The sequence below is a fragment of the Festucalex cinctus genome, chromosome 10, assembly GCF_051991245.1.
Source record: "Festucalex cinctus isolate MCC-2025b chromosome 10, RoL_Fcin_1.0, whole genome shotgun sequence".
Lineage (NCBI taxonomy): Eukaryota > Metazoa > Chordata > Actinopteri > Syngnathiformes > Syngnathidae > Festucalex > Festucalex cinctus.
The window spans coordinates 6,293,634-6,364,784 of NC_135420.1; the positions used below are offsets into that span (position 1 = coordinate 6,293,634).

Sequence of the window (71,151 nt, forward strand, 5' to 3'; positions counted from 1 at the left end):
CACAGCTGGCTTTCTTTCTACTCCAAACGGTAAGAAGCGAGTATCTTGACATTTAGAGAAAAATGGGTTGTTTTCAAATAGCAGTAACCTCAAGATCGATCACTTCTCGGTCGTAACTATTGGGGTGAAAGTGAGGTGGACGGCAACATTTAGCGTGAAAGGGGCGGCAAAGTTGAATGAAATACAACAGAATGACTTTATGAAGAACAGACGTTCCATTCCGCGGCGTTTCAATCAGGCTAAATGTCGCCTTATTTTCCTCCGTGAAAACAGCCTATTGTAGCTACATTATGCTAACGGAATGTGAACGGTACTACTGAATGGCGATAACATTCACGGCCATATCACACTAAGTAGTGAATGGGTCTATATGTTTTTCACAATCGTCACTTCCATAAATGGCGGCCCACCTTTCGGCTAATGCACAATGACACTTACCACGAGGCGACAAACTAATAATGACTTGAATCAGGTTGACGTCCGTCGAGCGGGGTGACTACAATATTTAACTGCATATTAACATCGGAATGAGGTCCAATTAATTGACGTAATTTGCACATCGTTTTGGAGTACAGCACAGGACTGGACTTCGACCGACTAAAGCAATATGATCTGCACGTCCCGTGGACATCGATTGTTTAGTGGGGATCGAGAGTCTCATTCCGTGAAGTGGCCAGCTTTGTAGAACATTATAAAACTTCTTACCTCTGAAAACAATTAATTATTTAATTGGATATGAAGAGCCCAGTCTTCAGTATTGAGGTCGTGCACGTACGAGTGCTCGCAGCGTGTACGGGCGTGCAGTTTGTTTTCGGCCACAGGTGGCAGTAGAGATTTGAAATTTTAAATCTTACATATAGCTGTTTAACTAATAACAAAAGGTCACTGACCTTTTCATATTTTAGGTCATAGCACCCTCATTTGAGGTCGGGTGCATATGAAAGTATACAGTTTTTGGCTTCCTTGTGACAAGATTAATAATCTTATATCCATATTGACACAAATGGGGCATTTTTCAAAAATGACCCCTACGTGACCTTTGATACCCCCTCTCAAAAATGTTTCAAGTTTCAAGGAGCAAGACCATGTCAAAAATGTTCAGCACCCATCAGGGAACCCCCAAAGCACTTTCAAACCTCACAGGACTTACAAGGTGATCCTCCTGTATTTACTAGGGATGTAACGATATCCAAACATCACGATACGATATTATCACGATATGAAGGTCACGATACGATAATGATCAAGATATTGTGGGGGCGTTGGCGATATTTAAAAAAGATCACAATATTGTAAAAAAAAAAAAAAAAAACAAAAAAAAGCACGATATTGTGCTTTTGTACATAACAGCAATGCATATAAATCACCTAAAATCTATAATAATAATAATATTGAGGCACTTACTTGGTAATGCAAGCACACATTGATCGCTTCATAAGAAAATTAGGTTCCCCTTCATGTGACAATTAGCATAGATTTTAAACATAGTAGGCCAAAACATCCCTAATGAAAATTAAATGGCACTAATAAAATAGCCACTAGAGTGCGCTAGAACTTGAATGGATATCAACCTGACTTTTTTTAACAGATGTGTTCCTTTTAAATATTGTGAGCATGACGACGACGATATTGTCCCTAGTATATACACGATCTATAATTTCCTTTTGATCAACAGTTCACAGTGTCATGTAATAATATGCTCCTATCTCTAATGTCCTCCTTGCCAAATTTCTTCCCTGTTGCACTTCGGTTGCTGGTTTTGGACCCACACCAACCATACCCTTCATAGAGCTAATTTTCCTATCCTTGTCAGGTATGTTAGATCAGTTTGTCTGTATCTAATCATACTTGTTAAATATATTCTATATTCTTTTGACATTATTTGTATTATTTAATCATTTTGTGTAATAATCCTTAAATTTCCTCAATTTAATTTGTATGTCTTATATTTTTGTTCTGCTTTTTTTTTTTTTTTTTTTTTTTTTATAAATAACTGAAGAGGGTTTTTTTTGTTTGTTTATTTGTTTGTTTGACCCTGCATTGCATAATTCCATTCTTACTGAGCTATCTTTCCCCACACATCTGTCCGCCAACCCCTTCTGGTCATCATTTGATTCAACTTTTGCAAACTTGAAAGTTGCATAAAAGTTTGATAGGTGAACATCCCTCTAGCCATTCTCAGACTGGGTGGATTGGTGTAGCATGGCAATTTAATCCATGTTGAAATTGGAGTTAAAGATAAAAGGAAAGTAAAATAAGGATAAAGAATATAACTAAATTTCCCTCTCTCTACATCCCTCACATCATATAATTGCATTAAACTGGATGATGAATTATTTTAATTAAATGGTTATTGTTAGCTGTGAGGGTCGCTGATAAAGGAATTCACTGTGAAGATCTAGGACAGTAAACTCAAGTGGTATTTCAAACCCAGCAAAAACACCCTCTGAAACATGCAACGTTCTACGTTTTTATAGGATATCAAGTGCAAATGGAGATTTTTATCATGTTGCCAGACTAAACCATTCCGAATGTGACACGTTGTCATCTTGTGCCCCCTAGTGTTTATGCTAGAAAATGCATCGAAAGCAAACCCACTAGATTACTTGCCACATTTGGTAACACCACTTCATAAAATAATGCTATCCATTCACAGTATGTCATTACAAATGCTATTTTTTATTGGCAACATCACATCATCATCATCATCATCATCAATTAAATGGTCATTGTGAAGAAATAGGCTTCATTAAAAATGTTTTTCTCTCATTTGATTTTGGTTATTCCAACTGACTATACAACCAAACAAAAACATTGGCATAGGTAGAAAGTTAGATCTTTATTTAAAACAAAATATATGCAATGTGAGACATTCAGGTATATTGATGGGGTGGGGGTGGGGGTGGGGGGGGTCCCCCCCATCTAATAGCATGCTTGCTTTCTGTTCCTCTTGCAGACAAATATAATGAGGCTAACACTATCATTAACAATACCTTGATTATTTCAAATTGATAACTTAAGTGGCAGTGGTGGTGGTGGTGGTGGAGGGAGGGGGGTGTCATTATCCATGGAGCGTCAAGACGGATTATTTAAACCTATTGTGGCGTTCTGTGCTGCTGAGACAACTTTCCATAACCACCTCTGGCCGGGTCGTAGTCCTGCCTGTATTCATCCCTGACCTGCACAGACAAACAGAAAAAGAATTACTGAAACTTGAACACTTTCACTTCATTCATTGTTGTCATTGCCATACTACTGTATAGTGTGGAATGAGTTGCATGTTGCAATAAAAATAAATAAATTGATAAATACATAAAAAAAACAAAAAAAAACATGAATGGATGTACACATTGTGGGTTGGAAAAGCTTTAAAGGACTAAGGAACATTTCAACCTTAATAAAATACTTTCACAGCTCTTCTAATGAAACCTCGACTTAACAGTACCTTTGCCATGCCCTGAGGGGGTCTGTATTATTTTTATTGACACACTGAGGTGAGTGATAGGAACACTGCCACACAAAAAAAATACAAATGTGCTGACTGCTTTCTAGGGCATACGTCACTTCCCCCTTTCCCCATTCGTTTCAAATCATAAGTTCTTTTGAATGTCAATACACAATTACTGCTTTCCTGGTAGAAGCTGCAAAACAACTGAAGTTTTGTCTAAGGAGACAAAAAAGAAAAACAGAATATACCGGAATAAAAGGACAGTCAAGGATCAACACTGGCCCAGATTTCACCCGCTTTTGTCACCGCCATAATCAATGCAAACAGAAAGTTCCTTAGTGTTGCTTTAACATATGATTTCTTTCAATTTTAGCAACAAAAATAGCACATAAAAGAATATCAAGTACAGATTTTTTTTTACATTGTCACTTGTAATCAAAGAGATATTATGTTCTCCATAATTGAACTTCTATTAAACACGTGATACAATTAAGAATGTTTTAAGGTGCTGGTACGAGACATTTGACACAAATCACTGACAGGTAATTCCGTGTCAATTGACACACCCTCCCCAGTGAGTGTCACCTCTTCAATCTTATTCCATGAGTGCCTTATAATGGCAAAAGAAAATCTGAAGTTTGACCCTTTGAGCTCAAACGGTTTGAGTTATTGTCCTTCAAAGTTTGGGTGCCACGCCCACTTATGGGATCCAGGAATTGCACACTAGATTTTGAACCATATTCTGAGGCTGTAGACCTATAAATTGCTAGATCTACTTAAAACGAGTTTAGAGACAGTAACTCTTCAAAAGTGTATTTATTAATGATGCAGTTGGTGTTGGGTGGTATTACGGTATCCTGCGATAGTACTGTGCAATTAATCGAAATCCAGTTACGATTTTGATTAACACCGGTACACTTCACGATTACAAGATTGGCATAATCATAAACACACGATTATTAAGACTGTGGCTGAAACCAGTCCTTCCCATTTTGCGCATTTTCAGTAAATTCGCTTATAAAATTTGAAACTATTTGATGGAAACCTACTAATTCTCTGATTTATTAAACTTTGGAACTCCATTTGTATTTATGTGGTCTCTCGAACTGTTCAGAAATGAAAATATACACGTAAAAAAAAGAAAAAAGAAAAAAAAGATTTGTGCACGTAAATCAACAAGTTGTTCCCTTTTGGGATCATATTAAAAGCTCTGTTCTCAAAAAATAACTGAATTTTAAAAAGGTTTTCAAGTAATTCACAGGTGATTCTAGGTGGCATATGACAAGTTGGGTTGAACCATTCTGGTATGGGAGAGACGCTGGTTTTAAGGACACTGAAATTTAATTTTATGTTCAATAGGCTATTCTTTTATAAACCTATTTTTCTGAAACATTTACATATATTGTATTTTTAAAACATACTTTAAAATGTCACATACCTCCTGGAGTACATTCACAACCCTCATTTGAGGAATTACGTGTGTATTATTTTAAACCTAAAACACCAAAGCAGAGCATACTAGCAGACATACTCAAGAGTGCAAAGCAATTTACCTGTCCTCCTGACTTGCCACGACCGTACTGTCTTCCTTCTTTAAAGCCCGTGTCCCAGTCTGTCCTGATCATACGGTCATCAAGACGTGTGCCATTTATGAAGCGCATAGCATGTTCTGCATCTGCCCTTGTATAATATCTACACGAGCTGGGGTTAAGTCCTGTTGCATACTCTTTAGGCATTCTCAGTAGTTGGTTAGTTATGCGGTGTGTCTGGCGTCCTGTTGCATACTCTTTAGGCATTCTCAGTAGTTGGTTAGTTATGCGGTGTGTCTGGCGCTAGGGCATGTTTAAACCAAACATGTTGTAAAAGGATACTCGACGAAGCAGAATCCACAGGCTGTCTTTTTTACTTTATCCAGACCAATGATGATGCGCTTCACATCTCCACTTTTAGAAAAGAGCTCATGAACCTGCTCAAAGGACATACAAGAGTTGCAAAATAGTTTCACATGCTGTTTACGAAAGATCATACAACACAAACATGTAGCATGTATTTGATTAACAGGACAGATAAATATTTCATAAACAGTGCAGCGTCTGTTACCTGCTCCTCTGTGGTGTAGAAGGAGAGGTTCCCCACGTATAAAGTGTGGCTTGATTTCAGCAATTTTTCTTGTGCATGACACTTACCCTGGAAAGAAAAGTAAATACTCACAAAGATCAGAAAAAGTGACCAAGGGTGTAACCCTGGAGTAAACACGGTTACTGAAAACAACATTACACAAAGTTCCCAAAATGGCCATTTTAGTATTTACGGGCATAACTTGATGTCAATTTTTACTATTTAAAAAAAAAATACATTTAGCTTAATATGGTACATACGTGAAAGACCGTACGATGAATTAATAAATGCCTTTAAAACTGGTTTAAAAAGAAAGTAAGCAACGCAAATATTCCGGAAAATACATTTGTGTATACTGTACAACTGCTCTCTACAATTTTCTCGCTTTAGCAAACACGACGTCCGTCCATAAATGTAAATAATACGCATTGTGCCTTACCTTAAAATGCTGGTCTCTGTATGAACCGATATCGGTGTAAGAATCGCTATTTAGAGCATTCAATTTGACAGACATTGTGGACAAGCGAGACAAAACACTTCTCTGCTGGGTCGCCGCAGCGCCACAATATATTGTTTCCGATTATTAAGTCCGTACTTAAAACATGTCCGTGTGCAACAACTCCACCTGGAAAACGTCTAAAAAAATAATTACTTGTACACTTGCTCAGTAATGCATTTTTACCATGGGTAAGTACGTTTTGTATTTAAATAGTGTAATTTTGTCATGTTTACTTTATTTCAATATTTTTGTAAGGCCATGTAAACACACGCAATAACCCGAATATGCTCTTATTCTGGTTTTTAAAAGCCTAAGTGACTATGTTTACATGCAGGCAAATAACCCTTTTAAAACCAAAATATTGGCAATCTTGCTGTTTTTAAACCATGTCAATAATAATATATAATAATATATGTTTTTTTTTTATGTTTCCCCCCCTGTTTTTAAAAACCCGAATTAGACCCCTAGGTTACCCCTTTCATAACCCGAATTTTTGTGCCTATAGGTCGCTTGCACATCGTAATGCATCATGGGAGTTTTTCCTTCGGGCGCCATATTGGGTGTCCGCCGGTTCACAAGGTACACTCGCGAGTTACACGGTAGAGCTTATCAACCTGATGTAATTTTCGCAGTATTTTCACGATTTACCGGAAGATCAAAAACAACGATACAGGCAGAAGGTGTCTCTGTGTGGTGGGATTGATCCTAATTACGTCCTGACCAAGGGTTTTTTTTTTTTTTGACGGAGAAAGCTTGCTGGCCAAATGTGACATCTCTGGACATCTTTCCCTACCTCGTGTTGACAACATGCTCCATAACACGCCAACAAATCCCTGGAGGCTTACAATTATTTTGTAAGCGGGTGGATACAGAGTGTAAACTTTAACATCGCATCAGAAGAAACGGTTGCTGTTGCACGTAAGTAAACCACATGGTGTTGGTAATTCTGCACACAAAAATGTTGATTTGTTCTCAGGCTTCCTGTTATCATTGTGTTTACATGCACAGCTGGGTTTACCTGATGTGGTTTTTCTAATAATTTTATAACAGGCAAATATGGCAGAGCGTATAAGAATAAAAAGTAACTATGCACAGCCTCCCCGTGGCTTAATTAAATTTAATGCTACCCTTTCACTAGTTACATGTTACTTAATCAACTTATTCTAAATGGTTAAGGTTAACCACTCTCAGAGGACGTATTTTTAGTTTCAGTTTCCAGTACAATAAAACGTGTTCATGGTAACTACTGAGCATACTGACAGCTTTTCTTATGATCTCACGGTTAAGGAGGCTGTCACAACACCCAATTTCTGTCTGGTGCCGGATGGCAACAATTCCCATCACTTGTCACGACAACACCAATAGTATTACCAGGTATGTATGGCTTTACTTTTTGTAGTTTCTTATTTAATTCTATGTTTCATATTTTCATTACAATGTTTGTAATATTTTCAGATTCAGGCACAGATGAGTTTAACTGGACGGACTTCTGCGACTTTGTGGTGTGGACAAAGTGTGATTGAGCGAGTCCACCCAGATCGCTCGTTTTGGCCAGTTGGAAAAGCCAGAGTTTTTTTCCCCCAAAATCCCCTCCTTACCTGAACTGCTCGGGAGAGCATTTACTAGATCAGCAGTGGACTTCCAGTGTTCCTGCTCAGCCGCTGTCACCTACCACTTGCTCATGTACTTCAAAGATGCGGAATAAAGTAGTTTTTTGTGCTGCAGCAGATTGTAAAATCAAATGATATCACTTGAAGTGTGCCAATCTAGACTGCCAAAAGGACAGTGGTTTTGTGACAAGTGTGAAACAAGGATTATTGGGAAAACTGTAACACAGTCCTGGTACTTGTCTTACATTAAACAAATTTAAAAGAGAGCAACTTTTTCCTCTGTACATAGCATAATGAAAGTCATTGCGTACCCCATCAACATTACATCATACCGTCATCTCAGGATGGTAGGCACCTGTGCTAAAATAAACTACATTAATTAACAGTTCAATTTTATCCCTGAAATTACTACATCGAATCATTATTCACTTCATTTTTTGTGCTTTTAGAAATAATAGAGATTTATGCCATTACTTTAAGAGGGACCATATTGCACATTGAGTCAAATCCTGCCATTTGTATTATGTATAGCTTTGTAAACAAACCCAACAATAGAATTTGTATAAACGCTGCCTTTATTAGCGCCAAACAAACAGTCGCATGTTGTCCTCCTCCAATGCTTTGATGCTCGCCTTCGTTTCCATCATGTCATTGGCAATCAAGTCGGTATGGCATGAGATCCCTAAAGAAAAAAATAAAGAAAAAAATCACAAAAAAATACGGTACCAGTAATAGGTTTAATATAGTAAAGTAGTATAGTTTTTTTGTCAGTGTAAAAGAAATGTACACATTTTGTTGCGTTTTTTAATGTATGAACATTGCTACAGGCAAATACTTATTTCTATAAACACTTCCAAATGTCTCTAAAATATAAGGTGCGTGTACACACACAAACAAACACATACATTCACTCATGCATACAATATATCATGTAATGAATTCTGAGTGGCATACCAGAGTCAATGATGTCAGCAGTACTTGAGGGTACAGGTTACTGGAGCCATCTGGCTGCATAACTGCAACAATCTCTGCCACTTCGAGTCGTCTTTTCTTTGCTTGTCTCTCCTGTGCACGTTCATATCTTGGCACCGACTGGGCTGAGACATAGATGTTGTAACTTGGGACCCAACTTTAATGTTGGAGCCCAGTCGGGATGATTGGACAGAAAAACGGGCGCAGGGCGACCTGTTAAAATAAACAAATATATAAACAAATAAAATATGGAAAGACTGGTTATTTTACCGCAGTAGGGTGGCCGTGAATAAGTTCTTTAGCATGATGTGTAGGCTACCGGGGGTCTGTTTTCTTGCATCACCCCCGGGGGTCTGTTTTCTTGCATCAGCCCCTTCTGTCTCTTTTTTTTCCAAGTTTACATTTTGCCACCAAAAAACATGTTATCGGCATTAAAAGCCCGAGACTAATCAATCCAATTTCAGCAGTAAACACTTTGCACTGGCACTACTTGGGTGAAAATGTTCGATGTTAGCTTTCGGCTAACGTCCGCTAGCCAGCTTGTACTACCGAACTTGCTTGCTCATGAATCCAAAACATAAGCAACTTGCCCATATATGGGCGGTCGAAACGTTATTAATCCTCATGCATTAAATAAAGGTAAACATCCTTACCGCTCACAAAGTGATCGCTGCACACACGAGCCCAAAGTAACGACTTCCCTCCGGAGTCCGCACTCCTCTGTCTCCAGGCCCTGGTTCCTAATTATTTTCGGAATTCGGAAAAAAGACCGACCATTTTCCCCCTTGGCTTTGTTCGAACAGCCAACGATGCAGCAACAATGTACCATTTTAAACGCAGAAAACAAACGTGATAGATACGTGTTAGACCGAATCGCTACGTAAATGGAGGCCACCCAGCATGGCGACGACGAGAAATCCGAGGCGGAAGTGACGACATGTGCAAGCGACCTATAAACGCATTCGTAGTACGGAGACCTCTGGTGCCAGGGTATGAAAAAAAAAATGTTTTTACCAATCTGTACCGATAGTTTACTAATCTGCACCCACTGTTTAGCAATATTTATCCACGGTTTACTAATCTGTTCCCATAATTTAGTAATCTGTACCCACAGTTTACTAATCTGTACCCACAGTTTAGGACGTAAATAAAAAACGAAGAACACTTGAATACAAGTTTGATTTATTTGAAAACTGTGGTTATGGGGACTGTGAGAAACTCCATGCGATTTTGATTTTGTGGAAATGAGAGCAGTTAAAATCACTTTTCTAAAAGAAAAAAAAACTGTAGGCAACGAGGAAAGCAGTGTCTTCCTCAATGCAAAACTGTGAAAACACTGCCATCTTCAGGCCAGAAAATGCAATTGCTGTTTAGGTTTTATATTGGAAAATATAGCCTATTGGGTCTCCGTAGTATCGTGACGTCAAGTTGGACGCGATAGGTAGTTCTCTGTGCTAAAATTGTCATAAAGTGAATAAAAGAAGGACCAAAACCGACTGGTCGGGACAGGAAACCCTGTGGCAGCCAACACACTGTCAAATTGTGACATTTATTTTAGCTCGTACAACAAAGATAGCTAGCTACTAATGCTAACATGCGCTTCGTCTGCCGGGAGAAATTGGTAAATTTGATGTGATGATTTGTTATGTATTCTACAACGATGGATAACTCAAATGAGTAGCGACGCTGAAATTGGCTCTACCGTTGCGTTCCTGTCTATTAGCCGCAATTGCATTTTCCGGCCTGAAGATGGCAGTGGTTTCATAGTTTTGCATTGGTGAAGACGCTGGTTTCCTTGTTGCCTATAGTTTTACAGGTTTTTACAGTCGTTTACACACTAAAATACAAATTTCCACACAATTGCCTATGTTTAAACACAAGGAGCAAAACACTTGTCCAGAGTTGCACAACAATAGGCACAGATTCACACTTTTTGCACAACATTACACATAGTGATTTGCACACATTCTCATACCTTAGACACAGATAAGGATTGTGAGGTTACTTCGTGGTCATTACAAAGCACTGGCTTGTCAATCACCACACCAATGAACACATTGGATATTCACATCAAGTGTGGGAGCACGCATGTGCTTAATTGAAAATACTTTTTGCAGTCAACTGTCATGACTGGGTCATGCCAGGGTTAAGTTTGGGTCATGCAAGGGTTATGTTTGGGTCATGACCGTGATGTCAAGTGTCTGTTTTGAACTGATGTGATGTCGGGAGCTATGTGATGTCAAGAATCTTTAATCTCTTTATCTGGTCAACAGACAATCAGATAATTCTGAAAAAAAGCATGGAACACCAAATCAATCTTTGTCAGACATTGAGGTGAAGTATTCATATAAAACAAGTCTTCATAATCTAAGGTGGATTAAACTAGATCTTCCAGAGCCGTCATTTTGCCGGTTTTCAAAATTGTTGATTGATGTTGTTGGTTGTTGACATGTAGGTTAAGAGCAAACAATTCAGTAAAGACATCACCGAAGCAAAGTTGCCGTCTGCCTGTTATATTATACAGCACTACACAAAGAACTGGTAACCCACGCTATAACAAAGCCAACAAGGTAAAGGACCACAACACACATCAAAGTTTAACTTCAAAATACAGCTCTGGTTCTACTGTTAACAAACGGCGCCCTTGTGCGATCAAGTTAAACCTGCGAATGTGAACAAGTTACAACAAACTGTCTCCGGTGGTCAGCATAAGAGGGGGAAAAAAAACATTGCTCGATGTACTGTCGTCTCTCCTCTTCTTCGATGCTTTGACAAATGCACGCCACCACACTCATAAGAAACAATGACGATAATATACTCTAAAACGCTGACAACTCGTAAGGTTCTCGGAATGAAAACAAATGGCGATCGCCACTCCCGGAAAAGGCGGTGCACTCAGAGATTTTCCCGGAAACACGTCACGGCTATTTGTACATAGAGTCCATATATAACCGATAGCCCATACACGCGCGTGCAAGCCGTTGAAGCCATCTTGCTCCTCCCATCTCGCGAGCAGACTACTGTGCAAACTATATGGTATACGTACATATAAGACATATACAGCTCGTGGACAGTTAGTATATGCTTCTGCTGGTAAAAATATGTTTCAGAGGTTGTCGTAGAATTTTCAGTCTGAAAAACAACTCGTCATTTGGGTTTCTGTATATTTGAAGTCTTACAGAGCAATCTACAAGAAGAAATTATCTGTGAGAGACTGCGTAGTTAGAATCATGGGAAGATTTATTATGTAGCCTGATTAGGTTTTGGGAGGAGAAAAGGAGGGTCCACTAGACAGGAAAGCAAGCAGCCTGTTCCGAGCAGACTTATCAGTCAAGGCCACTTCGATATTGCTTCATCTCTAAGAAGTGAAAAGCCAGTTGTTCAAGAAAATACAGGTGTCAACATTACAGAATTAACTTATGTTAATACGTGCTAAATAATTATTTTCCGTAAAACTGTTCACTTGTTTTTGGGATGCAAACGACCATTGTTTTGGGGTATCTTGTAGATAGGCCCCTGTGAGTAAAAACAAGTCAATGTGCATAATCCCTCGTTAATATGCCATTCAGCTGTAAAGAGGAAGTGAAGCTAGGTTTTTGTTTTTGAAAGGATGGCCTTGCACAGCATCTGGGGGACAGGTGGTGTCGTAATCCCCCTTTAGAATATGTGTAAATGATTAGGTGTGTCTCTCACTCCTTTGTGAACGACCTTTGATGCAAATTGTCATTGACCGTGTTACAGGTTTTGGCCAGAGCTGAACACGATGTGCAGCAGAGACAGGAACAGAACATATCCCTCACGAGCCACGAATTAAGAGTAGAGATGAATAGCTTTGCCCATATTCTGACTGCTCTCATGGCCAAGATTCCAGAAGGCTTGGAAACACTAAAGGCAGAAGGTGCTGGCCTTTACTGTGAACTTCGACAGTACACTTCCTTGAGCAGCAGCAGCAGCATCAGGGCCGGCCCTACATGATTTGGTACCCTAGGCGAAAATGTACATGGTAGCCCCCCCCCAATCCCATTTTTTTTTAAAAAACACACAAAAAAAATTATAGATATATTATATTTAATAGCACACCACACAATAAATACCAAATTCCACAAACAAATAAAAATAAGAAAAATAACAGAAGTACAATGCAATGCAACTTTTTATTGCAATTTTTGCAAAATGACAATATTTAAAACCTCAAAAATTTTTCACTATGTACATTAATAATTGTGTAAGATACAAAAAATAGTAAATGTATCAATATACAAACTTTGATATATCGTAAAACTTTGGCAATAAGGTGATTCACAGATAATGTGAATAGTGTGCAAAAAAACTTCACTAAATAACTTAGGAACATAACGGCAAATACTTAAAATAGTGCACGCCGGGACCTCCTTGCAGCAAAGGCATCAATTGGTGCGTCAAAGGATAGCTGCCTGGATACTTCTTGATTGATGCTGATAAGTGCCAGTCCAGTTAGCCGTTCTTGTGACATGGTAGACCTTAAATAGTTTTTTATTAGTTTAAGCTTGGAAAAGCATCTCTCAGCTGACGCTACAGTCACTGGTATGGTAGCGGCCACTCTGAGTGCTACCCACATGTTGGGATAGATTTCTCTAAGTTTTTTCTCCTCTAGAAAAACTAAAAGTTCCATGCTTGACATATTGGATTTTGGCCAGGTAAGAAATGACTGCATCTCTGCTAAGAGTTTTTTTTTTATTTTATTTTTATTTATTAGAGTACATATTGCACAAATAAGTAGACCCCGAGAAAAAGGCTTGTTAATTCCAGGCCTAGCAGACATGTTGCTACCCATAACAGTCATGGAGCTCATAGAAAATACTAGGTGTAGTCGTTTTTGTTGTGGGTTGCTTTTTTTTTTTTTTTGCATTAGTTAATTTGATTAAATTGAAGATTTTGTAATCTATGCATCCTATTACAACCTTACTTTCATGTTGTGAGTCAAGTGCGTATTCTACAGAAAACATTTTGTCAATATTTTGGAAATTGTTCTTATGTTTATTGAGATATTGAACATCCATCCATTTTCTTGACCGCTTATTCCTCACAAGGGTCGCGGGGAGATATTGAACAAAATCTTTACATTTTTCAAAGGTGGTATACTCATATATGCTGAGCACTGTACATGATGCAGCAATAGCTGATATAACTGAAATAGTCACCTGGATCTAGAAGATCGAGCTTTGTGTCACTCAAAGAACTGCTGATTGGTGCTTGACTGGCTGTTGCTTCAGCTGTACATTAAACAAAATACATCACTTCAAATTATTTTGGTGTTAAAGCAGGGAAAACAAATCCATTTGCATTATGATAGAATACAATGTCAGAAATTATGGCTGTTTGTATTAAATGCACCATCCATGCACTTACATTCAGTAGCCTTTGGTGAAGATGACACTGAAGGATTGTTTACCACAGCTTCTGCAGGTGCTTGTTGTGGCTGCAAATATTTTCTCAGCGCATCTGGTTAAAAAAAAAAATGCATTTACTATATCGATGTTTACATTAAACCAGCACATAATTCTTATTTTCAATAAATTAATAAATTAATGTGGTTATGTGAAACAATGACTTGTGCAAATCCATTTGCAGGTATCTGGACTTACTGGCTGTTTTAGTTTAAACTCAGCAAGCGTTGCCCCACTCTTGTGTGCAAAGTAGCTACTAGCATGGATGTAATGGTGCAGTAAACAAGTTACAAGCAAGCTAAGAAGCTAACGCTATTTTCGTGTTTATTTTATAAACAATGATGATTGACTAACATACATACCTCTACCCTGGGCCCGTTTTTCCTCCTCCTTTCGCCGCGTTCTTAATGCAGCACTTGAAGGCTTGGACCTTTTCATTGTTGTCGATGTCAATGTATAAACAACACAAGTGTGCCAACCATCTATCTATCTTTCTAAAGTGCTGCCACTACACTCTGAGATGATATACGACCCCTCCCCCTACCTTTCATTGTAAGCGGCAGCAGCGGGTCTGATTCAGGGCGCCAGGACAGCAGGTCGTGAACTCACAGTCATTTATTTGAAATAGGTCGCTTGCACATGTCGTCACTTCCGCCTCGGATTTCTCGTCGTCGCCATGCTGGGTGGCCTCCATTTACGTAGCGATTCGGTCTAAACACGTATCTATCACGTTTGTTGTCTGCGTTTAAAATGGTACATTGTTGCTGCATCGTTGGCTGTTCGAACAAAGCCAAGGGGGAAAATGGTCGGTCTTTTTTCCGAATTCCGAAAATAATTAGGAACCAGGGCCTGGAGACAGAGGAGTGCGGACTCCGGAGGGAAGTCGTTACTTTGGGCTCGTGTGTGCAGCCATCACTTTGTGAGCGGTAAGCTTGTTTACCTTTATTTAATGCATGAGGATTAATAACGTTTCGACCGCCCATATATGGGCAAGTTGCTTATGTTTTGGATTCATGAGCAAGCAAGTTCGGTAGTACAAGCTGGCTAGCGGACGTTAGCCGAAAGCTAACATCGAACATTTTCACCCAAGTAGTGCCAGTGCAAAGTGTTTACTGCTGAAATTGGATTGATTAGTCTTGGGCTTTTAATGCCGATAACATGTTTTTTGGTGGCAAAATGTAAACTTGGAAAAAAAAAGAGACAGAAGGGGCTGATGCAAGAAAACAGACCCCCGGGGGTGATGCAAGAAAACAGACCCCCGGTAGCCTACACATCATGCTAAAGAACTTATTCACGGCCACCCTACTGCGGTAAAATAACCAGTCTTTCCATATTTTATTTGTTTATATATTTGTTTATTTTAACAGGTCGCCCTGCGCCCGTTTTTCTGTCCAATCATCCCGACTGGGCTCCAACATTAAAGTTGGGTCCCAAGTTACAACATCTATGTCTCAGCCCAGTCGGTGCCAAGATATGAACGTGCACAGGAGAGACAAGCAAAGAAAAGACGACTCGAAGTGGCAGAGATTGTTGCAGTTATGCAGCCAGATGGCTCCAGTAACCTGTACCCTCAAGTACTGCTGACATCATTGACTCTGGTATGCCACTCAGAATTCATTACATGATATATTGTATGCATGAGTGAATGTATGTGTTTGTTTGTGTGTGTACACGCACCTTATATTTTAGAGACATTTGGAAGTGTTTATAGAAATAAGTATTTGCCTGTAGCAATGTTCATACATTAAAAAATGCAACAAAATGTGTACATTTCTTTTACACTGACAAAAAAACTATACTACTTTACTATATTAAACCTATTACTGGTACCGTATTTTTTTGTGATTTTTTATTTATTTTTTTCTTTAGGGATCTCATGCCACACCGACTTGATTGCCAATGACATGATGGAAACGAAGGCGAGCATCAAAGCATTGGAGGAGGACAACATGCGACTGTTTGTTTGGCGCTAATAAAGGCAGCGTTTATACAAATTCTATTGTTGGGTTTGTTTACAAAGCTATACATAATACAAATGACAGGATTTGACTCAATGTGCAATATGGTCCCTCTTAAAGTAATGGCATAAATCTCTATTATTTCTAAAAGCACAAAAAATGAAGTGAATAATGATTAGATGTAGTAATTTCAGGGTTAAAAATTGAACTGTTAATTAATGTAGTTTATTTTAGCACAGGTGCCTACCATCCTGAGATGACGGTATGATGTAATGTTGATGGGGTACGCAATGACTTTCATTATACTATGTACAGAGGAAAAAGTTGCTCTCTTTTAAATGTGTTTAATGTAAGACAAGTACCAGTACTGTTACAGTTTTCCCAATAATCCTTGTTTCACACTTGTCACAAAACCACTGTCCTTTTGGTAGTCTAGATTGGCACACTTCAAGTGATATCATTTGATTTTACAATCTGCTGCAGCACAAAAAACTACTTTATTCCGCATCTTTGAAGTACATGAGCAAGTGGTAGGTGACAGCGGCTGAGCAGGAACACTGGAAGTCCACTGCTGATCTAGTAAATGCTCTCCCGAGCAGTTCAGGTAAGGAGGGGATTTTGGGGAAAAAAAACTCTGGCTTTTCCAACTGGCCAAAACGAGCGATCTGGGTGGACTCGCTCAATCACACTTTGTCCACACCACAAAGTCGCAGAAGTCCCGTCCAGTTAAACTCATCTGTGCCTGAATCTGAAAATATTACAAACATTGTAATGAAAATATGAAACATAGAATTAAATAAGAAACTACAAAAAGTAAAGCCATACATACCTGGTAATAATATTGGTGTTGTCGTGACAAGTGATGGGAATTGTTGCCATCTGGCACCAGACAGAAATTGGGTGTTGTGACAGCCTCCTTAACCGTGAGATCATAAGAAAAGCTGTCAGTATGCTCAGTAGTTACCATGAACACGTTTTATTGTACTGGAAACTGAAACTAAAAATACGTCCTCTGAGAGTGGTTAACCTTAACCATTTAGAATAAGTTGATTAAGTAACATGTAACTAGTGAAAGGGTAGCATTAAATTTAATTAAGTCACGGGGAGGCTGTGCAGTTACTTTTTATTCTTATACGCTCTGCCATATTTGCCTGTTATAAAATTGTTAGAAAAACCACATCAGGTAAACCTAGCTGTGCATGTAAACACAATGATAACAGGAAGCCTGAGAACAAATCAACATTTTTGTGTGCAGAATTACCAACACCATGTGGTTTACTTACGTGCAACAGCAACCGTTTCTTCTGATGCGATGTTAAAGTTTACACTCTGTATCCACCCGCTTACAAAATAATTGTAAGCCTCCAGGGATTTGTTGGCGTGTTATGGAGCATGTTGTCAACACGAGGTAGGGAAAGATGTCCAGAGATGTCACATTTGGCCAGCAGGCTTTCTCCGTCAAAAAAAAAATCACCCTTGGTCAGGACGTAATTAGGATCAATCCCGCCACACAGAGACACCTTCTGCCTGTATCGTTGTTTTTGATCTTCCGGTAAATCGTGAAAATACTGCGAAAATTACATCAGGTTGATAAGCTCTACCGTGTAACTCGCGAGTGTACCTTGTGAACCGGCGGACACCCAATATGGCGCCCGAAGGAAAAACTCCCATGATGCATTACGATGTGCAAGCGACCTATAGAAGTAAAAAAAAAAAAAAAAGGAACTTAATAAAATATATTTGCTATATAACATATTTTATGTTAGAAAACACGAGGGGGTGGGGTGTGTGTGTGTGGGGGGGGGGGGGTATTGTGTTTGGGTTTTTTAAATTTTATTTTTTTTCCTTTCTGCAATTTGGCGCCCCCTCCACAAGATGGCGCCCTAGGCGACCGCCTAGCTCGCCTGTAGCCTGGGCCGCTGTTCTGTCGGATCAGCATACCTCGTCGGATCAGCATACCCGTATGCTGACCTGACAGCTGCCTCTATCGGGCTAGCATACGTAGTCAGAATAGCATTCCTACGTTACGACGATCCCGTAAATGATAATAATACACTGCAATTAGGCTAAACACAGATGCATATTAAAAACACTAGAGCTACCAAAGAAGCATATGTATAGTTAGTTTTAACACGAGCATGCTGTTCTGACGGCTGATTGTAACATCGGTATGCTGTTTTGATGGCTGAAATGGGCACCCACAGCACATTGTTGCCTTAGTTTACTCGTCAAGAAAAAATAAGGCCAACTATAGAGCCACATTAAAACTTCAGAGGACAATATGCCAACGCGCTCCCACAAACGATTTGCATGAATTTCTGTATTTTTAGATGATTTAAGTATTCGCGTCTCATTCCGTTGTGTTCATTTTGCTGACTGCTGCATTCAGGTGTAGGCTAATGTGCACAGGGTCGTCATACGAAAACTTTTTTATATATCAAAACAAACTGTTGTCAATAAATCAAACAAAAACCATATGCAGGCGCGGATGACAGTTTCCTCACCAAACTGAGGCTGAATGCACATTATAATGACTTGCACACGAACTGCCCACTAGGTGACACAATTGTCATTTTTAATTAGTGTAAAAGGCAACATTATAATCAAACAACAAAATATTGGCTCCAGCGATACTCATTATGTATGATAGTTGTCTACATGACAGAAAATTGTCTAGATTTAATTGAACAGATTTTGCAGGCTGTGAGAGAATTTGCCAGTTGGAACACCATTGCTTAATTTTGAAAGAAACATTTGAGAAGACTCGAAAAAAATGAGCTTTATTGTTGAATTCAAAATGAAAACCGATACAGGAGGACTATGAAACATATTTTATGTACAAACTACAATACACGTTGCCAGTTTGCTAAATGTACAAAAACATCAAGTGACAAAAACTACTAAACCTACGTCTCAAAAGATTCCAAACTACGATGGCTGTAGCAAGTCAGCAATTTAAGTTGCATTTTTTACACTTAAAAACGTTATTCTGCACATTCAGCATGTGTCCACTGTAGACAGAATTCACATTGCACCTTAAAATAAGAAGAAAAAACACACATTAGTGAAGCCCCAAAATTGTTTTTGAATAAGTGTAGTACAACAGCATCTAACTGCCACTGTGCCATAATAATAACGCACAGTGATCCACGACGCTAACTGCAGAACAAAACTTACTCTCTGAATAAAATACTTTCACTAATTACAAAACGAAGTAAAATGCAGTTCTAAATAATCAGTTATTGCATACTTTTACTTACTTGTCAGCCGAGGTATGCTGCTCCGACGAGTTCGACAGCGTGATGATGTAATTGCCTACTGCGCATGCGTAGCGCGTGCGCAGATGTGTGAGGTATGCTACTTCGACGGGTATGCTGGTTTGTCAGAACACCGGCCCTGAGCAGCATCCACTGCACGACTTGCAACATCAACCTTATTAACCTTGCCAGTCAGTTACCACACTCTCATAATCAGGCGTACCACTCCCCTGGCCTCAATCAGTACTTTTAATACCAGTCTGACTTCACTGTTAAACTTTTCAGGAAGTGAACACATGGTATAACTGCCTGTTCACCTGGCCAGCACACCAGACCCCACCACCAGCAAAGAGAACGAACAGTTACTAGCGTTTTTTTTGTAAGTTTGTTTGTTTGTTTGTTTGTTTGTTTGTTTTTTGTTACTGAATTTTCTAATTTTGTGTTTTCATTTTGTGTTGTCATTTCCTTTCTTGTTTTTATTTTTTAATTTTTTTTTTAGTGAATTTTCTAATTTTGTGTTGTCATTTCCTTTCTTGTTTTTATTGCGTTTTTGATAAAACACTGTATTTTTTACTTTAATTTTTCCCCCCTAAACATGAAAAAGGGGCGGCACGGTGGACGAGTGGTTAGCACGTCCGCCTCCCAGTTCTGAGGACTCCGGTTCGAGTCCAGGCTCCGGCCTTCCTGGGTGGAGTTTGCATGTTCTCCCCGTGCCCGCGTGGGTCTTCTCCGGGTACTCCGGTCTCCTCCCACATTCCAAAGACATGCTTGGCAGGTTAATTGTGCGCTCCGAATTGTCCCTAGGTGTGCGTGTGAGTGTGGATGGTTGTTCGTCTCTGTGTGCCCTGCGATTGGCTGGCAACCAGTCCAGGGTGTCCCCCGCCTACTGCCCAGAGCCAGCTGAGATAGGCGCCAGCACCCCCCGCGACCCTTGTGAGGAATAAGCGGTCAAGAAAATGGATGGATGGATGGAAACATGAAAAAGCTGTCCTGCCATTTATCTGCGGCGGGTTGGTCATTATTTTTTTTTTAAACAAGTGAAGAAAAAAAAAAAAAAAAAAAGATAAGGACGGTATGTCCTACATTGAAGATCCCCTTTTTCTTTAATCACTCATTTCCTTAGATCGCAATATTAAATTTGGCAGAAGCATCTTTTGTTGAATTACCGTTATCTGTTAATTCAAAAAATATACATTTTTTTCTCTCCTGTAAACATCATTAATTTATACATGTATTTAAGGCAAGATGTAACATGTCTGAAGTCCTCTTGTTTAACAAATTTAAAACATCATAAATCATGCTGTATGGCGGCCTCGCAACTTAAAAAGTTTTGGCCTATCGGCTATTAAGTCATTTAGTCAGACAAGTATTTAAAGTATAACAAATACAATTATGTATGGGGGCATTTATAACGGTCCAAACAAATACATTCAAGTTAAATTTTTACTATTCAGAATAAAATTTTTAATTCATACAAAATAAATTAATGTAATTCAGTATCATCAAATGACGGTCGAATTATTCGAAACACATACGTAGGAACTAATTACAACAGTTACTTTCTCTAGTTTCCTGTCGGAAGGAACGTAGATTACACTACTTCCTTTCACGCGGTAAAAATTAACGCCACGCGTTTTCGGCGCTGCAAAAATGTTGACTCTATACGACGACGCAGACTTACCCCGGGTTTTCACTGGATGCGGTTGCGGTGCGGTCCGGCGACGCAAGCAATTAGATTCCATTCATTCGAATGGTGCAGTTTACACCGCTTGCGGGTGCGTTGCGTGTCGACTGCGGAAGGCCTGCGGCGTGCCGCAAGCCTTCCGCAAGGATAGCCTATTTTCTATTTTTGCCGGACGCCGCAGCGGTAGGCCTCCGGCAAATGGCAAGCTAGCACAAAACACATCGAGCGGGACAGGAAGACAGAGGCAGTTTCAAAATAAATTTCCGGTTACCTTTCAGAATAAAACACTCGCCAGCTCCTATTTCGCAAGCTTTTCAGCAAAACGTGACGTGGGCGTCGCCGGGCCATGTGCTCATTCACGGTTTAGTAGTGATGGCAAAATGAAGCCCCGTAAAGCAGTGAAGCCCTGCAGTGAAATGCTTCACACACACGTAGGGGCTTCAAGATGATTCGTTTCCTCGACTACGCCATCATGTGGACAGAAAAATGTATAACATGCTTGGTGCATGCAATAAAATGGTGGGGTGTAAATCATGCTCTAAATACAAAAGAATATATATTTGAAGAGTGTTTTAACATGAATTGTTCTGTGTTACTTTGTCTATGTTTGTGCTTATGCAACAAGTGAAAATGTGAAATAAGGAGGTAAAATAAAGTGCTTATTCATTTTTATTTAAAAACTATTTTTTCCGAAGTTTTTGGACTCAGGCGGTTTCTTTTTTTTGCAGAGAATTTCACCTGCTTTGGAAAAAAACTCTTTCACATGGTACTGATGAAGCAGGGGTGCATCGATATGAGATAGCAAGTTTGTATAGAATTGGACGCGTATATTTCTGTGATTCCCAGTACTGAAGGGGACTTTCAACTGTGAACAGAAAAATGTGAATTTTATGTGTTGTCATATTTTATTTTATTTTATTATTGGAATCTGTTAAAATAGTACCGTAATTACAGTGCATTACCTTCTGAGGTGAGATCTTCTCAAAGTGCTCCTAAACAAGGGAAAATCTCTTTCTTGCTGGTTCCATCGCAAAAAGAAGCTCGTCAAATCGAATGCCAAAAGCAAAAAAAGTAGCGCAATAAGGGACCCGAAAACACAAAAAGTGAAGGGGAATCCATAGCGTTTCTTTGCCGCTTTTATTTCGAACTACACTCAAACCTAGCGAATCATTTCCTGAATCAGTCACGTGGTACACCTGCTTCGTGGGGCTTCAAACGTCACCACGTACGTCATCAACACACGCATTGACAAGCCGTTCATGAACCACTCATCTGCATTACTCGGCACACATTTCAGGGATTCGACCCGAGAAGCACATCACTACGGTTTAGACACCAGCGAACATGGACGAGGAGAGGTTTATATTGGAGGTGGAAAACCACAAAATAATATATGACACGGCACATCCTTTTTATAAGGACTGTAATGTATTTTGAGTTTGATGTTCGCGATTGCTTGTTGTGCCCGTCTCGCTTGCCGTACTGAGCGGCAGCCGGACGCGGAAGACAGAAATAAAGAGTGGACCCGCACTGACCCGACTCTCGTTATTAATATACTTTACAAGGACAACCAAAAAAAGGATGCTGCATGGAATCTCATAGCAGAAGAAGAAGAAAAGGTTAAATCAAAAGAAGTCCACCTCTCTTTCTGCTTCTCTGTTGAGCACAGACATTCTGTATGTTTGTCGTTGTGAAATGCCACATGATCGCGCGCGCGCGCGGTCCCGCGAGACACGTTGGGAAGTGGGCGGCGACGGAGCTGCCGGACCGCAGCTGTGCGGAACCGGTGTGGATTGACAAAAAAATTGACCCGTCCGGAGCACGCAGTCAAGACGCACCGCACCGCAACCGCATCCGGTGAAAACCCGGGGTAAGTTCAGACTACAAACTTGGACGATCGGTTTGAGTTTAGGTAAATTGTGCTAAGATATATACTGTGTAATTGAGTGCTTGCATGGGTAACGTGAGAAACTTCGGAAGTGTAATTATTTATTTATTTGTTTGTTTGTTTGTTTGTTTATTTATTTATTTATAAGAAATTTGTCAATTTAATTTCGCAAAAGTGACCACGTTGCTCTATCTCGACGGCTTTCAATACTTGCACATATTTGTAAACTATATGTATATGTAAGCGTTACAAAAATAACATTGAATTATAAACGTTATTTCTGTTGATGTATCTGTAGTTAATACTACAAATGAACGCAGCATCCGACAGTACAGTACAAAGCGAGCACGTGCAAATCCCGACGGGAATTTGCATTTTATTTAGAAACTTATGTAAACATTACAAAAATATGTTGAATTATAAACGCAATTTCAATTGATTATTTTATCTATTGAACGAAAAATGGCCGCAACGATGTATGCGAAATGTATATTTTGGCGTGACCGGTACAGCAAAGCCTAATATTTGCAAGGCCAGCAGGTATATCGACGTCTTTCAACACTCATACGCATTTAGAGGCTGCCATTCAAGTTAGAATCAATCAATAAAATATTATTCAGACCTGAGATGGGGTTAATTGGGGGTAATGTATTTTTACATCCAAAACTTAATAGCTGAAAGTATTTACAAGTTGTAAAACCTTGAGTGAAAAGCATACAGATATTTTCAATATTATGCTGTCTGCTCCACCGTTGTTCAAATTGGCATAATACCGGTATGTTGTTTTAAAAACAGTAATTAACTTAACTGTTCCGTGAAGAAGAACAGGAAGCAAGAAAAGGTTTTGGACGAAACAAAACTAAAATGAAAATCATAAAACCAATTAGTAAGTTAGTTAGTTTCTCCTCTTTTTCTGATCTCAGCAAGTTAGCTTTCAGGAATAGATTTTGCTTTCCTTTTGTTTCATGTCTCATGTTGAAAATTTTATCTTTTTTGATTCTTCAATTAGGTTTTACTCAGTGTGATTTGTGGGCTTGAAGTGTAAATGTTATTTATTTATGTACTCATTTATTTTTAAAACGTGTGCAAGTGCCAATAAGGTGCTTTTTGTGTGATTCCAGATAACGGTGAGGTTCTTGCTGTGGTCAAGTCAGGGAACTAAAGCAGGAGAGGCACCTCGGCCATCTTGACAATTCCTTAAGTTGTGACTGAGGCAGACGCGCTGCGGCTCTCCTCAGGCTAGTGAACGTTGGAAGCTCGTTGACTGAGTCGGTGCCTTCACAAGGACCATGGCTAGCAAAGTTGAGGAGCATCTCCAATGTCCAACTTGTTTGGACATCTTTAAAGACCCCGTCATGCTGCTGTGTGGTCACAGCTTCTGTCGCGTGTGCGTGCAGACGTGGTGGCAGGAGAAAGGACAACAATCGTGTCCAGTCTGTCGAAAAAGGTGTAAATTGATGGATCCACCTTCAAACTTGTCACTGAAGAACATGTGTGAGGCCCTTTCACCACCCTCAGTGGCTTCGGAGGACATGTGCAGCTTGCACAATGAGAAACTGAATGTTTTCTGTTTGGACCACCTGGAGCTTATGTGCCTCATCTGCACGGACACGCAACTCCACGATGGGCACAAGTTCTCCCCCGTAAATGAAGTTGTGAAAGTTCACAAAGAGAAACTCCAGGAAGGCCTACAGCAAGCAAAGAGGAGACTGGATGATTTCCAAGATATAAGAGACGACTGCAATGAACAATTGGAGTACATCAAGGTCCAGCTGCAGCGGGTGCAAAGGAAGATTAAGAAGGATTTTGCGCAGTTTCGACGCTTCTTGCGGGTTAATGAGGAGTGCAGGTTGAATGGTGTGAGCATGAATGAGCTCAGTAATATTGAGAAGATGAATGACGAGATTGGGGCTCTCGACAGAGACATGGCGGCACTCTCGGATGCGATCAGAAGCGCAGAGGAGCAGTTGAACTCTGACCCTCTTTCCTTCATGAAGAACTTCAAGACGCCGATGACCCGAATCCAGAAGCTACCCGATACGACCAATCGACTCACGGGGGCTCTGCTGGACGAAGTTTATTATGTGGGCAACCTCAGATTCAGAGTGTGGAATGAACTGAAGAAGATGGTCTCCTACAGTCCCGTCATTCTGGACCCAAACACGGCTACTGAAGGAATCAATCTGTGTGAAGATTTGACCAGCATGTGTGCTGCAAAACTGCAGCAGTGTCCTCAGAATCCAGAGCGGGGTCACGATGACGAAGTGCTCGGTGCTGCTTTGGGCGGTAAGGATGCGCCATCATGGCATCGCGTTTATTTACTTATTTTTATTAACACTTTATGGAGCATCGAAATTTACAAACTCCACCCTCAGCCAGTTGGGGGTTTGTAGAGCCATTGAAGCATGTTCAGCCTGTTCATGGTATCTGAAAATGTGCAAAGTGCATTGTCTATCTGTCTAAACAAAACAATAACTACTTTTGTGAATCTCACAAGTGGTCACTTCAGAATAGTATAGCAGTCAGTTGTAAGAGTTGGAACTCTTGGAGGGCGGTGGAATTGTTACATCAATAAAATAATCTTCAGACCAGTGATGGGGTTAAATGGGGTAATGGATTTTCCATCCAAAACTTCATAGCTGCAAGTATTTACAAGTTGGAAAACCTTGAGTGAATAGCGTACAGGTATTTTTCAATATTACACTTTTGAATTCCCTGCCTGCTCCACCCTTGTTCAAATTAGCATAATCTGTTGTTTTAAATAAAGACAGTAACTTTTACTTAACCGTTCCGTGAAGGAGAACGTAAAGGAAGAAAAGGTTTTGAACTCAACAAAACAAAAATGAAAATCATATAACCAGTTAGTAAGCTGCCATTTCTTTTCAACCCTGTTAGTTTCTCCTCTTTTTCTGATCTCCACAAATTAGCTTTCAGGAATGGATTTTGCTTTCGTTTTGTTTCATGTCGCACGTTGGTGAAAATTTGATGCGTCTTACTTCATTCTTCATTTTGGTTTTACTCTGTGATTTGTGGGCTTGAAGTGTGATTTAATTAATACATTTATTTATTTAGTTATCTATGTATTTATAAATCGTGTGTGACTTTTGTGTGATTCCAGATAACGGTGAGGTTCCTGCTGTGGTCAAGTCAGGGAACTAAAGCAGGAGAGGCACCTCGGCCATCTTGACAATTCCTTCAGTTGTGACTGAGGCAGATGCGCTGCGGCTCTCCTCAGGCTAGTGAACGTTGGAAGCTCGTTGACTGAGTCGGTGTCTTCACAAGGACCATGGCTGGCAACGTTGAAGAGCATCTCCAATGTCCAACTTGTATGGACATCTTTAAAGACCCCGTCATGCTGCCGTGTGGTCACAGCTTCTGTCGCGCATGTGTGCAGACGTGTTTGGAGGAGAAAGGACAATCGTGTCCAGTCTGTCGAAAAAGGTGTGAATTGATGGATCCACCTTCAAACTTGGCACTGAGGTATGTGTGATAGAGATCGACCGATATGCTTTTTTCAGGGCCGATACCGATTCCGATTATCGGTAGTCAAGGAGGCAGATAACCGATATTTGAAGCCGATATTCATTTGCAGTAAAAGTTAAAATGTTGGCACCAAATTTTTGAATAATGCAAACCCTAACCGTTCTTTACAATGGATTCTCACACTACACTTTTCATTTTACATCCTTCTATCTGCAATAAGACGTTGGTGGCGGGGGGAGTTAAATGTGGGGGCCAATGTGACATTACCTTTTATAGCATTTGGGATACTTGTAGTTTTATTCTATAAATGTTATATTTTTATATTTTGAAGTAATAGGAGGAACCCTGTCATTCAAAATGTGCATCAGCTGTGGCATGACTTATTACTACAGCAAAAATAAATAAAAAAATTCCATGAGAAAAACTATTCATCCCTGAACACCATACAGTTCTTGTAGACCTTATTATGATTATTGTTATTGTTACCATATAGACAGTTTTGATAAGCTGAGGATCTTAAATCGAGAACAGCAATATCATGCTACTCCTCTCTACAAGAGAACTGTCAAAAGACACTTCATCATGTAGTTTACTGCCACTTAGGATGCCCCAATCAACGCAGAAAAAGGGTTGAGTAAAATAACTTGGTTATAATAATAGTAAGAATAACTTGGTTAAACAGACATTGTTGCGGTGGACCGCTGCCAGTTTCTGCTGTTTAATGTGTTTTACACTTATAGACACGTGTGTGTATATGGGCACACTATTCTCTCACTACTGTACTGTACTGTATCACTTAATGGCACAGATGTACTTGTCTAAGTAATAACTGGGCTGCAACATTGCTAATTCACATTAACAAGCACTATCTTAGCTGTCCACATGAATAGTTACTAACACACGAGAAAGTTATACAACACACCAAACATGAGCTCATTATTCAAAGTATGATGCACGTAACGAAATTACATCACTGAACATTAATTGCAGCCGTGTACGGCCGTAGATGTTACATATTAGTGGCATCCATTGAGAGGATAATGTCCCAAATGACGGCAGACATGACGTGAAAAGAGAGACAAAACGAGCAAATAAGCACACTATACTTTAGTGCACTTCTCTACTAATGCCAAACATACGGAAGAGGACACGTTCGTGTAGTTAAACGGTGTTTGAGACACTTAATTTGTTACGGAGCGGACTTTAACGAGGTGCACAACGAGCTGTCAATCAAATCGACGTCGAAGCTTAAGGCACACAATGGCAAACCAGTGCGACAAATAAACACAATATAAAGTAACTAAACGCTATTTAGTGTCATTGTGGCATCTCACTGCATAATAACCGCTATGCAACAAGTAATGGACGTGACCCAGAATGCAATGTGTGCGTCACGAGAGGTAAATATAATGACGTTACTCTACTCTTAACATGGAACTAGACAATATAATAATGACAACTGTTAATATTTGGAACCTTTCTAACAAACATTATTTACTTAATTAAGTGAAAATGTGTGTGATTCCCTCCCCGAGTAGTTCAAGTAGCGAATTAGCTACTGGGTGTTAGCCTACATGCTAAGCTGAACACACCACTGTTAGCTAGCGGGGATTCAATGCAAGGCAATGCAGCTCCATTCATATAGTGCATTTAATACACAACATAATTCAATGTGTTTAGCTTATCATGGTGAAACGATCGGCGGAGTCTCTTCTCTTTTAACTTACCTTCGAAGCATGTGTCTGTCGCGTTGTGTCCGTGGGTGCGTGTGTGACCGGCTACTGTGATACAGGCATACACTACTGATTGGTTCTGGCTCTTGCACGGCTAACCAATCAAATGCTGCTATGGGCGTTACATTGCTGGAGTTGGACTCCATAACAGACAGAGACGCTCTGGGCTGCATTCGAAGCGAAAAGACGGAGTTTTAAATGGATCGCTCATATCGGCCGTCAGATTAATAAAACAGACCGATACCGATATGTACCAATATGTCAAATATCGGCCCCGATTATCGGCCCGACCGATTATCGGTCGATCTCTAATGTGTGAGGCCCTTTCACCACCCTCAGTGGCTTCAGAGGACATGTGCAGCTTGCACAATGAGAAACTGAATGTTTTCTGTTTGGACCACCTGGAGGTTGTGTGCCTCATCTGCATGGACACGCAACGCCACGATGGGCACAAATTCTCCCCCGTTGATAAAGTTGTGAACGATCACAAAAAGAAACTCCAAGAAGGCTTGCAGCAAGCAAAGAAACGACTGAAAAGTTTCCAACACAAAAGAGACGACTGCAGCATACAGTCGGGGTACCTCAAAGTCCAGGGGCAGCGGGTGCAAAGGAAGATTAAGAAGGATTTTGCGCTGTTTCGACGCTACCTGCGGCTTAACGAAGTCTCCAAGTTGACTAATATGAGGGGGGAAGCGGTCAGTAAGATTGAGAGCTTAAATGACAAGATTAGGGCTCTTTACAGAGACATGGCGGCACTCTCGGATGCGATCAGAAGCACAGAGGAGCAGTTGAACTCTGACCCCGTTTCCTTCATGAAGAACTTCAACACCGCGATGACCCGAATCCAGAATCTACCCGATATGACCAATGGACTCACAGGGGCTCTGCTGGACGAAGCTTTTCATGTGGGCAACCTCAAGTTCTGGGTGTGGGAACAAATGAAGACGATGATCTCCTACAGTCCCGTCCTTCTAGACCAGCGGTGTCAAACATAAGGCCCGCGGGCCGGATCAGGCCCGCAAAGGGGTTTAATACGGCCCGCGAGATGATTTTGTAAAGTTAAAAATAAATAAATAAATAACATTGTAATGTCGGACTAATTAATCAGCCGGCCACAATCAAAATCTATAAAATTTGTAATTTCACAAGCAGTCCTCAGACGAGCAATGCAACGTACGGGGGAATTGTCCTGGATGTCATTTTTTTCACACAACTTAAAGTTATGGTTTGTTTAATTGTTATTATTATTTTAAATCATAGACCAACATAAATGTGTTAAATACGACACAGATTCAATTACTGTTAACACAAATCGATATGACAAGGATTAGCGTCCTTATAACGTCATTAAATACGCCAGGCAATGCATTCTGGGAATGCATACAATATATATGCAAAACAGGTCGATTTAACACGTCCGGAACGTATACCGGGAAAGTGTTGCCGCGTTCCATTAGCATTTGTGTTATTCTTATAAATGACGGTAATCGTATATAAGTTATATACCGTTATTTTACCGATGTGGCCCACTTGGTAATATATTTTCTTCCATGCGGCCCCTGAGCTAATATGAGTTTGACACCCCTGTTCTAGACCCAAACACGGCTGATGAACACATCAGTCTGTGAAGATTTGACCAGCGTGTGTCCCCCAAAAGGGCGACAGTGCTCAAATAATCCCGAGCGGGGCATGCTTAGCGAAGTGCTCGGTGCAGCTTTGACCTCAAGAACGCACACATGGGATGTTGAGGTGGGAGATGGCAAAGCCTGGAAATTGGGGGTGGCTGTGGGGAACCCTGATGATTTCCCAACTACAATATACAGCATTGAATTTGATGACAAGGATGGTTACATGAAGTTTGGATCACGCTGGGATCCGCCAATGAAACTGTCCAGGATCCAAGTTCAGGTGGATACTGACAAAGGATCTGTTTAATTCTTTGAATATTTTTCCAACACTGAATTATGCAAAAAGGATTTTTCCAATTGGCCACGTTTGTATGATGTCAAAATATATCCTTACTTTTTTACAGAGGAGACGCATCCGATGAAAATAATTCCACTTTCACCTTGTGTTACAACTGAAAGGAAATGATGATGAGGTTTTGCGACCACAATGGGGTGGATGCCGCAGACTTCCATAAGTCACACACGTCACCTATGCGGTTACTGTTGCGACATATACTCCGAAGCACTCTAGTTCGCTCGGAGAACTGACATACTCTCACCCATTAACGGGAAGTCACAATTGAGGGGCATGAGGGTGGAAGAGTGATTATTGGGACACAGCCTATTATGTTGCAACAGTAACCTGAAACAGAGTAGGTGTGTGACTTATGGAGGTCCGAAATCCCGCCTCTTCCATGGCATATACCCGATTGTCATATTTTGTATGAGGTGTTTTCCTCCTCTGCAATTCATTCCACATGGTAACAAAAAAAAATTGAAATGCTGAATAATCTTTTTTTTTAATTTTTTTTTTAATTATTTTAAATTGAATATTTTTGCGCTAGTCTAAGAACATATATAGGAACAAAAAGTTTTTTTCTGTTTTTTTTTTAACTGCCGACTTTTAGTTTCTCTTCTGATGTTTCTAAAGTTTAGAAACACACAGCAAAATCTCAAATCAAAGTCACAAAGAATTGTTTAGATTCTAAACCATTCTTTGTGACTTTGATTTGAGATTTTGCTGTGTGTAGCGGTCACCACTAGGTGTCAGTAATGATCCATCCAACAATTATTCTACTTGGTGCTTTTACTGTATTTTTGTTAGTCACATAGTTGGTGGAATAAATACGTTTGGCAGAAAAATGTGTGCATTGTTTATTTCAGTACGAGTTTATGGACATACATTTATTTGCAGTTGGATGAAAAGGATTTGGGGACAAAATGCAAACAAAAATAATCAATTTGCAAATGACAAATATCTTGGAATGTGACAGATACCACCCTCTAGGACAGGGGTGGCAACCTGCGGTCCTCGAGGGTCGCTGTCCTTCAGGTTTTATAGATTTCCCTACTCGAAGTGCAGCTGATTCCAATTAACGGGCTCGTTATCAGGCTTCTGCACAGCTTGCTGATGAGCTGATCATGAATCAGCTGTATTGAAGAAGGGAAATATCCAAAACCTGCAGGACAGCGGCCCTCGAGGACCGGATCTTTACACATGTGCTTATTGGGTCCTCAACCATGCCTCACATGACACATACGGCTTTAAAACAATAAACCCATTTTAACAAACTGGATTATGTTTTTATTTCTTCATTGAGCATTTCATGCACAATTTCCCACCATTATTTTAGTCATTTTAAATGATATAAATATACAGGACTTTCTCAGAAAATTAGAATATTGTGTAAAGTCCAATATTTTCCGTAATGCAATTAAATAAGCAAAAATGCCATACATTACGGATTCGTTACAAATCAACTGAAATATTGCAAGCCTTTTATTGTTTTAATATTGATTATGGCTTACAGTTTAAGAAAACTCAAATATCCTGTCTCAAAATGTCAGAATATTTCCTCAGACCAAGTAAAAAAAAAAAGAAGCCATAATCAATATTAAAATAAAAAGCTTGCAATATTTCAGTTGATTTGTAATGAATCCACAATGTATGACATTTTTGCTTATTTAATTGCGTTACAGAAAATAATGGACTTTATCACAATATTCTCATTTTCTGAGACAGTCCTATATATAAATATAATTTTGGTCTATATAACGTGCCAAAAGGACGTCCAAATGACCTATTTTGAATCCGATTTCAACTTTGAATACGTCGTTTTATATATGTTGTAGTGATGAGAACATTATTCACCCACGGAACATTGGGACGAAGGGGGAGTTCCTGGTGGGAGGAGTTGGATAGGATGAAAGGATAAAAGAACAAAATGTTAGTAGGCCTCGCGCAGAGTGAGTTGTTGTTGCGCTTAAACACTGAGAAGCTGATGTCAATAAATCGCCGGTCTTTGGCTCCGGACTTAAACACTCTGCCTCCGACTCCCGTCACTACTGATCATTATTATTTTTAGTGCTTTTTAATGGCGTGTGCAGTGATTTTTTTTCTAAGTAAAATGGGTGTCAATAATTATAAATAATTAGTTGCAACTAATTATTATTATTATTATTATCATTATATTCTAATTATTTTATTCTAATTATTATTATTTATTTCCCATGGAAAATAAAACACATTCTAATTGCAGATCAACTCCTATTCAAAAGGTGGCACTGTTTGTGAACGTCAGAACTCATTTCAGAACATCGCTACTTCCGTTTCCTTTGTCGTTGAACACACACATTTTATGTGCTGACTCAACTGTACAGTCTGCTGCAGACACAAAAACTACACCAGCCATGCGCGCCTTTCTACTATTAGCGATGACGGCGTTGTCGCTCAGCCCGATGCTGGTCTGCGGGTCCGAGAAGAAGAAGGTGCAGATCGGCATCAAGAAGCGAGTGGACAACTGCCCCATGAGGTCCCGCAATGGAGACATCCTGAACATGCACTACACCGGCAAGCTGGAGGACGGCACCGAGTTTGACAGCAGCATTCCCCGCGACCGGCCCTTCACCTTCACGCTGGGGAGCGGACAAGTGATAAAAGGTTGGGACCAGGGCCTCCTCGGCATGTGCGAGGGTGAAAAGAGGAAGCTGGTCATCCCCTCCGAACTGGGCTACGGAGACCGTGGAGCGCCGCCCAAGATCCCCGGGGGAGCCACTTTGATATTTGAGGTGGAGCTGCTCAGCATCGAGAGGAGATCCGACCTTTGATGAAAGAGGGATGCTTGCTCGAAGGGCCTGGTAAGTTCCGCAACACCTGCATTTCTTAAGGCTGTGTATGTAGGCACGAGCGTTCCTAAGCTACGGAGCCCCTTAGGTGACATGGTAGGGAAAAAAACAACAACTTTGCGTTCTCTCGCAAAACAACTTATTTGCGAGGGAACGCAAAGTAGTTTTTTTCGCCTACCATGTCAGCTTATGTGCGCCATAAACACCTCCGGGTCATCTTCCATGTGACCAAAAGCGACGAGGATGGAACATTTGTAAACATGAAACAAAGCAGTGGGAAAACTTTCCCAAAGCGACTAGGATGGAGCATGTATTTTCCCCCTGCTTTGTTTACACGTCGCTTTTTGGTAACATGGAAGATGAACCGAAAGTGTTACGGCGCACCTAAGGTGACATGGTAGGCGAAAAAAAACAACAACTTTTGAGATTGCGTTCCCTTGCAATGTATGTCACACGGAAGTGACGTCATCCAGCAGCAGCCAATAGAAAAGCACCTTCAGATGCCATCGTTCCCATTGTGTTTTATAAATATTGCGCACAAGTAATACACATTAAAAAAAAAAAACTATAACCCTACTGCCATATTACAAATAAATTGGTTTATATACTGTATCATTTTTCTAAATATGCAAAAGCACAGATACATTATTTGTACAATTTTTAGGACTAAACACAATTTCTCTTCATAACATTATGTGGCCCTTGCGTCCTTCTGAGTTTCTGTATATGGCCCTCAAATGAAAAAGTTTGGACACCCCTGTCATAAGGGTTTGAATCTCTGAAAACATTTTTCTGTGACTGAAAATTTATTTAGAATCTCCAAAAATATTTTTGAAAAACTGAAAAATCTTTGAAAAAGCTTTAAAAAAATCCTGCTAAGAAAAGACACACATTTTCAAAAGAATGACTTTACCGTGTTTCACCCACAAATTTTTAGAGGTTCAAAACGGTAACAAGCTGAGTTTCAAAAAAAGGCATTTTGTCATTGTTCTTCCTGGACATGCTTTTGTTACACCCTACCTGTTGTTGTTTTTTGTTGTTTTTTTTAAGTTATAAAACAAGTTAGAATTTTTTTTTCACTTTATGATTCTGTACTACTTTGTGTTTAACTTTCACATAAATTTCAATGAAATATATTATATATATTATATATTAAATATATATTTGTTTGTGGTCGTAGTGAGCCAAAATGTTGAAATCTCAACGGGATGAATACTTTTTCAAGGCGCTGTATCTGCACCGCTCAATGAGAAGGGTTTACTAGGAGTGTTGTCACTTCACTTTTAGTGTGGCCCACAAGAGGTGATGTGCAGTAAAATTAGATTTTTAAGTTTATTTTTATTTTTTAATATAAATTTGCAAACATTTAAAAATAGATTTTTACTTTATAGGACAAAAATGAATACAATTTTGGAATAGGACTGCAACATAAAATGTGGACTATGCGATCATCATATGTGCGCCGGGAATAATTGATGTAACTTAGAAATACAAACTGCTAATAAGAAGTAGGTTGTTGAGTAACCTAATGTTTGTTCTTTCGATTTCTCGCAGATGCTGCTTGTGATTGGAGACCACAGACATCTGACATCAGTGAAGAAGAGAACCTGTCAAATTTGGGATGCAACGTTTTCCAGTAGCAGAGCCACTACCGAGGCCTAAGTGCTCTGTTTTACTGGATCAAGGTTGCTAAAATAAGAACTGATCCATGATTATTTTTTTTTTTAAAAACTGCAGCATTCCAATTAATTACATATTTTTACTTTTCCCCTACTAGCAGGAATATTTATGTTTGCCCTGGTTTCAATTACAATAAGTTGGGCAGATAATTTGCCACTGGGATAATGGGCAACAAATCACATCCGCTATTGTTGACTTTATTTGTAAACGAATAATTAAAAAAAAATACATTTGGAAAAGTGACTTATTTTGTGTGGTTGTAAAGGTCTAATCTGGCCAAAATTTCTTGGCCGCCCACCCACACGTCGGGTGCAGCTTAGCCTAGCAGTAGCACAACTAGAAACTGGTTTCAACTAGAATGTGGCAGAGTGCAGTTAAATAGAAAGACGCAAAGCCAGGACAGGTAACAGTGACACGACGGCCTGAAATTAAGCTCAAGGTCTTAATTTCAGAAAACTGCAACCAATCATTATCAGAATTCACATGCACATATGCCCACAGTAATCTCTGAAAAAATGAAAACGATTGGTGTAGTATTTTGGATTTTGTAGGCATATATCATGCTCTCCGTAGATGTGCACATTTGTCACGTCGCTTAATGAGGAAAACATTAAATGTCCGTAAAATCCAAACTACTGAACCAATCTAAGTAGAGATGTGCATGTCAATTTTCAATTGTCACGGTCCTCGTTAACACATTAAGCTTTTTATAGTGAGCGCTTATGGGGAGGAATGCTGAATGCCAATATAATCCAAAATACTGTGGCGATTGTTTTTATATTTTCAGAGGTTGAACTGGCATACAAAAGAAGCATTTTAGACTTTTTTTTTTTTTTATTTTTTTTTTTTTTTGGATGAGTTTCTTGTGGAAAAATACACACCCTTTCTTCATTCTTCTTTTTCCCTAATGGGAGTTTTTCTTGTACAATGATCCACATCGGCAAAGGTGATTTTGGACAAATGCTTGAGATAGTGTACAATATACTCTGCGATCCATCTTGCTAAATATAAGGACCGGAAGTTGAGATTCCTGGTGATGATTTTTTTCCAGGTTTTGTGAAAAGGTTCCATTACCTTCACAATTCTGTGACCTTAAAATTACAAACAGAAATTTGATTTCAGAAATGGATCCATGCCCCCCCCCCCAACACACACACACACACACACACACACACACACAAACAGAAAACGTTATTACTATTATTGTTAACCAAATGAAATTAAAGTAGCAAAATGTGATATTTCAGAAGTGTAGACCAGATCCATTTGTGGGGCTGATACAAACATTTATAAGTACATTTTAAAATATCAAATAAAACACACAGATTTCTAATTGGGCTCCCACAATGGCCCCATCTGCGATGTAGCGTCATCTCTCAAAAGCAGTAATCAATGTTGATCAATAGGTGGCGATAACGCACCACTTTGACTTCACTAAAATAAGAAGAACCGGAACTTCCGGAAGTCAGCAGTCTTCTTCGTCGCTGCGTTCTACATTCAGTCACCTACACTTTTTGAACTGAAGTAAGTCACCTTTATTTTATTTATTGAAACTACGGATTAAAAGAAGAGCACGATAGTCGTTTACCACTGGATTTACGCCTCAAACTAACGTGGAATATTATTTTAGGGGATTCTCAAGCTTACATAAGCTAAATCATCGCCCTGCTGGCGAGAACCGTGCGGAGGTGACAGCAAAAAAATGTTGTCTCGAATGTTGCTGTCGCTGCTCAACAAACTCCATGTCGTCGAGAAGCTGGCGGAGTCTCGTCCGATCCGCAGGGCAGCACAGATCACAGTTTACGCTATCACCAAGGCTCAGATAGTCGGCCGGGACGCCTCTCAGCGAGTCTTGCGGTCGCAGACGTTGCGGCAGGTCCGAGAGGAGACTGGTCGAGTGCCCGGGGGAATGGAGGACGTCGGCAGACGACTCAAGAGAGTCCGAGAGACGTTTGTCAATGAAGTCAAGGATGGATGGAAAGATGGATCTCGACAGATTAAAAAATAAACCCTCAATCTGGATGCTGAACAGTCTGACATCAATCATACTTCAGTCCAAACGTGCAATTAAAAGTCCTGTCAAAACATAGTGACCTCAACCCGTGGAACATTTTTATATCCCTGGGAAATTTACGTCATGTCGATTTCACACTGATACAGACGGTGGCCGCCAGGTACACAAACTGACGTCCTTTCAGCCAAACCAATGTGGAATTTTACTTTAGGTCATTATTAATGAATATGAATTTAATATGCCATGTATGAACATATATAGTTAATGGAGTGTTGTGCTGTTGTGAAAAGATTAAATGAACATAATTCAAATTGGTGTGTGGTTCATCCATTTTAAGTCTTCACAGTTTGTCTAAAACGTAATGGGTTCTTTGGCAAAGGAGATGTTAATGTAATGTTTTTTGTATTTAATGCTGTAAAGTGTAACCTAGATGTTAGCATGGTTGCCTCATAATTCTGAGGGTTTGGTTTAAATCCATGTGTAGGGAAGTAGAGTTGATTGTTTGTTCAACTGAAGACTTAAGTCAGGGGTGTCAATCTCATTTGCAAGAACTACAAATATAGGTAGGTTTTCTTCAGATGCCCATTGTGAAAATCGTCTAGCATTAATCATCTCATATGCATCGCTGTCCTCAGTCCACAACCTTGTACTTTCAAAATCATCACTTTTCAGAAGACTCCAAAAATTATTTTGCTCAAACATTGACATTGCATAATCAAAGAGAGCAAGCCATTTTCACCCCTTTTAGGTTGGTCAATAATTCATAAAAATAACACACGTGTGGACTGACAAAAAGTACTTTTTTAGTTTTTATTGGGGGGCAAAATTTGCCAGATTTTCACTTATGAGGTTTTGGCCCGACGCCAGTGATATACACATTTTGTATACTATACTGTTTAACATTAAAGGGGCATGATGCAATTTAAGATTCAAATTGGAGTGTTAAAATAACCATATTTTTCACGCGCACGTTTTAATTGTATAATGGACAGGAAGCACTACTGTGGCGCAATGACTGTTGCTACTATTTTCCTGTAAAGTGAAATAATGTTGGCACGGTCGGGCCATAAACTTTAAAGGGATACTTCACCCATTTATCCTATTATAAAGTTAATATTTTGTCTGTAATTAATTTGATACTTTCATTATTTTTCAACTACAATTAATAACTTTAAAAACACATTTTGCAACTTGCTGTCGACTTAAAATGACATCACAAGGGCTCATGTCACCAATCACAGCTCACCTGTTTTCTAGGTTTGGTCATGTGACATTCACAAGCTGAGCGGTGATTGGTTACCTTATCCATTGTGATGTAATTTTCAGTCAACAGCAAGTTACAAATAATTGTACATGAAAAATAATGAAAATATCAAATTTATTATTGGCAAAATATTGACTGCCAAAAAATGGCTAAATAAGTAAAGTATCCCTTTAACTTTCGCTCTGAGCATGACGGCATGCTCCTGATCCTGGCCGTGTGCGTCGCTGGCGTCCATATCGCGTTTCGCCAGAGGGGTCGCAAATGTTCAAAACCACTGAATCCTGCGTCGTGGGCCTTTCAGTAAATGGAAATTCTCTGCCAATATGAATATTTCGCAAGAAATGCAAAGCAGTCATACTACTTGCATACGTGGACCGCAAAGTGATGTGGTGGGTCCTGAAATTTGACACGTGCTGTAAATTGTTCATATGTGTGTGTTTTTTCAGGGAGAAATCATTCAAAACTAATCAGTTAGGCCAGACAGCTTTAGAAATTCTGCTCGTCACAGACTTGGTATGAGAACTAGCAATATTGTTTGTGTCTGATGTGGCGACTTCACAAAATGTGATGGAATGGGCTGACAACGCCACCTTGGGGAGACACCCAAGGAATTGATTTTAAACACAAGGCACACAGGTTCGATATTCACTGAGCATGAGACGGTGTTGATACAAAAAGAATACAAATGAAAATTTATTTAATTCATCCAAAAACAATAAACTTGGTCCAGAGCTCAACAATGGTGTCACGCTCCCGACGGCGAGGGTTCACACAGTAGTAAAAGATTTTAAACAGCACAGCAACAGCAAGCAAAGCAAAGCAGCCGCGGTCTAACGGCGATGTCCGTCTGCTCCCCACAACACGCATGTCCCTGTCACAAGGTTAACGATTAATATCAAATTCTACAAATACAATAAAATCCACCTACCAGCAGCACCCGCAGGAGAAGGCAACATTTCACGCAGACAGTCTCAATGAAGACCGCAAGGCAGGGCAGGGAGGAGAGTTCTGGTAAACCAGGCATACAAAATCTACCAAAGAGAACAAAAATGTATCGCACCAATAAAGCGATCAATAACACGCTCGCTAACTTACCTGAGGCAGACATCGCAACAAACGCCGAGGATGGCAAGACCCGGAAGTGGGTGGGCCTCCACACCAAAGAGTCAGTCCGCAAGATAGTAATCTACCAGTTTTTATAGTCAACGTTGAAGTGGACTAACCAATAGAGGATCATTTTAAATCAGTGCAGGTGAAATCAATCACCTTGTCACACTGATATGCATGTGCTGCAAAGCTTCTTGCTAGGGAGTAGTTTGAACAGATGAGACAAATGTGATTTTTTGGCAAGCAGCATCAACTCTTTACAGATGCTAAAATGAAACATGCAGAAAGACATAGCAGGTGGAACATATATATCCCGGGATAAACACTTACCGGTAACTACATTTTGTTACAGTACATACTGTATCTTTCAATCCGTGTTCCAGTAAACATTTTCTAATCTCTCTCTTAAATCTTTATTGTGCTTAATCATTACACAGCTGTGGAGGTGAATTTTAAAAAATGACTATGTAGCAATTATGTTCGTGATATTAAAAAAAACATGACGCAAATGGCTTTTGATGCTTCAGAATTTATTTTGAACCAGATACACACCACAGCTGAATACATGAATAGCTTTAATACTTGTGCAGACTCACTGGCCTGGCAACTAAATATTAGTTACGTTTATATCATTTCACACTGAAATAAAATCTCTGTTCAGAGGAAAAAATGCACTAATTTCAGACAGTATGAGTCAGTACATATACACTGATATGGCATCTGAACATCATATAAAAATAAATCTCATCTCAGGGTATAAGAAAATACACATCAATACATTTTGAACTGGAAAAAAAAAAAGACCACTTACAAGGCAAGTTACCGATTGAGAGATTCAGAAAAGAGAAAATCTACAAAAGGTCTTTCATTGTGCTAAAACCAATTCTTTTTAGCTAGAAAAACTGGGGAATATTTTTTATTTATTTATTTGTTAAGACCACTTGACTACCAATGTCTGAGAATGTAACAGGTGGCAGCATATGCTCTGATATGGCAGCTCACCTTTTGTAAACAAATTGGTACACTCGAGACAGACTCATTTTCTTTCAGAGCTACAAATGACAGCTCTTGTCCCATTAAAGCATTTTCAAAGTTGTCACCAGCGGGGATAAATGTCCATATTTAACCAGTGCTCCGTGATGGAGGGATTTGGAAAAGATCAAGGTGAGGGAAGGGAGCGTGAGAAGAAATCGTGCATGTTGACTTTCAGATGGCCGTCAGCATGGAGCACAGCAGCGCTACGATGACCAACCGCAGCGAGGACATCACTGCAAGACACAGAAAAGGTGACAAAATACATTCAGCATGTTACAGTCGTAAAATTCCATTTTAAAGGTCCCCTCATATGAAATGTTCACTTTTTTGGGGGGTTTGGTCATAAATATGCCTTACCACAACCTGACAAAGTCCCCAAGTTGTAAGATAAGCGATCCATGTTTCCCTTTTCGATGGCCGTTTGTATCAAAGTAGGTCAAATAGCACTCTCACATGGGCTGTTTTAGCAGGTCCGACGGTTTTACATGTCACTAACCCCACCTTTTTCGGTTTTATACGTCACTAGCTCAGTGCGAAATCCACCCTCACAATTTTCAACCCTTCCCGCCGCCGGAGATTTCCAACCCACGAACAAGCAGCAACAGCAGGAGGACAGCATGGCAGCAAAACAACCCCATAGGAACTGGTCTGAACCAGATTGTACAGAGGACAACAAAAACATTTTTCTTCTGCCACAGAAAGGCTTGTGGTTGGACTGTATTTATGCATTAAATATGCCCAAGCAACTCCCAAAACGTGTTAGTTCCCGCGAGTGGGGTGGCCGATTTCGTGGTCCCGTATCTCCGGCCCGGAGGGCACGAACGCCGATGGAAAGCCAAGGTCGGCCCGGTTCCGGGGATGTGTTCGTTTTCCCCGTAGGACTTATGGTGTGTCCAGTACGGGGTGTCAATCCCAGTAGCTGTACCCGGAAAATGTGCATCGTGAGGAGGGTTAGCAGCCCTGACAGTTTGTGGAAAACATTTTACTGACGACTGCTTCAGGAATTTGGGACAATACAAACGTGGATTAGCAGAACATCTTTCACTTACCCCGGATCGGTACCAACTATTGAAAGTAAAGCATTGCTAATATTCCTTCAGGTGCAGACGTGAAGACTCTGTTTGTAAACAGCAGCACACGGAAAAGATGAGACTTGGCCATGCCCCCAACTCATTTTGTAGTCAAAAAACACTAAATCCGCTCATTTGATGCTAGGCTAACAGTAGACCTTCCTAGTGGAGACTGCAACACTACAACAACGTACAATTTCGTGAACATTTCTTTTGATACAGGATCAGGGCGTCCAGAGGATGGTTGGTGTCATTGCTGCAAAGCTTATATCAGGTGATCTCTAAAACATCACCATAAAATATTATCAACATCTGAAGCAATCACCTGCACATGATGCATTACACTCCATGTTAATCAGTGAGTCCAAGTATTCCTGGCCCAACCACGCCTGGTAGGTCTTTCTGTCACCTACGCCCACAAGGCGCACGGTGGAGTCTTTGAAGATAAGGTCTGTGCCCTCGTATGCCTGCGAGTCGAACATCCGGAAGCCTGTACTTGTGTCGCTGCCGAAATACGTCTGTAGAGAAACAAGAAGAAGGACAGTGAAGCTTAAGTTGAGGCAGGTGCTGACTCACGGCGAAGGGTGGGATACGTGGTGTCAATCGTAGCTTCTCTATCCCCGTTTCCTCATGATGGAGGTTGAAAAACATTCCATTCTATTGTCTAGTACCTGAGCACGGTCCAGGAGTCCATAGATTGCGTGGATGTTGGTTTCAGGCCGTACCATTACGGCATGGGCGGGGACGCGCGCCAGATGACAATATTTATACTGGTTGACCTCGGCTTTGCTGCCATGGGGGCACAGCAGCTGGAAGTTTTTGGACAGGAGATCCGTGGCCCAATTTTCATTCGAGTTCCCTGGATAACCACACAAAAGCTCCATGTGAGGATTCCAGTCAAATGTCATATTTGCGTGATAGAGGCTCTGCAGATACCGTCTGTATTTTTGAACACAGTTGAATGCTTGATGAAAGCCACGTCTCCATCTCCCGTTGCCAAACACCTGAAGGGAACAAATTACTTGGAGTACCCTGACAAAAATCACGGGGTGCTGGTGCTCACATACGTAGCAGGGCATGAGCAGAGCATCAGTGATAAGAAAAACAGTAAACTGAAGCGGGTTAGGTATCATGTATGTACCTGAAGGCACCGTCGTATCCATCAAAGATGTCCTTTCCCTTCTCACATTTGTTCTGCCCCGACTTGTCTCCCGCACACAAGCCACACAGGTTGCTAGGGAAACCAGGCTGATTTGCACCTGGTACACAGCTCTGCTTGAAGAAGCCACCAACCTCTACGTACCATAGTAGAAAAAAAGAATACAGTACAAACATTTTTCACTTGGTCAGAGATGATTTTGTGCTCAGTGAGCCACTGACCTTGTGCTATCTGACAATGTTGAGGGCTGATCAAGCCTTTCTCAATCAGGGTTGAAACAGGAACGTTCCAACCAGCCGTGCGACCGTATCCCGTGTGACAAGAGTCACGGCCTTTCAGATCATCAAGACTCCTGATGTCGTAGCTGCTCTTTTTCACCACCGCAACGGCATAATAATTGGAGCCATCCCGATCCGCTGGAGGCACGTCAAACAGTGTCAACCTGTGGTGAACCTTGGCTAGGTCGTTTTGCTTCTGAGTGTCTTTTTTTGTACCTGTATAGCTCTCTCCAGTAGTGGGGACCAAGCCATAGTCTTTGCCAGCTGTATAGATATAACCTCCATCCAGAGTGATGGCGTCAGCCTGGTTGTTCTAAGTAGGAAGTGGTACTTGTTTGTAAACCCTTTGTAAAATGAAAAAAAAAAGAACAACAAAAACGACTGTTGCTAATCTTAATACCTTACCTTTATTTTCTCCATGCAGTCCGTCACAGAGTCACCATAGATACAGTTGACAGTCGGAGTAAGCCCTTTACTTTGAAAGGCACTGCCCATCGCAGCACATTTATGCTGCTCGCCCGCTGACAGCACACACCACCGCAAAGTGCTTTCTAGTGGCAGATTGACAGATGAACAGCTAAGTAAATACTCTGGAAGATTATTTAGTAGCTACTGATATATAATGTAGTTAGGTAGCCACTCTTTGTTGATTGGTAGCTATAGCTAATACCTAGATTTTTGCATTTTTAAGTTATATGGTACAAAGGCATTCTAAGTTTTCTATCTAGATGAAATCTAAAAAAGTAAATATGTAGCCGAAAGCTCTTTTCATTCTGGAAGGCTTCTGCAGTCATGGCAGTATGTACAGCATGCATGTAAATGGATGCAAACAAGAGGAATAGGTACCTGGAAGTTTACAGTCCATGGCAGTCATTGCATTATAGTAGAGCTGACCCATCCATTTCTTTGGGTCATCATACTCGGCGCTCTGAAACATGACGGAGGACTCAGAGAAGAGCACCGTTCCTGATCCGTAAGGCTTGGAGGAAAACATGTTGAATCCAGACTTCTCCTACACAGAGGAATAATTCATGAATGATACGTTATAAAAATGTCACTCAGAAAAACACAGTCAAACAATGATTCGAAAGTGGTGGGTCACGGAGCTACTGTGCGCGCGTCACAAACAGCTTGTTAAAAAAACAAAACAAAAGATGAATTTGTATTGTGTACTTTTTTCCTGATACAATACAGAGGAGTACAAAATTCCCACATGGGACATATTAGAAAAAAGAAAAGAAAAGTTACTTGTGTACTTTGTAAACAAACAGTGCAACTCAGCTCTTGGCTAGCGGGTGTCATAGCTAGCTTAGCCTTCTTTTGGCCCTATAGTCAGTATAACTTGTAGTACAGATACTGTCAAAGCTATTTAATCTTCAAATAATATGGGTTGCAACTTTGTGTCAACAGAATTGGGTTACTTTTACCCAAGATTGGATTAATCAGGAAAGGCATCCATTGTAAAAACAAGAACAGCAATATGCAAATTACTTGCTGGTGATCCTTTCAGTAAATGTACTGCTTATTCTTCTGAGAAAAATGTTGGTACTAAAATTACCATTATTTAAAATCATAGCTTCACTGATAGCTTTGCTGGTAACCAATTTTCTTTTACTAGTTCAGTTTTAGTGTGTCAAAATCTTGACCCAACATCCTCAATTAAATCTCTAACTCAAATTGTGACAACCTCACAATATTAAACAAAAGTCAACTTTTGTGCACGCAATAAACAAACAAACCAAATGCCAACCCCAAAATTTTGAGTAAATGTCCTCTTGTTTCAGGCTGCTGTTAACTGCAACTGGTTGAGATGTTTGGACTTACCAGACCTTCAGCAAGCATGTTAAACACCACAGATGGAGTGACGTGATTGCCAACCACGACTCCTCGAAACGGGACGCGGACCAGATTGCAAGTCTTCCACTGACTGACAGGAAGTCTTCTGCCATCACGACACAACAGCTCATAATCTTTTGAATTGAATTTATGTGCCCACTCTGGGCCGTGACCTGGTGGTGAAAAAAAAATTACATGGTTACGGGCCGATTCAATCATGATGTCTAGTGTCAATACTTCGTCCATATGATATAATGTAGCTAGTAATTAAATTGAGTAAGTCCTTACCATCTGTATTTTCTTCAACAGTTGTGTGTTTGATAAAAGCAACATCTCCTGCACCTTCAGCCAGGCACCTAATGGGGACAATTAAAGTTGAGATTCAAAGGGGAGCCATCCACTCACAATTATTTACATTCACAATGGAAAAATTTGCATCCTTGCTTAACCTAAAAAGTAAAAACCTGTGGGCTAGGCAAGGAACCCGGAATACCCTGAGAAAAATAAAAAAGAGCGAAGTAATCCTTGAGGATTTCATTGAAGATTTCAACTGTGTTTCTATAGTTTGATTACATGAGTATTTTGCAACTTAACTCCTTTGCTCCCAAAGACGTATAAATACGTTCTATTTTAAATATATATATTAATATACCAAAGACATATGTATATGTTTTTTGTTTTTTTTTGTTTTTGTTTTTGTTTTTTGTTTTTATGCTAGAGCATACCGAAGGCTTTGATGCAGCCTCTGAACTGAAGATAACGGTTGAAGCAATGGTATTATTGCAAAATCTGCCAGCAGGTGGCAGCAGAGTATAAGAGATCAACCAGGGCCATGTTGCAACAAGCTGTTTTTACCACAGTTTTAAACAGATTTGTGAATAATGATGAAACTGAGCTATATTCTAATGTTAATTTCTGCCAAACGGAAACAGATAGATAGAAATATACTTTTTTCCCCCTGATGAATCAAATCAAAATCAAAATCAGTCAAAATTCAGCAAAGCAGCAGGGAGCGAAGAATGAATTAAACTATTACTAATCCCACTTGTAACGCCATTTCAGAGGCGCAGTATGTTACCTGAAAGCTCCTTCATAGCTGTAATATCGCTCCTTGTTGTTCGCCTCACATTTGTGTTGTCCGCTTACATCTCCAACACACAGCTGGCACAGCGACGGAGGATCGCTGGCCTCATTTGCTCCCGGAACACAGCTGCTCTTAAAGAACTGTGCCACACCTGATCATGTGCACACACAGAATATATGAGTGCATGTTTGTGAGGGCACTTCAAGAATGAAAGCTTCTTACCCTGTAAGAAGTCACAGCCCATGACAGACATGTGGCCCTGGTCTATGAAATATCCAATGGGCATATTCCATCCGGCCGTTCGACCTTTCCCAGTGTGGCAGCTCTTTTTCCCTGCCAAGGTATTGATGTTGATGCTAGAATCGGCTTTTTTCACAACGGCGACTGCAAAGTAGGAGGCTCCGGTACCTGAAGAGACAAAAAGAAAGAAAACAATGCGATCGGGGAAAGACTGAATGACTAATCAAAGACTTGACTGACAAATGTGCAACCATAAGTGGAAAAACAATACAATAACTCAAAACGGATGGAGGTTCTTCATCTCGTGTTTAAACGGTTGTTAAAAACCTCACTTGAATATTAAAAGGAACTTTGGCTCAAATCCAGTCCATGTGCCTTCTTTACCTTATCTGGGTAGTCATGTGCTTCTTTTGAACACAGCTCTCATTAAAGTGCGTCATGTTCGTATTAAAATGATATGAGCTTGTTGAATTGCATGATGAGGCGATAAATCATCTTACGATCAGCCTTAGTTTCACTGGCAGCCATCTTGAATGAGGCACTCTTCCCCAGGTTGTAGATGTCAGAGGCAAACATGGACAAAGCATCAACTTCGTTTCCCTATACAGACATAAACAGGAAATCAAATCAACAGGCAACCCCACCAACCCCGGTTCGGATCCAATTGAAAGGTTCAGTGGGAACACTTCACCCAGTCCTGTTAAATGGTTAAAAAAAAAATGGTACATGGACTTCTTTTTATATATACTTTAACTACACCATATGGTGTCCAACGCGCTATACAATTGAAGCCTCACATTCACACCAGCAGTTGGCTGCTTGCTTCCATGTAACACACTGGCAGGTCCACTAAGAGTAAATCGGGATTTAGTGTCTTGCTCAAGGACACTTCGACATGGTCAGGGGTGAGGATCGAACCCACAACGTCACAGATGCAATACGACCACTCTACCACTGAGCCATGCCACCAGTGTTATTTAATGCTTGCATTATAATACTAACTGAACTAATTCACACAAAACAGGAAGTCATATTTAAGAGTGAGGAATTAAAGCCCAGAGTATTACGAGAAGGCAGGATCCAACCTGGAGCTTCTGCACGCAGTTCTCCACTGTGGTTCCACGGACGCAGCTGAGCGACGGCCGGATGGAGACTTGAGTGAAAGCCAGCGACATGTCCTCGCATTTTTTCTGCTCAGCTTCCGAGATGGTGCACCACCTGATGATGCTCTGACCACACACTGAGAAGACAGACACCAGTTTAATTCAAATATTTACCAGATTCCACTCATCTTCTCCGTTGCCAATTCACAGAGAATAATCACTTTTTGCCAGTGTTTTCTCATCAAACTCAAGGTTGTCAGATTCCGCTTACCTCGCAGGACAAAAATCGGGAAATTGTCCTGACCGACTCTCCTATTAAAAGGGTCAAAACTCCCCTTTTTCCCTTGCCAGCTCTAACTCTATTATGCAAGGGGACGAGAGCTCATTAAGTCGGCGTCGGGACACATTCGTCTAGGTTACTAACGGCCTTTAGTTCTATGGAGTCAATCCGATCTGCCCTCACATATCAACCCTTAAAGAGTAACCCTTTTGAAGTTGAAGGACAATAATGTGAACACTCAATTTTAACGACCGCTGTGTCTCATGAATCGTTTTGCAATTGTTCTGACCTAGTAATTTAACAGACCTTGTGAGGACCGTACGGACTTGTCTTAATCTATTGCCGGAGTAAACTGTATACAGTATTAAATTTCCTAGCTTGAACCACGACTAGTTATTTACCTAGTTGCTGTCATTCTTACAGTATAGAGGTTAGTGGTGTGGCTCATAAGAGCTTATAAGAATGACCAGAGATAGAGATAAAATAAATTTAAAATATTTAATAAAAATAATAATTCAGTAAATCTCCATCAATTAACTGTCTAAGCAAGGCGTGGAGTACAATAGATAATCATGAAAATCACAGAATCATAAAATCAAAATATAATATAATATAATATAATATAATATAGTATATAGATAACAGTGGTTAAATATAAATAAAATCAAACTATAGAAGAAAAAATAATATAGCAATAGTTTGAGGTGCAAGGGAAAAACACTGAATCACTCAATCTATAACACTGATAACTAAATGGTCATTATGCTCCAGTTCTATAATGCAATTATCTTCAATAGAGACACCTACTTTTACAAACCATTTACTGAAAATGTTCTAACATTTTTATTATTATTTTTTAATGGTAAATTTGTCTAAAAAATTAATAAACAGTCACTTCATTTTTTCATATACCAGTCCGAGTGACTCCTACTCCTGTACTTTGAAGAAGAAATTTCAGTCAACTCACACTGCCGAACCCACAATTCATATAATTGTGAATACATCACTTTTATTTTCCTTGTACAAGGAAAAAAAAAAAAGTCACATCAACCAATCAAATTACTGTTCAGCTTTGAGGGATTTTTCTTGGGCCTCAGGATTCTCAGCTACTTGGAACATGAAACTTCAGCACATTCATTGATATAATTTACAAGTAATATAATATTAATAACTTGACTTAACTCTTTGACCGCCAAAATTGTTTAATAATGTTAAGTAAAATCACGATGTATGCCGCCATAAACGTTAAATGACGTCATTTAGGGTTTTTTTGTTTTGTTTTGTTTTTCTCTTTTTTTTATTTTTTTTAAATCAATGGGCAGTGCAACGTCTAAGTGGTCAATGGGTTGTGGAATCAAAAAAAGCCACTAACTATGGCCAGCAGATGGCAGCATTGTGTCTCTTTTCAATGGGCTGCCAGTGTATGGAATTAGAATGAAACATGAAAAACGTTTTTCAAGGATGACGTGAATGATCAAAAACCCTTTGTCACATTAAACCTAATTCAAGAGCATCACAAAACAAAAAATATTAGTTTCAAAGTCACTTTTGTGGAGAAAATGTATCTTGTCACAAAAAGCTTGTTCTCTCATTTTCAATTTTCACTCAATGTCATCCAAATGACTTATTTTCAATAAACGGAAGGGCTGGGAATTTTTCACTGTCTCACGATTCGATTCGATTCCGATTTTTGGGTCTACGATTCAATTCAGAATCGAGTTTCGATTCTCAATTCAAACGATTTTAGATTCAAAATTATTTGATTGAAAAATGATTTCTGCTTCAATTTTTACAGATATGCACAATATTGTCATGATGTACTCCAGTCTGCTTTGCAAAACAAAATGACAAATAGACAAAGTGTTTTTTTGTTTTTTGTTTAAACATTTATTAATTTTGTATTGTAAGTGCCTTCTTCCACAAAAACAGCATGTGGGCTACAACTGCCTTTTCCCCTTCTTCATTTCTAATTTAAATAAAATCGATTTTTGGATATTAAATAATGAGTCGATTAATAAATGAGAATCTTGATTCTTTTATGAATCGATTTTATGGCACACCCCTTAGTAGAAAAGTACTTTATTTTTCCAATGGGAGAATGGAATGTGATATTTCAATTGGTACTCACATTGTAAATGTAGTAATAGCACACAATATTTGGTTTGCCTTGAAAGGCGAGCTAAAATGGTTGAAATCGGCCAGCAGGTGGCAGCAGAGAGATCAGCCAGAGACATGTTGCAACAAGCTGTTTTTTGGATAACGTGTGGCAGTAAAAGACGTATCGGTCTAGTTTATACAGAAGGCTTTAGCCTATATCCAGTAAAAACTGACTTTACATTTTTTAATATCATAAAAAGGTTTATTTTATATAAAAAGTTAAGATTTATGACTTATTTTACTGCATAGATCTTTACTGTAACTCTCAACAATCGCTTACCGGCATGTAGAATTAACAGGAGGGCTCCCGCCGTGCGCCACATGGTCATGATTACGTACTTCTTTCCTCGAAGTGTGTCAAAATCTCCTCTGCTGACTCTTTAGTCCAAGTGCAAGTTTTATCTCCGCGATTCGGGTCAAAGTTCCTTAACGATGTTCAGGAATGATGTTGCACAACTTGACCCAGCAAGGATCAGGGGCACATAAAACGGATGTTCAATAAAAAAAAAAAAGTTCAGTGAAATATCAAAAGATCCTCTAAGTAAAATGACCAAAACGAGCATGAAATATTAGTTTTCCCGTCTGCTACGTGCCCTAACCAGAAATCACAAGACTCAAAACACTCCAAGAAAAGCGCCACCTCACACACCTCACAGTGCCAGCGTTGCCTAGCTACAAACCTGAGTGGGAACAGAGAAGTCTTTTAGCGTCCTCACCTCTGCTTTCTTCTCTGTGGTTGTGGGACTTTTCCACGAGTGGACACGCGGGTCAACACGTAGCACACACATGCAGACTGTGACTGTTAGTTAGTGACTCACTATGCGAATAGGCAGCAAAAGAGGATTGACACAGTTGACCCGGTTTTCTACATTTTCACCTTATCTTTACTATATAAGAGCTATCAGAGTGAGGTACATCTTAACTTTATAGGTCAATATGAAGTTCTGTATGCATTGGACACGTATCCCAAATATTTCTGTCCACCTTTGACGTTTTTAGTGACATTACTACCATATTGTCTTTCTTCACTAGAGGCAGAAACAGTGGCTAGTTGCTGAGTCATTATTTACAATATTATTATGATAGCACTACATTAATACAGTAATATTTAGTATTGTTCCGATACTGATACTGGTATCGGCAGAGGTGCCGATACTGCATTAAAACAATGGTATCGGTATCGGTGACTACTCACAAGTAACATGCCGATACCATTAATTCCAATGCTAATATAGGATTTTGGATGCAGCATCTCGTGTCTTGCTGGTGCACAACATTCACTGGTATGTGACATGTTCACTGCATGCCAATCTAAGATATCCTATTGGCCCTTGAATGCTCTGAACCAGTGGCAGGACAGCTTTTTCATGTTGAGGGGAAAAAAAACCTTAAGTATCGGTATGGTATCGGAACAACACTAGTAATATTTACACAGTATACAAACTGAAAAATACATACCTATAAATTTAATCTAGATATAAAGCCTCCAAGGTCGTCACCTCCATACAGGTCATAACATGCTCTGCCAACATCGTTCTTGTAAACTTAATTAGGCGCCTGGAACTTTATTGCGGATCTGGAGTGAAGATAATTTGTGTCACATTTATGGTCAAGAAATCACAGGTGTGATGAGGTGACAAAAATGACTCATTCATCTTTATAAGGGTGCAAGTACCTATAATGGCATCAGCTGACTTGAAACTCATCTCATTTTCACTTCTATGGAGAAATGATATGTGATATGTTGGGATCATATTTGTATTCATGGGGATGAGATTATACAGCCTGTGGGTTTTTTTCCCCTTCTAAAAAGAGCTTAGCAGCGATGGGACATTGTGATTTTCAAAGAATGTTGAAGAAGTGTTTAGTCATTTAAAAATTAAATAAAGTGTTGCTAGTTGCTTAGTTATTGTATGAAATAATTAATATGATCAGGGTTTTCTTTACAAATTAATAAATATTCAAGGTGATTTAAGCAAATTTGTTATTTCAGACATGTATCAAAGTGCCTTCGCATTAATCAGTACCTCAGACATGACTCTCAGGTTAAAATAAGTTGCTGACTCCAGTTGTACAATATCTTAAAGCACATAATTGCATATGTGAACAGAGCAGTGACGTAAACCCAAATAAATGTTCTCTTTGCAACTCACACAACAATATGCTGAAAGGCTAAAATTGTTCCATGTTCTTGTCATGACTCGGGTCATGCAGGAGTAATGTTTGGGTCTTGTCTCATGTCTGGGGTCACGCCTGGGGAGTAGAGTTCATGACCGTGCGCCAGAGTTCACGACCCGTTACGTGTCTGTTTTGGGCATTGATGTAACAGCATCCGTAGTTGGAACACACCCTGTAACAGCATCCGGGATCACACTCCTCAGCCTCCCTGGTAAGGTCTATTCAGGGGTGCTGGAGAAGAGGGTCCGTCGGGAAGTCGAATCTCGGATTCAGGAGGAGCAGTGTGGTTTTCGTCCTGGCCGTGGAATAGTGGACCAGCTCTACACCCTCAGCAGGGTCCTCGAGGGTGCGTGGGAGTTCGCTCAACCAGTCCACATGTGTTTTGTGGATTTGGAGAAAGTGTTCGACCGTGTCTCTCAGGGAGTCCTGTGGGGGGTGCTTCGGGAGTACGGGGTACCGAACCCCCTGATACGGGCTGTTCGGTCCCTGTACGACCGTTGCCAGAGTTTGGTCCGCATTGCCGGCAGTAAGTCGGATTTGTTTCCAGTGAGGGTTGGACTCCGCCAAGGTTGCCCTTTGTCACCGATTCTGTTCATAACTTTTATGGACAGAATTTCTAGGAGCAGCCGAGGCTTGAGGAGTTCCGGTTTGGTGGCCTCAGCATTGCATCTCTGCTCTTTGCAGATGATGTGGCGCTGTTGGCTTCCTCAAGCCGGGATCTCCAACTCTCACTGGAGCGGTTCGCAGCCGAATGTGAAGCGGTTGGGATGAAGATCAGCACCTCCAAATCCGAGACCATGGTCCTCAGTCGGAAAAGGGTGGCGTGTCCTCTCCAGGTCGGGGATGAGATCCTGCCCCAAGTGGAGGAGTTCAAGTATCTTGGGGTCTTGTTCACGAGTGAGGGTAGGATGGAGCGAAAGATCGACAGGCAGATCGGTGCAGCATCTGCAGTGATGCGGACTCTGTATCGGTCCGTCGTGGTGAAGAAAGAGTTGAGCCAAAAGGCGAAGCTCTCGATTTACCGGTCGATCTACGTTCCAACCCTCACCTATGGTCACTAGCTGTGGGTCGAGACCGAAAGAATGAGATCCCGGATACAAGCGGCCGAAATGAGTTTCCTCCGCAGGGTGTCCGGGCTCTCCCTTAGAGATAGGGTGAGAAGCTCGGTCATCCGGGAGGGACTCAGAGTCGAGACGCTGCTCCTCCGCGTTGATAGGAGCCAGCTGAGGTGGCTCGGGCATCTGGTTCGGATGCCTTCTGGATGCCTCCCTGGAGAGGTGTTCCAGGTATGTCCCACCGGTGGAAGGCCCCGGGGACGACCCAGGACACGCTGTAGAGACTATGTCTCTCGGCTGGCCTGGGAACGCCTTGGGATCCCGCCGGAGGAGCTGGTTTAAGTGGCTGGGGAGAGGAAGGTCTGTGTTTCCCTCCTAAAGCTGCTGCCCCCGCGACCCGACCTCGGATAAGCGGAAGAAGATGGATGGATGGATGTAACAGCATCCAGTTTCAACTAGGTTTAGGCTATATGATGTCTGGACGATGTGATGTCAGGAATCTTTTATGCTATATGATGTTTGTTGATGTCAGGAACTATCTGTAATTACTGGGTTAACAGCCAATCAGAGAATTCCATGTCAGTACTGGTACTCACATGTCTAGCCACAACCAATGAGATTGATTGACTGTGAACATTCGGCTTCATAACTTCTGACCAAGATAAGTTTGACGAATACTTGTAGGACTTGCAAGCTTATTTTTTTTTCTAACTAGATATTAAAATATTGCTAAGCACGGTATTCATAAGTGGATGTTGGCAAAATCACCCCACAAATGATATGCTCAAAATGAGCACTTGGCAGAGACAGACCTCAGCCAGGGCGGGACGATGGAGCATGTGGTTAGCATGCATACCTCAGCCAGGTTCCAATTGGGACTCTGGCCTTACCTCTATGAGCTTTGCACGTTCCACCCATGCTGTCATGCTGCCATGTTGGCTACGATGGCTTCTTCCCAATCCAAATGTCTTGTTGAGAACAAGCTGCACAAGATTTTATTGGCGTGGCATTATTTGACTAACGTGCCAGCCACTATTTTTGGTCCAGTAACGTTATTGACTGAGAGCTTGCCCTGTTGTGTGCACGGAAGTCAAGTGCGAGAGATGGGCGAGTACCGATACTAGTGCTGTTTCGATTATGTTTTTTGGCCCCCAATACAGATTCTGATACCCAGCTTTGCAGTATTAGCCAATGCCGATACTGCCATGTTCCGTGGCCTGTTTTACGTTTTTTCTCTTTCAGTTAACAGGGGCTGGCTAATAGGTGGGGCTTCCGGACTCACACCTGTGGATCATCATGATCAGCAGGCTATTTAAGCACACTGCTCCTGAAGGCCTGTGTCGGGTTATTGTTAGCCAATTGCTCACTGCCATAGCCAGACTCTTATTTCTTCGCGCCATACGTCCCGAGTACTTTTTCGAGCCTTTCTGTTTTTCGTAAGTAGGCCTACCTTCCCTCACTGTTCTGGCTAGGGCTGGGTCTAAAATATCGATACATCAATATCGAATCAATATTCCTTTTCATAGCCCAATATCGATTCATAAAATCATGAATCGATACTTTTAATAGTTTTTTTTACCCTGTAAATTGCCAAATAGCTCCCGACCGATTAATCGGCCGATTATTGGCCTTCAAACATTGGCCAAAACAATCAGACAATTGAGCTAAAAGCCGATTTTCCCCTTAAAACGTTATCAAAGAAACCCGAAGTTTCCGACGCTATGAAAGTACCCTGAATGCACCATTTTGCTTGCATAGCATTAGCAACTAGCAAGTGTGTAGCGTATGTTATTCTGTTGTCACGAAGCGTCCTTTAAGCTGTTTAATGACACCGCATTTGGAGTTAACTCTAAAACTAAATATACAATGTTAAGAATTACATCCACTCTATATTTAAAAACAAAATACATTTTGTTTTTAAAACATCGCTAGCCTAGCGCAAGCAGGAAGTTAGCAAATGCTAACGAGACGTTAGCGTCGACTTTCCTTCAAATAATGAATCGAATCGGGCCCTTCTGAATCGAATCGAATCAATTTTGGAAATCTGAATACCCAGCCCTAGTTCTGGCTTAGTTTTTTTGTTGCTATAGATTTTCTGTAGCCCCTTAGTTGGAGGCCTTGTCCTTTTAGGTATTTTTGGTTCTCAGCTAGTCTCGCGTGTTACGTGCTCTTTTTTTTTTGTACATTGTACTATTTTTGCTACTTCACCTTTTGGTGCTCTTTTCTTTGTGTGTAAATAAACTGGTCAAACGCCTATTGTGCTTTGTCTGCTTATTGGGGTCCTTTATTCATTTGCTAGCCTGTGACAGATAACATACCGATACCTAAGGTTTTTTTTTTTTTTTCCTCAACATGAAAAAGCTGTCCTGCCATTGGTTCAGAGCATTCAAGGGCGAATAGGATATCTTAGATCGGCATGCAGTGAACATGTCACATATCAGTGAATGTTGTACACGAGCAAGACACAAGATGCTACATCCAAAGTCCTATATTAGTGCTGGAATTAATGGTATCGGCATGTTACTTGTTAGTAGTCACCGATACTGATACCAGTATTGGTATCGGAACAACACTAACCGATATTAGGCCTTTTTCCAATGTATGGGTAATTGCGACAGCGGCCGATCTTGTGGCAGTTAACTAGAAATTAGAATAGAAACTTGCCATTAATTTCATGCACTTCTAAAGAAAATGCTATATTTGGACATATCAGTCCTTCTTGAAAATGATCTGACTTTTTTTGGGGGGGGGACTTTAAGCATGAAAAGTATTAGTGGTATTGGTACTTGCACCAATGCATTTCATAGGTTTGTGTATTGCTTATACCAGGGGTGTCCAAACCTTTTCATTTGAGGGCCACGTACAGAAAATCAGAAAGGCGCAAGGGCCACATAATGTTATGAAGAGAAATTGTGTTTAGTCCTAAAAATTGTACAAATAATTTATTTGTGCTTTTGCATATTTAGAAAAATGCTAGAGTATATAAACCAACTTATTTGTAATATGGCAGTAGGGTTATAGTTTTGGAATTTTTCATTTTAGTTCATTTTTATTAGTTTTCAGAGTGGTTCTGTTAGTTTTTATTAGTTTAGTTCTTTAAAAAAAATTAGGGCTGTCAAAGTTAAAGCGTTAATAGATTAATTCATCACAAAAAATTGTCGCATTAATCACGTAATAACGTGACTCCAGTTTGGTGTGCTTGGCGGTAAATTTCGCTTTAAAAAACACCCCAACGAGACTTTAGATAAAACAAAAGTAATTTGCATTTAATTAATTAATAATTGCTGAATTGCACCCAATTGATATGATGCTGTTACATTTTGAGCAATATATGCATGCATGCAATTGCGTACATGCATTTAATCAATGTTTGGAAATGACATTCAGATAATAAAATGCGTTAATGTCAAAATATTACGTTATTTTGTATTTATTTTATATCAGGCGAATACGCAAGTAATTTAGCTGATTAATCGTGATTAATAAAATTAAAAAAGTATGATTAATCAGATTAAAATTTGTAATCGTTTGACAGCACTAAAAAAACGCTTAGTTTTAGTTTAGTTTAGTTTGTTAGCTCCAGTATTAATTTTAATTTTATTTTTTTAAAATGTGTATTACTTGTGCGCAATATTTAAAAAACACCATGGGAGGAACGTCATCTGAAGGTGCTTTTCTATTGGCTGCTGCTAGATGACGTCACTTCTGTGTGACATACTTTCAAACGTCATTATTCCGGTTTATATAAAAAATAAATCTACTAAAAATCACATTTAAAATCACAAAGGCTCATGCATTAAATTAATTCCCAAAGACTAAAACAAAGGACATGTTTGTTTTAATTATAGTTCGTTTTAGTTAGTTTTGTTAGCATAAAATGTAGTTTCAGTTAGTTTTCGTTTTTTTAAAAACATTTTCGTTTTTATTTTATTTCTGTAACAATACAGTGGTACCTCTACTTACGAAATTAATTGGTTCCGGAAGAAAGTTCTTAAGTAGAAAATTTTGTAAGTAGAGACGCATTTTCCATGTAAATGCCCTAATCCGTTCCGAGCCTCCCAAAATTCAGACATAAATGTTTTATAAAGCATAAAAATGCATCAAAACATGTAACAAATACATGTTACAATTAGATTATTGCACAATAAATGAGAGTTGTGCATAATGTAAATAACAAAGAAGAGAGTAAAGAATAAAAATGGTCATTTACCTTTTTAACTGCTGTCCTCATCGTTTTTTGCCCTCTTTGGTTCATGTTCTCTCTCAGAAGTGTTTTTTCTGCCTGGTGTTTTGCAAAGATCTGATCCAAGGATGTTTGTTTTTTTGTTGTTGTTTTTTTTGTTTTTAAACAATGCTTCATAAATGTCCAAGGCAAACATCATCTTAGTGAGCAAACACCCGACTGGTGTACACTTTTTCTGGCCGATTCTTTTAAACAAATTCTGAAACGTCATGGAAACTTCCGGTATGGCGAGGCATCTTTTTTTCCCCAAAAAAAAAAAAAAAAAAAAAAAAAAAAAAAAAAGGCCCGTCTCGTCGTAATTAAAAACTTACTGTGCCTTCATCAATCACCAATTGTTTGAATTTTTGCACAAATTCGTTGGCCGTTAGTTCATAAATTTACGAAAAACTATCGGAAATGAAAGCAGCACGGGAAAGAGGAGATATTGCCTACCTAAAATACGACAAGCTTATAATTCATCCCCGTACAAGCACACCCAGACACTTGCACCAACACAACTCATCAATAAAATGAAGGAAGACACAGTACACTTGATGACGAAAAGTTGACAAATACTAGAATGGAAAATCTATACCCAAACACAAAAAAATTACAAATATTTGATTATACGGAACATAAGACATCTGATCCAGAAAATGGCATTGATCCAGATAAATTTTTATGTAGTAACAACTATGACCTTGCCTGCGAGTACCACACTGATGAGCAATTCAATGTAAATGTAAGTAAGGATTTTCGTGCATTCTCAATCATACATTTTAATAGTAGAAGTCTATATAAAAACTTTACAGAAATTAAAAAATGCTTGAGTAAAATAAATAAATTCCAAATTATAGCCATATCAGAGACATGGCTTGATAATGAGAAAATAAGCGATATAGAAATGGAAGGATATGAATTGTTTACAATGAATAGGGAAAACAGAAGGGGAGGAGGAGTTGCAATATATGTTGATAAGGTTTTCAAATGTAGTAAAATTGAACATCTAACTACTACTGTGGATAATGTAATGGAATGTGTAACTATTGAAGTTCACATAAAAAATATATCAAACGTAATTATAAGTTGTATATATAGGACACCAGGATCATGTCTTGATACATTTAACGATAAGTTAACAGATATCCTTAGTTATACAAATGATAAAAAATTGCGAATATTGTGTGGTGATTTTAACATTGATTTATTAAATCCTAATGGACATCAGAAGACAACTGATTTTATAAATATGATGTATAGTAATAGTTTATTTCCTGTTATTATAAAACCTAGTAGAATAACAATCGATACAGCTACACTAATTGATAATATATTCACAAATAAAATTGACCTTAAAATAGAAAGTGGACTCCTTATTAACGATATAAGTGATCACCTCCCGATCTTTGCAATTTTTTATGATTATTTTGATAAAAAAATGAAGCCGACTACTTACACATTTGAAACTAGAGTAAGAACAACACGCTCCATGGCTGCCTTTAAGTTGGATTTAGAGAAACACAACTGGTCTGAGGTTTATTCAAATAATGATCCTGATATTGCATATAGTGAATTTCAGTCAACCATTATTTCTTTATATAATAAACATTGTCCATCAATTAAAATTACAAGAAAGTATAAAGGTCCAAATAAGACATGGATGACGAAGGGAATACAGAATGCATGCAAAAAGAAAAATAATTTATATAAAAGATTTATTAAATTGAGAACTGTGGAAGCTGAAACAAAGTACAAGATCTATAAAAATAAATTAGCAAATATTATTCGAATAAGAAAGAAAGATTATTACCATGAATTATTAGAACAGAATAAAAGCAATACACAAGAAATATGGAAAACACTAAATCATGTAATTAAAAAAAGTTCTAAAAAAACAAATTTTCCACAATATTTTATAAAAGATAACGATATGGTAATTGATGAAATTTCTGACATAGCTAATAATTTTAATGAATATCTAGTTAACGTGGGCAGTAACTTGGCAAACAAAATCCCAGAGCCAAGAAACAAACGTGAAATAGATAAGAACATTGTAAATAATTCATCCACAATGTTTCTTAATGATGTTAATGATATAGAAGTATTAAATGTTGTGAAAACATTAAAAAATAAAAAGTCTACTGACTGTCTTAACATTGATATGACATTAGTTAAAAGTATTATGAAATATATTGTACAACCTTTTACATATATTTGTAATTTATCATTTAAAACTGGTATATTTCCATCAAAAATGAAGATAGCCAAAGTCATTCCTGTTCATAAAAGTGGAGAAAGACACACGTTTAATAACTACAGACCAATATCATTGTTGCCACAGTTCTCAAAAATTCTAGAAAAATTATTTTCATATAGATTGGATAATTTTATTGAGAAACATAAGCTCTTAAGTGAAACCCAATATGGGTTTAGAGAAAAACGGACCACCTCAATGGCAGTCATGGAGCTTGTAGAAGCAATATCTACCGAAATATATAATAAAAAATTTACTGTTGGGATTTTTATGGATTTAAAAAAAGCTTTTGATACTATAGATCATTCTATATTAATGAATAAATTAAATAAATATGGAATAAGAGGTTTAGCTTATAAGTGGATGAAAAGTTATTTGGAAAATAGATATCAGTATGTGCAGTTTAATAATGTACAATCAGAACACATGAAGATCACTCATGGAGTTCCCCAAGGGTCTGTGCTTGGCCCTAAATTATTTATACTGTACATAAATGATATTTGCTATGTCTCAAAAATATTGAAAAGTGTCTTATTTGCTGATGATACAACTTTCTATTGTTCAGGAGAAAACCTGAAGCAGCTTCTGACTACTGTGGAGTATGAATTGAATATAATAAAAAAATGGTTTGATGTAAATAAATTATCATTGAATTTAAATAAAACCAAGTTCATAGTTTTTGGCACTAGACAAATCACTCATCAAGTTAAAATTATGGTGAATTCAATTGAAATAGAAAGGGTGAATGAAAATAAATTCCTTGGAGTTATTATCGATGATAAATTATGTTGGAAGCCACACATAGAAACTGTTAAAAGGAAAATGTCAAAAATCATAGGGATACTCTATAAAAGTAAGGATGTTTTAAACATGAAATCATTATATATATTATATAGTTCACTATTATTACCATATTTGACCTATTGTGTGGAATTATGGGGAATGGCATATAAAACAAATACTAACACCGTTTTCAAATTGCAAAAGAAAGCTATAAGAATTATTAATGGATCAAAATATACAGAACCAACACATCCACTATTTATTAAATTAAATGCAATGAAATTTTATGACTTGGTGGATTTTAAAATAGCACAAATAATGTATAAAGTTTATAACAATTTACTCTGCCACAGTACTCAGAAGTTATTTGAAATTAGACACAGTCCTTATGATATAAGGGGTACAAGTGTGTACAAAAAACCCAAAATAAGAACAAATATTAAGCAAAGGTGTGTATCTGTAAAAGGTGTTGATCTGTGGAATCATTTGGAAATTGCTCTGAAAAATTGTGACTCAATGCTGGAGTTTAAAAAAATGTTTAAAAGTAAAGTTCAAAAAAATTATCTATGTCAGACCAGAATATGAAAAATGTACATGTGAGTATGTGTAAATGATCTAGATAGGTATTATGGTATATTTTTAGTAAATCTATGTATATATGTTTTTGGTAAATGTGAATATGTTAAGTGCACTTGTGTATATGTGTGTATATGTATGTATATATATATGTATATGTATATATATATATATATATATATGTGTGTATGTATGTATATATGTATATATATATATATATATATATATATATATATATATAACTTGGATTATATATATCATTTATTATTATTATTATTTTTTTTTATTTATTTTTTTTAATAATTAGTAAATTAAAATTGTATTAATAATGAAATAAGTTTAAATATATTGAGTAAAAGGGGTAGGACTAGATAAGTTTTTAACTTCTTCCTACTCCCTTTTGAACATGTAAGTTATGATTGATTGAATGATTATTTTATTGGGATTTTCTTCTCTTTTGATTGTTGTTGTTTTCTGTTTTATTTCTGCTGTTCATCTGTTTATATGTTCAAAAAAATAATAAAAGGAAAAGAAAAGGAACACTTCATGGGCCGCGGGATGAATGATGAGGACGCTGTATAGACACCGATCTAGTATCTAGGCTCATAGATACCTATGGTAAAGGTTCCTCTTAGCCAATGGGATGCCAGAAACATGCACAAACACCGATCTAGTATATGCTCATACCTATGGTAGAGGTTCCTCTTAGCCAATGGGATGCCAGAACGATGCACAAACACCGATCTAGTATTTACGCTCATAGGTACCTATGGTAGGAAATAGCCATAGCCGAAAGTATTTTGCGTTCGGTAATGTATTTTTACCTTCGTATCTAGAAATTTCTTTCGTAACAAGAGGCAATATTTTCCCGTTGAGGCGTTTCGTAACTCGAAAATTTCGTATGAAGAGACGTTCGTAAGTAGAGGTTCCACTGTATTGTTTGTTGAATTTTAGGTTTAGTTTTTTCAATAGTTTTAATGAACTAAAATAACCTTTAATGGCCCCTGTTTTTCAATACCCACCCTTATTACTTTGACCATCTCCAAACATTTTTGTTTTATTTTATTTGAACTGAGTCAAATGCCATTATTAGCATATGTCGCGGGCCACTGAAAAATGGACGGCGGACCACAAATGGCCCCCGGGCGTAGTTTGGTCACCACTGGCTTATACAGTCACACGATCAACACGAAAAGGTGGGCCATCAAAACGGACAAATCTCAATAAAGACATTTATTTTGTACCAAAATAGGCAGTTAGCGCAGGGATAAATATCATCATATGTTTTATATATATATATATCCATCTCTGAAATAGATTCTTTGCATCAGTGCTTAACTCTAACAGGCAGTGGCATAAATCCCTGGCTAAAACTTAAAGCCAGAATCAAACAAGGAGTCCAGTTCTGTCAAAGCAATCAACAATTATTCATGGAGATAAATAGAAATTAGTTTCAGGAATGCAAAACATTTTAGCTTCTCAAACTCAGAACCGGCTTCTCCGTAAGTCTCTGGGCTCCAGACAGCTTTGTGGTGGAAAGGGGTGCGGGCAAACAAGTAGGTCCATCTGGGACTTGCATTTCCGAAAACAACTCGGTACTTCAAATCTTAAACGCGATATAAGACACAAAGCGCGTCATTTGAGAGTCGCCCCATTCACGACCGTAGCGCTCAAAGTACAAAACACTTCATCTATCAAACACAACAGCGCTCCCAACACGAAACTACTCGTAAAAAAATAGCGTTATGTTCCGTCATCTCACACCTTTACTACAAGTAATTCTATCTTTAATCTTTATCACTTCTATATATAAGATCCCCTGAGAATTCCTCTTGTAAACAACAAATATCCATGAAATCGTCAACTTTGAAAGTTCACCAACCCCTGGATGACATCATGATGGCTTCTAACAACCATTTTGTGTGACGTGATATGTAACAATATTATATGGGAGTGCGCTGTCAAGATTCTTACAGGGAGAGTTCCTTCTTAAGACCAGACGAAAATACCGTAAGTGTGATGTACCAGCGCTACGGTCATTTATGTGGCAAGTCTCAGGCGCTTTTTGATGCAGTGGCTTGAAAGGCAGAAATCACTTCATTTGTTTGCTTCTTCACAAGTCTCGAATAACTGCATTTTAGCCATAGAATATTACGAATAAGCTATAGAAATGGCCCAAATGAAAATTCACAAAGCAGTCGCAGAAAAAAAAAAAAAAGTTGAATCACATATTGAAAGTAAGGAAGCGTATTGCATTCACTAGGGGAAAAAAAAAAAAAAAAAAAAAAAAAAAAAAAATCTTTTTCTGACTAATTCTTTGGGGAGCTTTTTATTTTTTTTTATTTTTTTTTATTTTTTTATTTTTTACTGTATTACTGAATATTTTTTTTCTGTCATAAAAATATATATATATATATATATATATATTCAGAAACATTGAAAAAAAAAATTACTCCGAAAAACAGGGGGAAAAAAAATATTCCAAAAAACAGAAAAAAACCCCAAATTATTCCAAAAAACAGAGCACCAACTTCTGTTTTTCAGAGTAATTTGTTTGGGACCTCAACTCCAAATGACTTGTTGCAGACCACTGACCGGTATATAGAACTGGATAGCCGATAGCCCATACACGCCATTGCAAGCCGTTAAGGTCACAGGGCGGCCATCTTGTTACTCCAATGTTGCGAACAGACTACTGTACAAACTATACGGTATACGTACAGATGAGACATATACAGCTCGTAGGCAGTTCGTATAAGGCTGGAGGCAGGGTGGGGGGTTTGTGCTGGGGTGGTCACTATTTTTGTTAACAAGGAAAAAAACAAAATGGAACAAAACACCCACCCCGCCTCTGGCCTTATACTAACTGCCCACGAGCTGTATATGTCTTATCTGTACGTATACCGTGTAGTTTATACAGCAGTCTGCTTGCGAGGTGGGAGTAACAAGATGGCCGCCCTGTGACTTCAACGGCTTGCACTGGTCTGTATGGGCTATCGGCTATCCAGTCATATATACAGGTCAGTGTCACTTGGAGTTCAGAGGTCCAAAAAAAAAAATTACTCCGAAAAACACAAGTCGGTGCTCTGTTTTTCGGAATAATTTTTTTTCCTGTTTTTTGGAATTATTTTTTTTTTTCTATTTCATATATATATATATAATGACAGAAAAAAATATTCAGTAAAACAGAAAAAAATATTCATAAAAACATAATTTTTTTTTTTTTAAAAACAAAGCTCCCCAAAAAATTAGTCAGAAAAACAGATTATTTTTTACAAGTGAATGCAATACACTTCCGTATTAAAGACCTCCAATGCGATTTCAATTTGTTTGAAGGAACAAGCCCCACTTAGTGCAACCAGAAAGAACAATACAACAATGACATTTCTAACAGTGATGGTGCCGTTTATAAATATGCACCAAGTGGTGAATTTATGGACATGAAAGATGGAAAGGCATGAGACATTGGTTGTTTACATGGACAATATACGATACTCCCATTATTGAGCATTCTCTAAATAAGACCATTTGGATGTGACTGGTAGACTCTTCCAATTATTTTCCACTTTACATTATCAATTACAATCATCATGTGATGATTTTGTCTGTATGCACTGTTGACTGGAAGCCAAATTCGGTGTAGTTCAAAAAGGTAATCAAAAAATGACGTTTGCAGTAACTTGTAACTGCAGTATTACTTTGTGGTTATTCATTTATTGAAGTTTAATTTTGCCAATGAAGATGAAGAAGAGCAGAATAGGCAGAGAAATTTGTGGATTAAGACTCAAGAAAACAAGGACAGTATGTCAACTGAACCCCAGTCAGGTATACAAAATGAATATTGAATGCAGACTAATTTCACGTTTCTTTTTTATTTTTATTTTTTGACACGTTCTGCATGTCACGGATGTCAATTAAGCCCTAACGAATCATCATATTGTTCTTCATTTTTGAAATAATAGTTGCTACATTTCGTACAAGTAATATACGTTTTTCGATCTTGGCCCTTCAGTCCAACATGCCAGGGCACATTTCAACCATCAGCTCCTATTTAAGCTTGAGGCAGTCTGGCAGAGAAGTGAAAGCGAAAGGTAGAAAAGTCAGAGAAAAGGTGTGAAAGAGAGCTCTTCAAATAGAAAGCAGAGTGATGCTATGCAAAAGTGACAATAGGAAAGAGGAGAAAGATTTTGTTCCCATAAACATGCTCTTAAAGCTACAGCGTGCAAAAGTCTGCTTCTTGGTGACAATATTATCATTACAAACCCATATGTGAATGCATTACCCTTTTGTTAATATGAAAACAACAACAACAAGCGTTAGAACAATAATGAAACCAATCAATCCGATAATGGTACACGTTCCACTGATTTGAACCAGGGTCCTTAAACATTAAGGAACTCAGCTGTAGGAAGATCCACCAGTGGGGCTGCTGGAAAGACATAAGCTCCTCCCACATCAGGAATTCCCGATCTCCAGATCAGTCTCAGCCTCGCCCGAGCGTTGTGTACGCGTGTGTGTGTGAGAGAACATGGAGATGCAGCATGTGCGGGGAAGAGCGAAAACAGGCCGAATTGTGCTGCCAACGTTGGTATCGTGAAGCGCGTTGACTCAGAGTCGCTCCTTCGTGGGCACCCAAATGTAAGGACCCGATTGCTCCTCAATTATCTGCTTCACCTGCGAATACACTTCCTCTAGAGTTGAGCCGTGGACAAAAGCTGCAGAGGAAAACAAAAACAACAACTATTTATGTACACTTGAGAAGACAAATACTTATCCATTTAGTTTATACATTCCTCCACAGACGCAGATGTAATTTAAATCTAACTCGTGACATGTACGAACCAACAAGAGGACAGACAATCCCTTGGCATGTAAACATAACCTCAAACCATCGTTGTTGCTCAGGTAACACTGAAAGGCTGCTTCTGATTGGTTCCGCTCTCAAAACAGTTGGGTCAAAAATACTAGGGGTTAGGATTAATCGAAATTTAATTACAATTATTACACTAGCCAATTACAAAATCAGGATAATCGTTAAAAAAAGATTAATACTATTTTTCTTGAGTTGTTTAATCAATTTAATCAATTTTGTTTCATTCCAAAATAAATTGCAATTATAGTGTTTCAAAGAATTTTATTTGTCTTAATATATATATATTAGTGCTGTCAAACGATTAAAATTTTTAATCTGATTAATCACACTTTAATTTAATAACAATTAATCAGCTAAATTACTTGCGTATTTGCGTAATATAAAAAAAATACAAAATACCGTAATATTTTGACATGAACGCATTTTATTATTTCAGTCATTTGCAAACATTGATTAAATGCACGCAATTGCATGCACGTGCGTATTGTTCAAAACTTAACAGCATCATATCAGTTGGGTGCAATTCATCAATTTTATATATATATATATATATATATATATATATATATATATATATATATATATATATATATATATATATATATATATATATATATATATATATATATATATATATATATATATATATATATATTGCAAAGAACGTGCTGAATGCTGACGTAAATTTCGTAAGAGCATCATATCCACTGGGTGTAATTCAGCAATTATTAATTAATTAAATGCAAATTACTTTTGTTTTATCTAAAGTCCCGTAGAGGTGTTTTTTAAAGCGAAATTTACCACTGAGCACACCAACTGGAGTCACCCCCCTCATCTTAGAACAACAGGCGTAGGAAATGCCGTGCATTGACCTCATCACGGACCTGCGCAGCCTTCAATGTAACCATCCGCGGTTACGTTCGAGGCTCAAGTGCGGTCAAAAAAAATAGTGCGATTAATATGCGTTAATATGTGTTTAATGCAACAATTTTCTATGATTAATTAATCTATTAACGCTTTAACTTTGACAGTCCTAATATATATATATATATATATATATATATATATATATTAGTGCTGTCAAACGATTAAAATTTTTAATCTGATTAATCACACTTTTTAATTTTGATTAATCACGATTAATCAGCTAAATTACTTGCGTATTAGCGTAATACAAAATAAATACAAAATATAATATTTTGACATTAACGAATTTTATTATCTGTATGTCATTTGCAAACACTGATTAAATGCACGTAAGCAATTGCATGCATGCTTGTATTGCTCAAAACGTAAAAGCATCATATCAATTGGGTGCAATTCAGCAATTATTAATTAATTAAACGCAAATTACTTTTGTTTTATCTAAAGTCCCGCCGGGGTGTTTTTTTAAAGCGAAATTTACCACCGAGCACACCGACTGGAGTCACCCCGCTCATTTTGGAACAACAGGCGTAGGATATGCCGTGCATTTACCGAATCACTGACCTGTGCAGCCTTCAATGTAACCATCCGCGGTTACGTTCAAGGCTCAAGTGTGGTAAAAAAAAAAATAGTGCGATTAATATGCGTTAAGACGTGATTAATCCGACAATTTTCTATGATTAATTAATCTATTAACGCTTTAACTTTGACAGCCCTAATATATATATATATATATATATATATATATATTACATTTGAACATTTTCTTGTTTTGTATCAAAAAATAAATTATCATTGTACTGCACAGTGCACATGCTGCACTTCAACTTCAAATTTTTGCCAATATAAATACATACATTTTATTATTATTATTATTATTATTATTATTATTATTATTATTATTATTATTATCCATCCATCCATCCATCCATCCATTCATTTTCTTGACCGCTTATTCCTCACAAGGGTCGCGAGGGGTGCTGGCGCCTATCCCAGCTGGCTCTGGGTGGTATGCGGGGGACACCCTGGACTGGTTGCCAGCCAATCGCAGGGCTATTAATAATAATAATAATAATAATAATAATAATAATAATAATAATAATAATAACAATAATAATAACAATAACAATAATAATAATAATATTAGTATTATTATTGGTACAAAAGGAACTTACATAATTATAGTGTTTCAATTTTTTAAATTGGTCTTAATATTTTTAAGCGCTTCAAACATTTTCCTGTTTTGTACCAAAAAATAAATAATCCTTTCAATAATCGTGATTTCAATTATTGCCAAAATAAACATTATTTTTTCCATAATCGTGCTACTACGGGTCAAAAACTGAACGATCCTCTACTTGGGTCTATTTGACCCAACTGTGAGTCAAGAAATGGATCTTTTAGTGTAAAAACAATTCATAATAAATATTGGTCAGATCCTTTACTTGGGTCAAAAAATGGGATCATTTTGTGCAGAACACCCCAGAAAATTGGGTGAAACTGACTCATAAAGTGTATCGGTCCATAATTGGGTTACTTTTGACGCAACTGTTTTTAGAGTGGCAGAATGACTTCATGCACACCAATTTTGAAAGTTTGAAAGATGGGATGTCATAGAAAAGTTCTATTATTTGAATCGTTACATTCAAAAAGTGACACTCACAGATGGATTAAACCCATAAGAAAATAAATTGAAGAAAGACAATTACCACTGAATTTTTATTTTTATTTTCATGCAAATTCTAACTTCTTGAGAGGGTGAATTCAAGGTTATGTTTTCTATTAGCATTCATTTCTATTCATTTCTCTCTGTGTGCAGTGACTATGCATTGAACGAGTGAAATGAATTAAATTTTCCACGGTATTCTAATTTATTGAAATGCACCTGTCTTATAAAAGATCTATCGGGTTGTAAAGGACCTCTTGTACATTTGGTTTTTATTGCTTCATAGGATTGTACTCATTTTACGAGGTCCGAATGTTGCAGATGTGGCTCAGTGGTAGAGTACGTGCTTCTCATGTATGAGGTCCAGAGTTCAATCTGCGGCATGTTCTATTCCCTCACAAGACTGCCAAAAATACTAATAATAAAAAAGGACATGATGTGCCAGAGTTCACTTCCTAAACACTGACAGTGTTTTCCTTGAGTGCCCAGGAGCATTACTACTGTTCCCTTACGTACTCTTAAAGGCATACTTGATTCATTAGCCACTTTCAGCAATGAAAAGGGATGTAACGATATCCAAATATCACAATACGATATTATCACGATATTATATGATAATTATCACGATATTGTGGGGAGGTTGGAGATATTTAAAAAAGGTCACAATATTGAAAAAAAAAGAAAAAAAAAGAGCTCATACTAAAAAAAGCACAATATTGTGTTTTTGTACATAACAGCAATACATATAAATTACCTTAAATCTCTAATAACACTTAATATTGGGGCACTTACTCGCTAATGCAAGCCCACGTTGAGTTCCTCCACATATTGACTCGCTTCAAAGCATTTTACAATCCCCTTCATCTGACAATTAGTATATTTTAAACATAGAAGGGCCAAAACATACCTCATGAAAATTAAACTGCACTAAAAAACTATCCACCAGAGGGTGCTATAACTGCACAAATGGAAATCAATCTGACTTTTTTAACAGATGTGTAGCTTTTAAAGAGATACGTTACTTATTTAGCCATTTTTGGCAGACAAACATTAATATTTTGCCTATAATAAATGTGATATTTTCATTATTTGTCATGTACAATTAGTACCTTTAAAAACACATTTTGCAACTTGCTGTCGCCTGAAAATGACATCACAAGGGCTGAGGTAACCAATCACAGCTCAGCTTGTGAATGTCACATGACCAAACCTAGAAAAACAGGTGAGCTGTGATTGGTTACCTGAGCCCTTGTGATGTCATTTTCAGGCGACAGCAAGTTGCAAAATGTGTTTTTAAAGGTACTACTTGTACGTGAAAAATAATGAAAGTATCAAATTAATGAGAGACAAAATATTAACTTTTTATTGCTATAATGGGCTAATAAGTGAAGTATCCCTTTAAATATTGTGAACATGACGACGACATGGCAGTTTTAATATCACAATAACATGATGTTGCTGGTATCATTACCTCCCTAATAAAAATTTGACGTTTTGTGTAGAATTAATTTAATAAATCATTATTTTTTTAATGTACAATTATTTTTTTTTCATTTTTTTTTAACCACTCACTCACTCACTCACTCACTCACTCACTCACTCACTCACTCGCTCACTCACTCACTCGCTCACTCGCTCGCTCACTCACTCGCTCACTCGCTCACTCGCTCACTCACTCACTTCATGTAAGCCACATGGGTCTCCCAGGCGGAGGAGCGAACCCGCGTCAACCAGCACCGAAGGCAAGTGACGGTACCACTCCTCCACCTGGAGCCCCTTAAAAACACATTTTGCCACTTGCTGTCGACTGAAAATGACATCATTAGTGTCACGGGCTGAGGTTGCAACCAATCATGGCTCAACCATTTTCTGCGTTTGGTCATGGGATGTTCGCAAACTAAACCGTGATTGGGCTACCTCAGCCTTGAGCACGTGATGCCATTTCCAGTCGACAGCGAGTAGCAAAAGATGTTTTTAAAGGTATTCATTGTGCATGAAAAATAATGACGTCATCAAATAAAATCTAGACAAATATTAACTTCTTGCTGCTGCAAATGGCTAAATAAGTCAAGTATTCCTTTAACTTTTTACCTGAATTTTTACCTGTGAATGAATTGAACTTTCCTAATGTTGGACAATGTAGAATTAAAGAGACAATTAAAATTGTCCGCCTCCCCAGTTATGTACGTCTGTTTGTATATGTGATGTTGCCTGCAATGGTTTGCATTTCACATGGAGCTGCACTATGATAGAGTTGAGCTGGGTACTTTAGCTGTAACTGTAATATAAGATATCCTAAGTTACATTAAGGTTGTGCTTGTGAAACAGTACATGAAATATTTATCTCACCAGTGAAATATTCTGTGAACTCCTGCTCCAGTTTGACAGCTCTGTCGTAGGACTTCCTTGCCTGCTCCTCAGTAAAACGCTTATTCATCTCTCTGGAGAAACACACACAAGTCCCAGTGTCAATGTAGAGCATGGTCATTTCAATCAGCCGTTTTAAACACAATGAAATACCTTGATGGCAAGCTCAAAATCAATTTGTGCCACCAAGATTTTTTCCAAACTGCTAATAAACATTCAATATGTTTTCCATGACAATTGGTGAAAAAATGGGGGGAAAAAAACCCATCCCAAAATGCAAGGAAGACCAGACTTCCCTCTCCCCAGCCACTTTTGTCTCGCTCCTCCGGTGGGATATTAAGGCCCACATGAGCGTTGAAGTCCCCCAGCAGAATGAGGGAGTCATCGGGGGACCGCTCTCCAGCACACCCTCCAAGGATTCCAAAAAGGGTGGGTACTCTGAGCTGCTGTTTGGTGCATCGGCACAAACAACAGCCCCTACCTGAAGGCGGTAAACCCCATCGTATAGCCGCCAACCCAAGGGCTTCTTCCCGACCAGAGAAGTGACATGCCATGCCCTGAGGGCTAGCTTCTGTAGCTGGGGAGCGGACCGCCTTCTTCGGCAACAGCTCATACCTAAAGAAAAACTTGGGGAACTCCAAAGTCAAGGTACTACTGTACTACTCCTTATCTTTTTCATTGTTGTTAACATAGCTAGAGCAACCTACTCTGACTCCAAAAACAGTAGAAGACTCAATCCGAACCAGAGGCTTAAGATGCTTTTTGACTTACAGGATGTTGTCAACATTTCGTGGCCTGATGAAGATGGCGATGGGATAGAGGCCTGCCAGCTGCAGACGCTTTATAGCGTTTCCTGAAACGTCCAGTATACAGTGTTTACCCTGAAGGACACAAAGAGTTGGCCGCAATGAGACGTCTGCTCTGTGTCTCAAATCTCGCCATTTGGTCTACTCCATACTTGTTTTTCCTACCTTGTCAGCAACTTCTCTTACAGACTGTATACTGGTTCCATACAGGTGGTTGTTATACTGCCCCGCCTCGATGAACTTGTGCTCCTGGATCTCTCGTTCCATTAGC

At 38.9% G+C, this 71,151-nt stretch overlaps 6 protein-coding genes and 4 long non-coding RNA genes across 19 annotated transcripts in view; 3 read left to right on the plus strand and 7 right to left on the minus strand.

Moving 5' to 3' along the window:
* Positions 1-2,658: 2,658 nt before the first annotated feature.
* Positions 2,659-6,171, minus strand: ncbp2 (nuclear cap binding protein subunit 2). The gene is made up of 5 exons (XM_077534222.1): positions 6,006-6,171; positions 5,549-5,635; positions 5,320-5,414; positions 5,002-5,140; positions 2,659-3,179 (listed from the first exon to the last, which is right to left on the minus strand). Exons 1-5 carry the CDS (start codon positions 6,078-6,080, stop codon positions 3,096-3,098), a joined length of 480 nt encoding a protein of 159 aa, XP_077390348.1. The 5' UTR covers positions 6,081-6,171; the 3' UTR covers positions 2,659-3,095.
* Positions 6,172-8,232: 2,061 nt separating this feature from the next.
* LOC144027081 (uncharacterized) lies at positions 8,233-9,596 on the minus strand. Its single transcript, XR_013285368.1, has 3 exons — positions 9,301-9,596; positions 8,630-8,860; positions 8,233-8,357 (listed from the first exon to the last, which is right to left on the minus strand). It is a non-coding gene; the product is annotated as an uncharacterized LOC144027081 (long non-coding RNA).
* A 6,449-nt stretch (positions 9,597-16,045) lies between these two features.
* LOC144027691 (uncharacterized) lies at positions 16,046-17,739 on the minus strand. Its single transcript, XR_013285509.1, has 2 exons — positions 16,861-17,739; positions 16,046-16,779 (listed from the first exon to the last, which is right to left on the minus strand). It is a non-coding gene; the product is annotated as an uncharacterized LOC144027691 (long non-coding RNA).
* Positions 17,740-18,794: 1,055 nt separating this feature from the next.
* LOC144027452 (uncharacterized) lies at positions 18,795-19,642 on the minus strand. The gene is made up of 2 exons (XR_013285464.1): positions 19,292-19,642; positions 18,795-19,066 (listed from the first exon to the last, which is right to left on the minus strand). It is a non-coding gene; the product is annotated as an uncharacterized LOC144027452 (long non-coding RNA).
* A 2,635-nt stretch (positions 19,643-22,277) lies between these two features.
* Positions 22,278-29,071, plus strand: LOC144027135 (E3 ubiquitin-protein ligase TRIM69-like). Its single transcript, XM_077534444.1, has 6 exons — positions 22,278-22,842; positions 23,982-25,146; positions 25,979-26,006; positions 26,096-26,186; positions 26,233-26,301; positions 28,181-29,071. The coding sequence occupies exons 2-6, from the start codon at positions 24,150-24,152 to the stop codon at positions 29,069-29,071; spliced, it is 2,076 nt and encodes a 691-aa protein (XP_077390570.1). The 5' UTR covers positions 22,278-22,842; positions 23,982-24,149.
* A 611-nt stretch (positions 29,072-29,682) lies between these two features.
* LOC144027599 (tripartite motif-containing protein 60-like) lies at positions 29,683-31,047 on the plus strand. The gene is given in 1 exon segment (XM_077535264.1): positions 29,683-31,047. A coding segment is annotated over 1 exon segment (486 nt). The 5' UTR covers positions 29,683-29,684; the 3' UTR covers positions 30,171-31,047.
* A 1,274-nt stretch (positions 31,048-32,321) lies between these two features.
* On the plus strand, positions 32,322-34,587 carry fkbp2 (FKBP prolyl isomerase 2). The gene is made up of 2 exons (XM_077534145.1): positions 32,322-32,881; positions 34,424-34,587. Exon 1 carries the CDS (start codon positions 32,435-32,437, stop codon positions 32,849-32,851), a length of 417 nt encoding a protein of 138 aa, XP_077390271.1. The 5' UTR covers positions 32,322-32,434; the 3' UTR covers positions 32,852-32,881; positions 34,424-34,587.
* Positions 34,588-38,553: 3,966 nt separating this feature from the next.
* On the minus strand, positions 38,554-39,083 carry LOC144026569 (uncharacterized). The gene is made up of 3 exons (XR_013285217.1): positions 38,923-39,083; positions 38,756-38,858; positions 38,554-38,698 (listed from the first exon to the last, which is right to left on the minus strand). It is a non-coding gene; the product is annotated as an uncharacterized LOC144026569 (long non-coding RNA).
* A 360-nt stretch (positions 39,084-39,443) lies between these two features.
* On the minus strand, positions 39,444-50,012 carry meltf (melanotransferrin). The gene is made up of 16 exons (XM_077534332.1): positions 49,457-50,012; positions 46,722-46,876; positions 46,137-46,236; positions 45,619-45,804; positions 45,391-45,547; positions 44,601-44,668; positions 44,301-44,485; positions 43,323-43,488; positions 42,882-43,027; positions 42,693-42,789; positions 42,420-42,614; positions 42,181-42,334; positions 41,976-42,043; positions 41,711-41,898; positions 41,365-41,557; positions 39,444-40,202 (listed from the first exon to the last, which is right to left on the minus strand). Exons 1-16 carry the CDS (start codon positions 49,503-49,505, stop codon positions 40,141-40,143), a joined length of 2,169 nt encoding a protein of 722 aa, XP_077390458.1. The 5' UTR covers positions 49,506-50,012; the 3' UTR covers positions 39,444-40,140.
* A 13,611-nt stretch (positions 50,013-63,623) lies between these two features.
* LOC144026558 (discs large homolog 1-like protein) overlaps positions 63,624-71,151 on the minus strand; it is a 139,576-nt gene continuing 132,048 nt past the window's right edge. For all 10 annotated transcript variants that reach the window (XM_077533271.1, XM_077533270.1, XM_077533273.1 and 7 more), the window contains 4 exons: positions 71,046-71,151; positions 70,846-70,955; positions 70,057-70,148; positions 63,624-64,959 (listed from right to left, as the gene is read on the minus strand). The exon at positions 71,046-71,151 is cut by the window's right edge and continues 67 nt beyond it. In XM_077533271.1, coding sequence (XP_077389397.1) covers positions 64,853-64,959; positions 70,057-70,148; positions 70,846-70,955; positions 71,046-71,151 — 415 coding nt within the window. In that variant the 3' untranslated portion in view covers positions 63,624-64,852. The remainder of the gene's footprint in view (positions 64,960-70,056; positions 70,149-70,845; positions 70,956-71,045) is intronic.

Excerpts from the sequence above, each read along its gene's own strand:
- ncbp2 (XM_077534222.1), bottom strand. The coding sequence starts at position 6,080 with ATGTCTGTCAAATTGAATGCTCTAAATAGCGATTCTTACACCGATATC. Across the intron at positions 5,141-5,319 it reads TGTGGATTCTGCTTCGTCGA|ATATTATACAAGGGCAGATG; the intron begins GTATCCTTTTAC and ends CAGCTCGTGTAG. Across the intron at positions 3,180-5,001 it reads GTGGCAAGTCAGGAGGACAG|GTCAGGGATGAATACAGGCA; the intron begins GTAAATTGCTTT and ends TTGTCTGTGCAG.
- LOC144027135 (XM_077534444.1), top strand. The coding sequence starts at position 24,150 with ATGGCTAGCAAAGTTGAGGAGCATCTCCAATGTCCAACTTGTTTGGAC. Across the intron at positions 25,147-25,978 it reads GCTCGGTGCTGCTTTGGGCG|ATAACGGTGAGGTTCCTGCT; the intron begins GTAAGGATGCGC and ends GTGTGATTCCAG. Across the intron at positions 26,302-28,180 it reads TGTCCAGTCTGTCGAAAAAG|AAATGCTGCTATGGGCGTTA; the intron begins GTGTGAATTGAT and ends GGCTAACCAATC.
- fkbp2 (XM_077534145.1), top strand. The coding sequence starts at position 32,435 with ATGCGCGCCTTTCTACTATTAGCGATGACGGCGTTGTCGCTCAGCCCG.
- meltf (XM_077534332.1), bottom strand. The coding sequence starts at position 49,505 with ATGACCATGTGGCGCACGGCGGGAGCCCTCCTGTTAATTCTACATGCC. Across the intron at positions 43,489-44,300 it reads ACATGCTTGCTGAAGGTCTG|GAGAAGTCTGGATTCAACAT; the intron begins GTAAGTCCAAAC and ends TCCTCTGTGTAG. Across the intron at positions 43,028-43,322 it reads CATGGACTGTAAACTTCCAG|AAAGCACTTTGCGGTGGTGT; the intron begins GTACCTATTCCT and ends ATCTGCCACTAG.